This window comes from Oryctolagus cuniculus, chromosome 4, assembly GCF_964237555.1.
Source record: "Oryctolagus cuniculus chromosome 4, mOryCun1.1, whole genome shotgun sequence".
Lineage (NCBI taxonomy): Eukaryota > Metazoa > Chordata > Mammalia > Lagomorpha > Leporidae > Oryctolagus > Oryctolagus cuniculus.
The window spans coordinates 38,300,895-38,372,983 of record NC_091435.1 but is presented as its reverse complement, the minus strand read 5'-3'; positions in this window follow the sequence as shown (position 1 = coordinate 38,372,983).

Sequence of the window (72,089 nt, the reverse complement as noted above, 5' to 3'; positions counted from 1 at the left end):
TGTTCATTGAAATCTGTAAGGTAGTGACTCTGTAAGAATCTCAAGTCCACAATAATTGAAATACTTCAGTTAAAAAGGATTTTTGCTATTTTGCCATTGTTATTTTTTAAAGATTTCTTTATTTATTTGAAAGTCGGAGTTACACAGAGAGATGAGAGGCAGAGAAAGAGAGAAGTCTTACAACCAATGGTTCACTCCCAACTGGCTGCAATGGCTGGAGCTGTGCCGATCTGACGCCAGGAGCCAGGAACTTCTTCCAGGTCTTCCACGTGAGTGCAGGGGCCCAAGGACCTGAGCCATCTTCCACTGATTTCCCAGGCCATAGCAGAGAGCTGGATTGGAAGTGGAGCAGCTGGGTCTCAAACCAGAACCCATATGGGATGCCAGTGCTTTTTCCAGGGCCTTAACCCACTTTGCCACAGCACCGGCCCCAACCATTGTTATTTCATGTACAAATTTAAGTAACTACTATATTGTACTTACCCAGTATTTTGAGAAAAAAAAAAAAAAACAAAACTCTTAAAAATACAGAATGGACAAATGGACATGGTAACAGGTGGTAACTGAAAGCTTTTAGGAAACTATTTAATGGAACTTCACCTTTTTCTGAGATGTTTACAGAACCACTCTCATTAAAACTTTCAGATTTTCTGTGGCTATGAAGTAAGCAGGCAGACAGGTTAAAATCAGTTAGGATTGTGAGCTGGAAGACCATGCCTTCGCCATGCCCCTGTGTGACCTCATTCCCCTACCTGGCCACACCTGAGTGCCCACCAGCCAATCAGGTTAATTAAGCACATGCCTTTGGAAAGTGGGTTAAAAGCCTAGGACACAGTGTGTCCCACCCTTCTTCGTCTTTTCCCTGGCCTCTTACCAGGAGGGGGCCTGCTGTAGCCCTGCACTTCCAGAGCACGTGGCCTTCGGGCCACCCGCCCTAGGCTTCCTAGCCTAGATGCTCCTCCACGTGGCTGGTTTCTGTTCCTTGGTATGGACCCAGATTTACCTCTCTCTCTTAGATAAAGCTCTCTCTCTCCTATGTACCTTTCGCACTAAATAAAGCTTAAAATGTAAGATGCTGCCTCATTTATTGATGCCGGTATTTAGAATTCTCTAAATATTAGGCAAGAACCCTCTCAGGCTTATTAATATTGGGGATTTATTAATAAGCATATGGTGATATCATATGGCACCCCAAATTCTGGTAACATATGTGGCATCCCAGATGGCGCTTCTGGGGAACTTTGAGGGGCGACATTTTTGCATAGATTTTATGGGGTCATTTCTAATATCATATGGTGACCATGAAGGGACATAAACATGAAATTTTTACAAAGGGATTTACAATTTTTCGAAGGGGTTTTTAACATGTAAAACAAATTTTTTTTTGACAGGCAGAGTTAGACAGTGACAGAGAGAGAGACAGAGAGAAAAGTCTTCCTTCCATTCGTTCACCACTCAAATGGCCACTACGGCTGGTGCACTGCGCCGATCCAAAGCCAGGAGCCAGTGCTTCCTCCTGGTCTCCCATGCAGGTGCAGGGCCCAAGCACTTGGGCCATCCTCCACTGCACTCCCGGGCCATTGCAGAGAGCTGGACTGGAAGAGGGGCAACAGGGACAGAATCCGGCGCCCCGACCGGGACTAGAACCCGGTGTGCCGGCGCCACAGGCAGAGGTTTAGCATAGTGAGCCGCGGCACCGGCCAACATGTAAAATTTTTAAAGGGATTAATTTTTAAGAAATTTTAAAACTAGACAGCATGGTGGGAGCAGACTTCTTGCGGCTTCTGACCCTATCTCTCTGCCTGTACCCTTTCCCTCCTACGTCTGTGCTGGCGCTTTCCCTGTGCACCCAGCCACTTTTGGGCTCCAAAGTGCCCACCCTGGTGGCGATGTGCTCAGACTCTGCTGGGAAAAGGCACATCACTTTCTTCAGCCCTGGTGCTGGCCATGAATCCGTTTCGGTCCACCAGAGGGTGACCCACAGGGAGCTGCACTTCCTCTCTCCTCAGGTTACAAGGTGATTAAACTATGAGTAGTTCTGCTTCTACTCCTTTGGAGACTCCCTGAAAGATCTACACTTAATAATTGGTAGACCCTTCGACTAGATGGGATTAAGAAAATATAGCTATAATACAATGTATCCATGTAAAATGCTTAAGAATAACCAAGCTTGTGAAGAGCTGTGTCTGTTTTTTATTTTCTCAGGTCCTACAGAGAGACTGTAAAGCGGTGTAGCTCTGCATGCATTCCTATGAACTTACTTCTAAGGGGACAGTTTAAAACTTGCTATGGGATCGCAAATTCCCTTGGGCTGGATGATGATGGTAACATCTTAAGTTTTAAAGTGATCATATAGGTGTGATTAAGTGCTAAAGTGATCATGTCAATAGGATCAAGTGTTAACTGCTATTATTAAATAAAATTAAAGAGGAGTAAATGCTCCAACATGGGAAGGAGTCTGTACAGCAAACTCATAGAGTGGCAATTGCTTTTAGTAGCACTCAGTGACCTCAAAATCAACCCTAAAGGCATTCTGGTCTGGCTAAAAAGGCCGTCAGGAGCATTTCAGGTGTGGAAAGCCAGGACACTTTTGCGAAAAGTGTCCCTACGTGCAGAACCTCCTTGGGTGAGAACCCAGTGGAGAAAAGTGGCCATCAAAGAAGGATGTTCTTTTCTCCAGAGGGAGGAGAGAACTTCCACTTTGCATATGGCCTTGTCTAAATACTGATGGAGTTTGTGAAACTCAAGTCTTCCATAGCCTAGCCAGCTAAAGCTAAGTGCCTCAGGTGATAACTGAAGTCACACATAAGAGTGTTAATTGTTAAATTAACAACAGGAGTCACTGTTTACTAACTTCTCATGTAGGAATTCTGTTCTCAAAAGAGCTACAGTATTAACTTTAATGGTAAAACTTAATCCCAAAGATTTACTTTGTTCTATTGTGTGATATTATGCATCATAAGTTCTAGTTATTTCTAAGTGTTTGACTCCATTACCTGTATTCCTAGGTATTTCATTAAAGTTTATTAAACACCTCAAATGTAAAATCTGTGATACATGTCTCTCTGTGAAATTCTTATCTCATATGTTTTAACATAGGTCAAATATTTACAGGCAGCCAAGGAGATATCTGAGAATGGCAAAATTCTGTGGACTTTGGATTCCAAGATTTGGATTCCAAGCTTTTGTACACAGGTTTAAAGAGCCCTGATGCAGACTCTGTACTGAAAAGGGTAGCTACACAAGTTGTTACAGATTCCAGGATTTGGATTCCAAGCCTTGTGTTTGCTTAAAAGCCTCTGAAACAGACACTGTGCTGGACAGGGGAGCTGCAAAGTTGTTCCAAGGAATCAAGGAGTTTTTGTCAAAAACTCCAACATTAGACATTCCGGAGCAAGCCATTCATAAGAAGATCCTCTTCAGATCAGTTTCAACTTAAGGGACCTTACCAGGTGCTATAGAGCATGGCTGCCTCCATGAAATTAGGATTAAACTTCTACCTCTTAAGTCTTCACAGGTGAATATGAAAGACATGTCTAATTATTCCTGTAAGCCAATCAGAAACTCTAAGTACCTCTCAAAGCAAAAAAGATAAGTAAAGTTTTACGTTTGTCACATCAAGACTGCTACACCTTAAGACAAACATACTGTACCTGCTTCCTTGATTATCTCTGGGAACTGTTATTGATAATAAAACTACTTAATGGATTCTTCTATTATAATATGCTCAAGTTAAATGTGCTTTATAATCTATATAAGGGTAGCCTATCACTACCCACTACCTGGGAATCTGTTAAGGTACATTCTTTCCATCTAAAGGGGCACTCCACTTATAATTGGTTTTGCTCCAGTTGTACTAATTAACAAATTTATATGTTTCATAACTTCTAAGACTAACTGACCATGCAGGGGACACAGACATTGGCAATGACTGAGACTGCTCTAGCTCACAAAACATTCCTTAGATAGGATTAGACAGAGACTTCCAGACCCTGGATAGGCAGGGCCCACACTACGCCCCTCATAAGCAGGAAGCAGTTACAGAAGAGATGATTCAAGGTCCATCAACTTCCCTTCGGATTAAAGGATGGAATCTCTCAGGGGGGAATGAAGTAGTCAAGCAAACAGGCTAAAAATGGATTAGGTTTGTGAACTGAAAGAACACTCTCAGGCTTATTGATATTGGGGATTTATTAATAAGCATATGGTGATATCATATGGCACCCCAAATTCTGGTAACATCCCAGAAGGCACTTCTGGGGAACTTTAAGGGGCCAAATTTTTGTATATATATTTAGGGGGCCATTTCTGATATCATATCCTCTTTAACTTTATTATTAGTAGTAGTAAATGCTTAATGCTATTGACATCTTGATTAAAAACATCAGATTTAGGGCAGTGATTATTCAATATTTGGACTATTTGTGTGAAGGGGGAAACTCTTGAAAATATATTAAAAGTGCCAATAGCTTAGATCCTACCTGGAAGTGCATAAAATTAGAAATTCCACAAGATAGAACTTGAAATACTTACATATACATTTTTAGCTAGTAACATAAATGATTTTAATCTATTTACTAGCATAAAAATTTAACATTGGGTTCCAAGATGGTGGAATAGTGACAGGACAGTCTGATTTACAAGCAATAAAATTAATATTTAAAACAGGAGAAAGAGTACACTCTGAGAACAAAACTGTGGAAGAGCCATGGTGGGAGACCCAACCAGAGTAGTGGAGGTCAGGACTGTGCTGAGAAAAAAAGAAGGAAAAAAAAAGGCACATTAATTTGGACTCATGGATGAAGACATCCACCCTGGCGAGCCAGGTGAGAGGGGATTCAACTGGCTCAGGGCACTGCTGATATAACAGAAGAGAAAACTTAGTAAATTGCTATTGGAGTTCCACACAGATCCCCCACATGTGGGAGGGGGCAGGAAAAAAGGCAATGTGTCTCTCTCCCTTCCCCCATCACCATTACAGCAGAGATTTGTGGCCAGCAGGGGTAGAGCTGACACCATTGTTGGACACAAGCAGCAGGCAACTCCCCCAGCTCTTGCACCAAATGCAACATTCCAGTTGCCTGGCAATGGGAAGAGATGAGGAGCTGCCTCTCCACAGGTGAAGAGCTGGCTGAGGGTCCCTACATTCCACACAGCACAATTCAGAAGCGAGTGGGGCTGCAGTGGGCAGCTACATTGAGCACTTGGGAACCACAGATCAAATCACAGAGAAAAATCCTACAAATTCAGAAAAATAAAGGCAAAAATGCAAAAATCAAAAATAAAGGAGGCATCATGAGCTTCCCAAGGGAACTACAACATTTTAATATTAGTATGTGAAATTGAAAAAATTAAGAAAATGCAGGAAATGGGATTCAAAAAACTAATCATTGGATTGCTCAGAAGCAAATTCATAAAGTAAAGAAAACTACATATAGTATGAGTGAAAAATTTTCACATGAAATTGAGATTTTAAAAAGAAGTCAAAACGAAATACTAGAAATGAAAAAAATTAATTTAAATAAATAAAAATTCAGTTGATCAAATTAAAAATGCAGTGAAAAATCTTAACAACAGAGCAGGTGAGGCCAAAGAAAGAATATCTGAGATAGAAAACAAATCTCTGGAAGTTTTACATTCAGATAAAAAAACAAGAAGAATAAATCAGAAACCTGGAAAACACTGTTGGAGATCTACAGGACATCATCAAACTATCCAACATATGGGTCTTAAGAGTTTCTGAAGGTGTGGGAAGAGAATGGATTAGAAGGCCTTTTTAATGAAATAATAACAGAAAACATCTCAAATTTGGATAAAGAAAGGAACATCCAAATACAGGAAGCACATAGAAATCTCAAGAGACATGCCTAGAAAAGATCTTTACCATGACATATTGTTGTCAAACTCCACAAAAATATAAAGAAAAGAATTTAAAATGTGCACGAGAGAAACATCAGATTACCTTCATAGCAGACTTCTCATCAGAAACTCTACAGGCTAGGAGAGAATGGCAAGATATAGTCCAAGTCTTAAGAGAAAAAAATTGTCAATCCAGAATACTGGACCCTGAAAAGCTCCCATTTAAGAATGAATATGAAATAAAGACTACAAAGGAAGGTGAAGGCAGAAAATCTCTCAGCAAAAGTAAAAGGAAATCCAAAGTAAAAAATAGGAATATTTATGGAAAATGGCAGGACAAAATTGTTACTTATCAATAATCACCTTGAATGTAAATGTTCTCAAGTCTCCAGTTAAAAGACACAGACTGTCTGAATGGATTAAAAAACAAAATCCATCTATTTGCTGCCTACAAGAAACACATGTCACCAAGAAGGATACTCACAGACTGAAAGTGAAAGGATGGAAAAAGGTATTCCATGCTAACAGAGACCAAAAAAGAGCTGGTGTAACCACCTTAATATCAGATAAAATAGACTTTAACAAAAAGTTGTTAAAACAAAGATGGGCACTATATAATGATTAAGGGATCAATTCAACAGGAAGAAATTACTATAATAAACACCTAATTACAGGGCACCTGGCTATTTAAAATAAATGTTAAGTGATATAAAGGGTGACATAGACTCAAATACAACAGTAATGGGGGACTCCAATATCCCACCTTCAGCAATGACCAGATCAACAGATAGAAAATCAGCAAGGAAAAAATAGTGTTAATTAACACTATAGACCAAATAGACAAAACAGATATCTACAGAACATTCCATCATACAGCTGCAGAATACACATTCTCATCAGTGCATAGAACTTTCTCTAGGATTCGCCATATGTTAAGCCATAAAGCAAGTCTCAGCAAATTCAAAAAATCAAAATCATGCTGTGCACCTTCTCGGATCATAATGGAATGAAGTTAGAAATCAACAACTCATGAGTCTCAAGAACATATAAAAACTATAACACATAAAACATATAAAAACATGAAAACTGAACAACTCCTGAATAAACAAGCTCCTGAATAAACAGTGGGTCATAGAAGAATTCAAGAGACAAATGAAAAAAATTCTGGAAACAAAAGATGACAACACAACATACCAAAATTTATGAGACACAGCAAAAGCAGTGTTAAGAGGAAAGTTTATAGCAATTGGTGTCTACATCAATAAATTGGAAAGCCATCAAATAAATGAGTTATAAATGCATCTAAAGGATCTAAGAAAACAACAGCAAACCAAATCTAAAACTAGTAGGAGAAAAAAACATATTTAAAATTAGAAAATAAACAAAATTGAAATCAAAGACACAATACAAAAGATCAGCAAAGCAAGGAGATGGCTCTTCGAAAACATAAAATTGACACACCATTGACCCAACTAACTAATAAAGGAGGGAAAAAACCCAAATTCATAAAATTAGAAGTGAAAAAGAAAATGTAACAACAGAAATAAAAAGAATCATCAGAAATTACTACAAGAAGCTGTATGCCAACAAAATGGGAAACATGGGAAACTTAGAAGAAATGGATAGATTCCTGGACAGATATGGCCCACCTAAAATAAACCGTGAAGCCATAGAAAACCTAAATAGACCTATAACCACGATAGAAATTGAATTAGTAATAATGACCCTCCCCAAAAAGAAAAGCCCAGGACCAGATGGTTTCATTCCTGAATTCCACCAGACATTTAAAGAGGAACTTTAAAGAAAAACTTTAAATTCTCAAGTTATTCATAAACAATGGAAAGGGAGGGAATCTTCCCAAATTCTTTCTATGAAGCTGGCATCACCTTAATTCCTAAACCTGAAAAAGATACCATAGAGAAAGAGAACCACAGGCCAGTTTTCCTGATGAACAGACACAAAAATCATCAATAAAATTCCAGCCAATTGAATCCAACAACACATCAGAAAGATCATAGACTTGAACCAAATGGGATTTATCCCTGGCATGATAGGATGGTTCAACATTCACACATCAATCAATGTGATGCATAACATTATCAAACTGAAGATTAAAAATCATATAATTTCTTAATAGATGCAGAGAAGGCATTTTATAAAACCCAACAACTTTTCATTATGAAAATTTTAAGCAAGTTGGGTATAGAAGGAAATTTCCTCAACACAATCAAGGCAATTTATGACAAACCCGTGGCCAGCGTCCTATTGAATGGGGAAAAGTTGAAAGCATTCCCATTCATATCCAGAAGCAGAAAAGGATGTCCACTCTCAACATTGCTATTCAACATAGTCCTGGAAGTTTTAGCCAACATTAGGCAAGAAAAGGAAACCAGCAAATACAAGTAGGGAAGGATGGAGTCAAACTATCCCTATTCACAGGTGACATGATTCTATAGAAGATCCAAAATACTCCACTGAGAGACTACTGGAACTCATAGAAGAGTTTGGAAAAGTAGAAGGATATAAAGTCAACACACAAAAATCAACAGCCTAACAGAAAAATCAACAGCATACACAGAAAATGCCAGGGCTGAAAAAGGACTTCTAATATTAATCCCATTCATGATAGCTACAAAAAAATCAAATACCTTGAAATAAATTTAACCAAGGATTTCAAAGATCTCTAGGATGAGACAACAAAACATTACAGAAAGAAAAAGAAAAAAAATGGGAAAATTTGCCATGTGTATGGATTGGAAGAATCAATATCATCAAAATGTCCTTATTACCAAAAGCAACTTACAGATTCAATGTAATAGCCATCAAAATACCAAGAACATTCCTTTCATATATAGAAAAAATGATGCTGAATTTCGTATGGAAACACAGGAAATCATGGATAGCTAAAGCAATCTTATACAACAAAAATAACGCAGGAGGCATCAAAATACCATATTTTAAGTCATACTAAAAGAGCAGTCATAAACAAAACAGCATGTATCTGGCAGAAAAACAGATGGATAGGCCAATGGAACAGTACAGAAATGCCAGAAATCATTGCAAGCAGCTATAAAGACCCCAGAGGCACAGGAAAAGAACCCAGAGGCACGGGCAATAAAAGAAAAAATTGGCAAATGAGATGCTTCTGTTCAAATTGGGATGCTTCTGTACTGCAAAAGAAACACTCAAAAAGTGAAGAGGCAACTGATAGAATGGGAGAAAATACTTGCAAACTATACAAATGATAAATGATTAATAACCAGAATATATAAAGAGATTAAGATACTCAACAACAACAAAACAAACAACCAAGTTAAGAAATGGGCAAAAACTTAAACAGGTATTTTTCAAAAGAGGAAGTCCTAATGGCCAATAGACAAATGAAAAAATGCTCAGGCTCACTAGGCACCAGAGAAATGCAAATCAAAAGCACAATGAGGTTTTACCTCACCCCCGCTTAGAATGGCTTTCATATAGAAATCAACAAACAACAAATTCTGGAGAGGATGTGGGGGATAAGGTAACCTAGCACACTGTTGGTGGAATGTCGAATGGTAAAGCTACTATAGAAGACAGTATGGAGATACCTCATAAATCTGAATATAGATCTACCATATGACCCAGCCATCTCACTCCTAGAAATTTAACCAAGGGAAATGAAATCAGCATATGAAAGAGTTTTCTGTACACCCATGTAACAGCTGAATTCATAGTAGCTAAGATAGGGAATCAACCCAAATGCCTGTCAACTGAAGACTGGATAAATAACTTATGGGATAAGTACAGCATGCAATACTACGCAGTAGTAAAAAAAAAATGAATTTGGTCAATTGCAACAAAATGGATGAAACTGGAAAATATCACACCTAGTGAGATAAGCCCATTCCAAAGGGAAAAATAAAATATGTTCTCCCTGACCTCCAAAAACTAAGAGATCACATAAAAGACAATGAGTAGAAGTGAAATTGACACTTTGAGAAGCAATGGCTTCTTTTATTTTTTTTAAGATTTTAGTTATTTATTTGAGAGGCAGAGTTACAGAGAGTGAGAGTGAGAGACAGAGAGAAAGGTCTTCCTTCCGTTGGTTCACTCCCCAAATGGCCGCAAAGGCCACAGCTGCATTGATCCAAAGCCAGGAACCAGGAGCTTCTTCCCAGTCTTCCCACACAGGTGCAGGGGTCCAAGGACTTGGACCATCTTCTACTGCTTTCCCAGGCCACAGTAGAGAGCTGCGTTGTAAGAGAAGCAGCCGAGACTAGAACTGGTGCCCACATGGGATGCTGGCGCTGCAGGCAGAGGATTAACCTATTGCACCATGCATCAGCGCCAAGAAGCGAAAACTTTGAATAGCTCTTGTCTTGACTGTTGAGGAGATTTTCCATTTTTTTTTTCTTTTCTCTCTCATTCTAAATGTTGAACTCTTTACTCAACATACAGATAATCATATGTGAGTAAAGTTAACTGAAAATAGATTTTAGTTAAAAAAAAAAAAAAAGACTGGGAATAAGAGAGGGAGGAGGAAGGAGGATGGATCATGTGTGGGAGGGTGAGCACAGTGAGAAGAATTACCATGTTCCAAACTGTAATAGTGAAATGTATGAAGTTTGCCACTACAAAACTGTATAGCTCTTCATAGATTCCTACAGGCTTACTTCTAAGGATACAGCTTAAAAATTTACCATGATGCCCCTTATCCCCTTATACTGGGTCATAAAAATAGCATTTTAAGTGTTAAAGTGAGCATAGGGATAGGATTAATTGATTCAGTGATCATATAGATAGGATTAAGTGCTAAAGTGATCATATATAATTAGTATTAAGCACCCAAATGAGATGCTGGCGCTTCAGGCCAGGGCGTTGTTAACCCACTGCACCACAGTACCAGCCCCTAAAGTAAACTATTTCTGCATGCTATCAGAACTCCAAAAAAGTATACATCCAAAATTGAAACTAGACACTATTTTGTGTAATAAAACAACATTAATTCTTTTTGTAAAATTCTTTCACATTTCTTTTATGCTGGTATCTCTTTATTATTTCATTGTCAAAAAGTAGCAAATTTCATTACATAGAATTTTTAAGTCACCTGAAAAAGGTCAAATGCATTTTATTTAAAGATACTTATATTCTTGACTAAAGTTCATGTGGTAATGTATGGTGAGGATGAATTGAACCAGATTATGATTGCCTGATATAGCAAAAAACTTCCCAGAAAGATTGATGGGATGATGAAATTTCTAAAAATGCAAGGAGAAGAGATATTTGTCTAAGTTACATAGAAAGCAATTGCATAGTCAAATTGCTAACTCTTCTCTTTGTTTCTTTGTTCCTAGTAAATAATATATTTTTAAATGCAACCAAGAGAGATTATGTTGAGAATTTACATACCAAGTTAATTTTTGGTAAGATTTTTTAGGTACAAAGTGTAAAAAAAAATTAAAAATATATTATAAAATTCATGGAACTCTTATTTGATAGTGAATTCCATTTCAGTTCAGGCAGTGGGATAAGTGCCAGAGATAGGGAAAAAAATGACAGTCTCTTCTAAGAGCACCCATCCTTGCTTGAAGGAAACAGATACAGATAGTTAGATAGATGACTGATCAATAGATACATAAACATATTTTTCCAATATGTTTTGGTAGATTCTGCAATAGAGCTTCTATCATGATAAGATGGCAACATGGCTGATCCTTTGTGATTTGGATACTGAAAATTATATTCAAAAGGGAGGTTTGTGCAATCATCTAAGATAGTTTTTAAAAAATTAGGATTTATGTAAGGAGAGAGATATTGAGATCATAACTGAGACTAATGCTGAGAATTCAGTTTGTACTCAACAGAAATAAAAGCAGAATCAAATATTAGTGGATGGGGGGCGGCACTGTGGCTTAGCAGGTTAATGCCTTGTCCTGAAGTGCTGTCATCCCATATGTGCGCTGGTTCAAGTCCCGGCTGCTTCTCTTTCAATACAGATCTCTGCTACGGCCTGGGAAAGCAGTAGAAGATGGTCCAAGTACTTGGGCCCCTGAAACTATGTGGGAGACTTGGAAGAAGCTCCGGCTTCCTGGCTTCAGATCGGCGCAGCTCTGGCCATTGTGGCAAATTGGTGAGTGAATCCATCAGATGGAAGACCTCTCTCTCTCTCTGCCTCTCCTCTCTCTGTGTAACTCTGCCTTTCAAATAAATAAATAAATCTTTTAAAAAATTAGTGAAGGTTTGAAACAGGTGTTTGTTTGTACTTTCATTCGGTACAAACTATCCTTCATAGTGCAAATGTGAATAGAAGGTCAATTGAATCCTTTAGTAATGCAAGATGTGCCCTAAATATTTGTTATTCAAACAACACACACTTTTGTGGTCATAGAGTGTCGCTCCCCCTCTTCGCGGAGGAACGACACTAAACCCTGCCTAGGCTTCATATCTGAGTCACGGCACCATTATGTCGCTCCCCCTCTTCGTGGAGGAACGACACAGGACCCTGCGCTGTTCTTTCGCCTGCTCGGCCCTCCCCGGGTTTGATGTTGGTTCTTCCCGGGTTGGCTACCGACCCTTCCACCTCCGTGGAAGGGCGGTTCCCCCTGCCACTTTCCCCACTTCCGCGGGGGAGCGGCACACCGCCGGCCGGCTCTCTCGGGGGCTGCTCAGGTGTTCCTTCAGATAGATGTTCCCTGGTGCATGTTGTCTCTCTCCTCCTTTATAGTCCTCTTCCACCAATCCCAACTCTGCTACCCACACGCCGAGTACGCTGCTCTCCTCCAATCAGGAGCAGGATCAGCTCCTGAAGGTCATCACTCAAGTTGGCGAGAGGCAGCTGCGTAGAAGTTGTTACTCCCTTCTCAGCGCCATATTGTGGGAAAGCAGATGCATAGAATAAGTCTTAATTCCAGTAACAGTCTAGTCCGAGTTGCTCCCCACAATAGAGGTTAGCTCTTTTTTTTTTTTTTAAATAGATTTATTTATTTATTTGAAAGACAAAGTTATAAAGAGAGGGAGAAACAGAAAGGGATAGCTTCCATCCACTGGCTCACTGCCCAAATGGCCACAATCACCAATGCTGGGCCAGGCTGAAGCCAGGAGCCTGGAACTATATCTTGGCCTCCCACATGGGTTGGCCCAAGTACTTGAGCCATCTTCTGCTGCTTTACCAGTTACATTTTCAGGAAGCTGATTTGGATGTGGAGCAACCACGTTTGAACCATTACTTATATAGGTTGCCAGTATCTCATGCAGCAACTTAACCAATTGCACCACAATTACAGGTCCTGACTCTAACTCTTTTAAGAGTTTAGAAATTCCATAGTCATGAGTTATCTTGATTGAAAGTTGCAATCCCTCAGAGGAGCAAACATAGGAAAGCATTGCTAAGCCTTTTCATAGCTAAGAAATTATTTTGCTAGCATGTACTTTAGCAGAGATCATTTATCAAATCCAACTGAAGCTTTGTATACAAAATCTGGGGACTTTTTTTTTTTCTATGCATTGAAATAGTAAGCAAATTGTTTAAGGAGCTGAATCATATAAAGTGTTACCTATTAATAAACTTTCTTTTTTGTAAGATTCATTTATTTATTGAAAGTCAGAGTTACACATAGAGAAGGAGAGGCACAGAGAGAGAGAGAGAGAGAGAGAGAGATCGATCTTCCATCCACTTGTTCACTCCCCAATTGGTCGCAACAGCTGGAGCTGCACCAATTCAAAGTCAGGAACCAGAAGCTTCCTGTGGGTTTCCCACATGGGTGCAGGGCCCAAGGACTTGGACCATCTTCTACTGCTTTCCCAGGCCATAGCAGAGAGCTGGATCAGAAGTAGAGTAGCTGGGACTCCAACCAGTGCCCATATGGGATACTGACAATGCAGGCGGCAGCCTTACCTGCTATGCCACAGCTCTGGCCCTTCCTATGAATAAACTTTCCAGTTATCTGTCTTTAGAAATGAGATGTAGACATGTGATTGTGTGTGTGTGTGTGTGTGTGTACATTCACACATATATGTCTAGTATCTTAATATTCTTATTGGATGCTTATCATTCTAACCTGTGTGTCACAAAACAAAGCAAATCACTATAACAATATGAAATTCATTTACGATAGAATATAATTTTAAAGTTGAATTTCCATCCAGTACCTACTAAAGGTTCAGACACACACATACACACACACACAAAGTGCCCAGTTTAGGCATTTAAGAACTCATTTTTCATGTGGATCTTAGATAAACATAAATCAAGAAAAAGACATTTTCTACTCAGAGGTTTAGGAGACTTTTATCCACAATTTTTTTTAATTTATTTGACAGATAGAGTTACACAATGAGAGAAAGAGACAGAGAGAAAGGTCTTCCTTCCATTGGTTTACTCCCCAAATGGCTGCTACGGCTGGAGCTGCACCCATCCGAAGCCAGGAGCCAGGCGCTTCCTCCTGGTCTCCCATGCGGGTGCAGGGCCCAAGCACTTGGGCCATCCTCCATTGCCTTCCCAGGCCATGGCAGAGAGCTGGATTGGAAGGGAGCAACTGGAACTAGAATGGGATGCTGGCGTCGCAGGTGGAAGATTAACCTAGTGAGCCACAGCACCAGCCCCATTCACAAATGTTTTGGAAGACAAACATCAGGTTGCCTTAGGCTTGCCTGAAAAATAAATATTTTAACTACGATATATCCTGTCTAAGACCACAATAATTTCATCATCCAAATAACTGCATAATCATCCTCATGTTAAATCTTTCTCAAAACTCCTGAATACTGTCCACGTGAGTATGAGTAGAAAAAGATAGCAGAAGATAGGAGACATGTGTGGAGCCTGGACGTTCATATGTGTTGGTGGAAAAAATCCTATCAGAAAAAAAAAAAAAACAAAAAACATTTCTCTGATTTCCAATGGTCAGGAATTCTCTTATGGTTGTGAGATAAAGTTGATAATTTACTTTTGCTGACCTTGTTTTACCTACTAAAAATTTTTAGAATCAGAGAATAATTACATCAGTAATCAGCAGATATAATACACTATATAATTAAATTGAAGGAAAACCAAACAGAAGCCTATACAAAAATCTTTAGGCAACCATATTATTGTTCTGTATTAATGCAAATATCAGCTAATGAAGAAAACGAGTTAAGTCTGCTTAGTGTTCTTATAATAATTAACATTAGGCCTCTGGAGATTGGCATTATACACCAATACCTAGTTTATAGAAAATCTCGCATATTTGTAACTTTTGTTTCTCAGAGCATCGATTCTTTTTGTGTGCAAATGTAAATTTTCTTCATACTAATTATCAATATATTTGTATCTAGAAAGAAGTATTTTGCCACAATATTTTAAAGGTTTTTTTTTCCTTTCTATTATCATTTTATTAAGGAAAACTCATAAATTCAATTAACACGTTAAGTTTTATTTTTAAGATAATAATTGGATTTATTGATCTGGCACTATGTGACATTTTGATCTGCAAGTACATTACTAAAAGAGTAATTCAATCTAATTAACATTTGTATCACCTGACCCATTTGTAATTTTCATTTGGTGAGAATAAAAATGTATTTTAGCAATACTGAAATATGCAATACATTATTATTAATTATGGTCCTATATAGTGAGATCACAAAAATATGATCTTCCTATCTGCCTCTCCCCTTTAATTAACATCTTCACTTCCCCAACCAACTCTTTCCTCTCAGCCTCTGGTAACCACCTGTGTATTCTCTGTTCCCCTGAGATGGACTTTGTGATTTTGTGCAGATCCCTGTGACTGTGCAAGGGTCATGACAATACTGAGCCTAAAAGTATGGCAGGTTCCTGTTTCTATCAACCCATCAAAGGCGGAGCAGGCTCAAGAATGGAAGTATGTTGAGGAAATTCCCACTGAGTAATTGTGGGGGGCTCTGGGGCTTGAAAAACCTACTGCCATAGTCCCAGTATTTCACAACAGGGAAAGAAATTTGCTGAGATTCCATGGGGTGAGTGTGAGTTATGGTTGGGATTGTGCACTTGCAGTGATGAGCATGGAGCTGACAAGTGCACATAAAACTTTCCCAAGGTAACCTGGGGTAAGTACAGTTGACACTATGGGGGCTGCAAGTCTCAGAGGGGAACTTCCTGGATTCCACATGGAAGGAAAGGGTGTCCATTGGCCATGTGCACGGGCTCTCGAGGGCCCTGAGCCACAAAAAGATGTGAAACGAGATTTCCACTGTACCTGCCAGGTGCGCAAGACTGCCAAGACTCAGATTTTTACATAGGCACATGCTAGATTTATTGACTTGAGTAAGTTACAGGGTTTTTTGAATTTTACAAAACATAAATAATACTACTAGCTATCTACTTCTTAGAGTTAAAGGTAATGATTTTGGATGGATTTTGGATGAATAAATAAATGATAAATAGGTGTACCTATATACATATAGTACTTCATATGCATATGGCAAAAACTAAAATTTAATGATAGTTTGTGATTGCTCATACTGTTGTAACTCTATTGTTTAATATTTGCTTATCCAAATCATATGAATCATCTTATTAGCATATCAATACTGCTGAAATCCAAACATTTCTTCATTAACATTAAAATTTGATGAAAATAGTCTACTTCTAATAATTAATAAATAGCAATGAAAATGTCATTCTAAGAATTATAGCAAAAACATATCAAGTAAACAAAAGCTTATATTTTCTTTTCAGTCTTTCTTTGGCCTTTATCCCTCCAAACTTGTGAGGCACCAACATTTTTTTTAAATCTTGATTTATGCCTTAGAGAACAAAGTAGAAGCCAAGGATAATTCATTGACCTGACAAAAACTACAGCAAGAAGAGAAAAAAGTCAATGGGATTTGGTGATAGTTTATCACTCATGGTGACTGGGTTTATCTCTGGGCCAAAATCAATAATGCTGGAGAAAAACACAACTTGGATGGAAGAATGCACTGAGTGTCTTACTATTTAATATGTCTATTTGCTTTCATTTTACTTCTCTTTTTAATCCATTGTATTATCCTTCAGGAAGCACTGATACTGAAACATAGGAAGAATGCAGTTTATCTTTGAATGATGACAGAAATAAAATTAATTTTCCAGCATTGTCATACACACATCTAGTCACATTTGTTTTAATAAATTAAAGTTGACAAGATATTTAATTATTTTATCTATTACAGTTCTCTCATACATTGCTCACACAATCATATGTCACTTTGAATTTAATGAAAATTCTCATTAATCTTTTTTGGATGATAATTATTCAAAACAAAAAGGAGAAAAATTATTAATGTACACTTGGCTATGGGAACTTTGACTAAAAATATCATCTATTTTTATGTGAAGATAAACCCTTAGATTCTTTTTAGATTTTTTAATGTGTGCATTTAATATATAATATACAGCATTAGCGGTTATTAACTAACCTAAATGTATTAATTTATACTTGATATTACAAATAATTATGATTAGAATACTACATTAATCCTTTCACAAGTGCACATGCTTGACTCATTATTTTGTATATAGCATATTATTTAGTGAATGAAATCTTTTTGAGAAGGAAACTAATATTCTCTCCCATTGTAAGTGACGAAATTGGTAAAACAGTCACACCTCCTCACCTTACTTCTTACTTTCAACTCACTCTAGGTGTGAATATCATGGCAACAACAGCACTACTTGATTTCTAAAATTAAAATAAAAAAAAGAATTGTAGAGCAAAGATAGTAAAGTTGTTTCCATAACAATAAGGTTATAATATTTAAGAAGTATAAAGAATGTGACATTTTACCCCAATTGCACAATAACAAATCAGTCTACTACAGATCCGTACAAGCTGCTACAAGATATAATATTTCTGGATCACTAGTAAGTAATAATGTTACTCATATCAATAGTAATAATAAGAATATAAGCATTTTGGAGATTTTTCCCCAAGTCCTAATTGTGTGCTGTGATAACAAGAAACCTAGATGACACCTGCATATACAAGAAAGCTTGTGTTTTGGTGACCTAATTTTTAAACAATGAATAGTAAACAAATTTACCCTAGGGTTTGAAGAGGGAAACATCTCTATTTTGAAAGGCCATTTTCTGTGGAAACACCCTTAAGAAGATATTACAATACAGAAAACATTTTTACATGTTGCATATAAAAATGTTAGAGCCCTGGGCAAACTGTTTTTCAGCAATGACTTTTAACATCTCAAATTTTCACATTCAGAAACCACATCCTGGGGGCCAGCACTGTAGCACAGCAGGGAACGCTGCCATGTGCAGTGCCGGCATCCTATATGGGTACCAGTTCAAGTCCTGTCTCAGCTGCTCCACTTTCCATTCAGCTCCCTGCTGATGAGTCTGAGAAAGCAGCAAAGGATTGCCAGTCCTGGAGCTCCTGAACTCCTGAATGATACACCTGGCTCCTGAATTTAGCCTGGCCCAGCACTGGCCATTGCAACCATTTGGGGAGTGAACCAGCAGATGGAAGATCTCTCTCTCTCTCTTTCTCTCTCGCTCTCGCTCTCACTCTTGCTCTTTTGCTCTCTCACTCTTGGTCTTTCTGCCTTCTCCCTCTCTCTGTAATTGCCTTTCAGATATATAAACAAATATTAGAAAAAAAAAAACTACCAACTTACTAAAGTACTAAGCAAGAATAAAAAGACCAGTGCAAGGCTGCACTAAATATAAACCAAGATTGTTCCCCAGAATCCTTCTGCAAAAGGACCTCCAACTGCTTTTTGAGATTAATGGCCCCTGGAGACAAGGAACAATTTTACAACCTAGATACTTCCTTGATCATTTAGTTTCTTTGATACTTAAATAATTTTGACCTGATTATTAAGTTAGAGGTCCATAATGCATAGGTAAAAATTGGAGTCTTGGCTAAGATCCAACTTATAGTGTGTCCTCAAATCCTGTAAACTTGTCCAGTGGTCATTTCTCCTGGAGTGAGTACATAGTTTGGAATGATGTACTTGGCATTTGGAGTAACCTATATGTCGGTCTGTATTTTAAGAATTCTCATGGTGAAAAAAGAACAAATGGAAAACTCTCATGTAACACATCATTGTCAGTTAATAAATCAGTTAATAAATTAAACACTCACTGGAGATTAGGAAGATCAATGCTACTTGACAGAATCATAGCCTTGATCATAATAGTTATTCCAGATCTCACCTTTTTTCTAAGAAATATTAAAGAAGTCATTGATTAATTATGGTTTGACACTGATTTGGCAGTTCTTTTGTACCTAGAGTATACATGAGAGCATTTGAAGAAATGCCTGGAACACAAAAATGTGTAGAAAAAAGTACCTTGGTAGTTGAATATGGTTATGCAAAAAATGAATATAATAATGACTAAATGGCCTGGTATTTCTTTTTGATGATATGCCTATTAACACATCTTGTTCATTTAAAAATTTATTTTTGTCTTCTTACTTTTAAGTTATCAGGTTTTATATCTTGTGTAAATGTCTCTATGTGATACATTATTTGTAAATATATTTACATTCTTTGTCTTGTCTTTTCATTTTCCCAATATTATGTGTTGATACACAATAGATTTTTATTTTTAAGATTTATTCATTTACTTGAGAGTCAAGTTTGCAGAGAGAAAGAGGGAAAGAGAGAGAGGTCTTCCATCTGCTGGTTCACTCCTCAAATGGCTACAACAGCCAGAGCTAAGCTGATTCAAAGCCAGGAGCCAGGAGCCTCCTCTGGGTCTCCCATGCATAAGCAGGGGCCCAAGCATTTGGGCCATCTTCCGCTGCTTTCCTAGAGCATTAGCAGGGAGCTGCATTGGTAGTGGAGTAGCCCAGAATTGATCTGGCACTTATGTGGGATGTAGGCACCACAGGAAGAGGCTTAACCTACTGTGTCACAGTCCTGGCCCCAGTAGTTTTAAATCTGATGAAGTCTTTTCAGTTTTCTTTTTTTAAATTTTTTTTTTATTTGACAGGTAGAGTTATAGACAGTGAGAGAGAGACAGAGAGAAAGGTCTTCCTTCCGTCGGTTCACTCATCTAATGGCCGCTATGACTGGCGCTGAGCCAATCCAAAGCCAGGTGCCAGGCTTCTCCTGGTCTCCCATGGGGTGCAGGGCCCAAGCACTTGGACCATCCTCCACTGCACTCCCTGGCCACAGCAGAGAGCTGGACTGGAAGAGGAGCAACCGGGACTAGTACCTGGCACCCCAACCAGGACTAGAACCTGGGGTGCCGGCGCCACAGGCGGAGGATTAGCCAAGTATTAGCCAAGTGAGCCACGGCACCGGCCAGTCTTTTCAATTTTCAACCACTTATACTTTTGTTGTTATATTTAGTATCTGCCTAAACCAAAGTCATGATAATATTTCCCTTTATTTTGAGCCTCATAGTTTTAAAACTTATATTTAAGTCTGAGTCATAGTTAAATACATTTGCTGTATCATGTGAGTGTAAATTTATCTGTTTTTTGTGGACATTAAGTTGTCCTAGAGTCAAATTTAAAATATATTTCTGCCATTTAAATTGCTAATCACTTTTGCCAGAAAATAATTGATCACAAATATAAAGGTTTATTTCTTTACTAAAATTTCATGAAATTAAAATATATCTGCCATTATGCCAATAGAAAGATTTGAAATCAGGAAGTATATAATCTAAAGCTTTGTCAATCTCTTTTTACTAAGCTTGTTGCTTCTAATTTCTACAAAAATCATAAGATTACCTGGTGCATTGCTGCAAGGAAAGCAAGCTGAGAGTTCTAAAGGTATTATCTTCAGTCAATTTGGGGATAATTTCCATTATAGTTATAATGAGTCTTTGGATAAATGAAAACCCAATATAATTCCAAATATTTCTATTCTTTTAAAAATTTTCAGTAATATTTTGTAGTTTTTGATATACTATCTCCATTATTTTTAAGTATATTTCTCATTACTTTTTTTTTTTTTTTTGACAGGCAGAGTGGACAGTGATAGAGAGAGAGACAGAGAGAAAAGTCTTCCTTTGCCGTTGGTTCACCCTCCAATGGCCCGTGCGGCCGGCGCACCACGCTGATCTGATGACAGGAGCCAGGTGCTTCTCCTGGTCTCCCATGGGGTGCAGGGCCCAAGGACTTGGGCCATCTTCCACTGCACTCCCGGGCCACAGCAGAGGGCTGGCTTGGAAGAGGGGCAACCGGGACAGAATCCGGCGCCCCAACCGGGACTAGAACCCGGTGTGCCGGTGCCGCAAGGCGGAGGATTAGCCTAGTGAGCCACGGCACAGGCCTCTCATTACTTTTTGATATACTATGGCTAATATAATTGTTTTCTATATTTTATTTTCATTTTCTTTATCACCCCATGTATTTACAATGTATCTTTAGATCATGCTTAACTTCCTAGCTCTGGTAAATTGGTCATTATGTATAATACTATTTACACATTGTAAGATTTGGCTTGGGAATATTTTATGGAAGACTATTGCATCTGTATTCAAGAGAGATATAGTGTATACTTTACTTTTATTCAGTTTTGTCAGCTTTGATGTCAGTATAATATTATCCTCAGTGTATGAGTTTCTGCTGATATTTTCAGACATTTTCTTCCACATATAATTTACTTTGAATTGTTTATCTCACCGTGTCTCTAAATTTACTGATCTTTGTTTGGCAGTGTCTAATCTACCAAATCTTTCCTGGTGTATTTTTATTTTTGTAGTTTCTTACATTGTGATTTTTATCATTAGAAGTCTGATTTTAAACATTTTTATATCTTCAATGTTTCTACTTAAAATGCTTATTTTCCTATGCCTTCTTGAACAAATGATCCATAAAAAGCTTTTGTAACTTACTTGGCTATTAAATCCATTATCTATTGCTTTTCTGTGTCTATCCATGAATGGATTTGTCTACCCCTTAAAGTACCACTTCCCTACTAGTTTTGTAATTTTTTGCCAGATGGAAAGATACAATGAATTTTTGCCAGATGGAAAGATACAATGAATTCTACTTTGTTGGGTTCTGAATATTTCTGTACTACAAATAATTTTTAACTTTACTTTGGGGACTAAATTACTTGACATGGGTTGATCTTTTCAAACTTGCATATTAACTTACTTAGGCAGGATTGAGACAGCCCCTAGTCATGTATGAATATTCCCCAGATAAAAAGGTGATGCCTGTATAAATATTTGATACCCTATAGAATATGAGGATATTTTCCACTTGCTAGTGAAATCACCAACTATTTCTAGCCCTTGTAAAAAACTATGGATTTCTCTCTCTCTTTCCTTCATGTGATTCTTACCCCAAATTCATGTAATTTCCTCACATATAGGAATAGGTGACTATTTGAGGACTAGATAGGACCCTCTCTAATTAACATGGCTTCTTTCTCCTCTTTGGTACTTCTCAAATGCTAGCCATTCATTCAGACCTCTCACACACAGTTTGCTAACATCATTACCCTGTTTTCTCAACTCAGTGGATAGTCAGTCCCTCTCAAAATAATCCTTCATTGTGGCAACTGAAGACTCACTAGACATTAAAAAGTAACAATGACCGTGCTTTTTTATTTTGATAATTTCCCCTCTGTTGAGTAACTTCCTTTTTTGACTAATGTTCAAATCTTTTCAGAATTGCTTCTTATATTTTCTTTAGATTTTAGTTTTTTCAAATGAGTGGGAAAATTTGTTCCTTCCCACACATTTTGAAATTTAGCAATCTCTTTTGCTAATTCTGTTTTAATCAGCATTTTGAAAAAATGCTGCAGAAGGAAAAACAATATTTACCTTAGAAATTTTGGTTATCTAAAAATGGAAATACATAATAGATGGTAGGTAACTTGCTCAAGGTCCCCAGAGTGACTAGTGACAGAGACAAGTCAGTAATCCAGGGTGTGTTCTATTAATTTAACATGTAGGGGGCCTGCGCCATGGCTCACTTGGCTAATCTGCCGCCTGCGGTGCCAGCATCCCATACAGGCGCCGGGTTCTAGTCCCGGTTGGGGCGCCAGATTCTGTCCCAGTTGCTCCTTTTCCAGTCCAGCTCTCCGCTGTGGCCCAGGAGGGCAGTGGAGGATGGCCCAAGTGCTTGGGCCCGTGCACTCACATGAGAGACCAGGAAGAAACACCTGGCTCCTGGCTTCAGATCGGCACAGAGCACCGGCTATAGCGGCCATTTGAGGAGTGAACCAATGGATTGAAGACTTTTCTCTCTGTCTCTCTCTCTCTCTCTACCTGTCAAATAAAAAATTAACATGTAAAAAAACTATTTACTTATTTGAAAGGCAGAGCAACAGAGAGAGAAGAAGAGATAGAGGGAAAGAGAAATATAGAGAGAGCTTCCATTCATTGCTTAACTCTCCAAGTGGCCACAACAGCCAGGGTCGGGCTAGGTTGAATCCAGGAATCTCCATCCTGGTATCCCACACAGGTAACAGGGGCTCAAGTGCTTGGGTCATCATCTGATGCCATCTCTCACACATTGGCAGGAGCTGAAATTGAAAGCAGCGTAGCTGGGACTCAAACCATCATTTTAATATCTGTTGCTGGCAATGCAAGCAGCCACATAAACTGCTGTGACACAAGACCAACTCTTAGAATTATTTGAGTTAGTAGTGGAGCTTCCATTACAAAGTGGAAGTGAATAAAATGCTTTTCTGAAAATATACTTTAGAGACCATTTGTATGTATATTAAATGCATTTATGAATAATATTCTTGAGTTTGTCTTCTAATTTTCAAAATAAAATCAATCTACCTCCAGGATGTTAAGAAGTTGACAAATGACACTGGCATTTTTTAATAGGAAGTAATATTTTTATAATAAAACAATTTAGAAAATCAACTAGTTTCCTTTTAATGTTAATATTATTCATTTCAAGAGGGCTAGTGAAAGGTAATAGGAATATAAATAAAGTATTTGTTTTGAAACATCTCAAATCAAATTTCCAAAACACCCAAATGCATAAGGACATCAGAAATAATCATCCTGAACATTGCTTTTAATCAGCTGCATGCACATAAATTGTAATGATATATCATACTTATTCCCCAACCAAATATGTATATTATAAATCTCATTCATTGTGCTTTTTGGCATCACAAAATTTACTTCATAATGTATTTCAGTTATTATAATAACTAGCTATTAACTTACAGTAAAGTAATTTATTAGAAGTAACAGATACATTATTTGCAGCTGTTAATAATTCTACGTGTCCGCATAATGATCAATCTCAGTAGACCAAAAAAAAAATAAAATGACTATTATGAAGAGAAGTAGGTGTCTTTCAAAATATCTAGAAGTCATGTTTCTATAATGACTGTTTTTATAATGAAGACATGAAGTACTCTGTGTCTGAAATTAAAATAAGCACTACAAGCAAGCCCAGAAAAACTTAATTTGTAAATATGCAGCTGTATAGGACAAATCAGATTACTAGAAGAAATCATGGTCAAATAAGAAATAAACAAAGGTGGAATCCTCCTAAATTGTGGACATATTTGAAAACCTGGAAAAATGTTAAGCTGAAAATCAGGATCAGAGGTTGGCATTATGGTACAGCAGGTAAAGCCTGCATCAAATATGGGTGCAGGTTTGGATCCTGGCTGCTTCACTTCCCATGTAGGTGCTACTAGTGAGCCTAGGAAAACAGTACAAATGGCCCAAGTGCTTGAGTTCCTGCCACCCACGTGGGACACCAGCAAGAAGTTCCTGGTTGCTGGCTTCAGACTGGCCCAGCCATGGCTGTTATGTCCAACTGGGGAGTGAATCAGTGGATGAGATTTCTCTCTCTGCTCTCTCCCCGACCCCCTGTTCCCGCCCTGTTTTCCTCTCTTCATAACTCTATCAAGTAAATAAATAAATCAATTTAAAAATACTTAAAAAAGGGGGCAGGCGCTGTGGCACAGCAGGTAAAGCTGCCGCCTGCAATGGCTGCATCCCAATATGGGTGCTGGTTCGAGTCCCAGCTGCTCCACTCCGACCCAGCTCTCTGCTATGGCCTGAGAAAGCAGCAGAAGATAGCCCAAGTCCTTGGGCCCCTGCACCTGTGTGGGAGACCTGGAGGAAGTTCCTTGCTCCTGGCTTTGGATCTGCACAGCTGTGGCCATTGCAGCCAACTGGGGAGTGAATCAGCGATGGGAGACCTCTTTCTCTCTCTGCCTCTCTTTCTCTCTATGTAACTCTGACTTTCAAATGAATAGATCTTTAAAAAAATACTTTAAAAAAAAGAGATCAGGATCTAATTCATATAATGTGCAGTTGCAAGAATGATGACTACAGGATTATAATCCTGTGAAATGAAGAGAAACTTTCAATCATTTGGAAATGACTGAAAAACTATTAAAGGTGTTTCTTGACAATTACTAAATGTATTTTTTCCAGGAAGTCTTATGTTCAGCATTGTAAGGAAGAAAAATTAGTCATAGTCATTTTCAACAAAGCCAACTGACTTCCTACTCAAGAACATAGCGATTCATAGTTTAGATTACTGAGAAAAAAATTTATTCAAAACTTTCAAGCTTCTAAGCACTAGGAAGACTCCTCTTATACTGTCTTAGCAGGGACAAAAATGAAATGATTCTCTGTTGAAAAATTGTAGGTACAAGATATACTGGCTGTTTTCCTGAGTGAAGTCACTTGCCACTATTTTTTATACCCAAAGTGATTGATAGTTTATTACATCCTTTGCTTTATCTTTTTGGTTTCCATGGATTGATGGCAGACAAAAACAACTTCCTTAATGTCCTATAAAAGTATTACAAAGTAGCAAGCTTCCAGGATCTATCACAACATAAAATGGGATATAAACACTTTATGAATATATCAGGCTTTCTAATATGTTATATTTTCTACCTCTTGCAGATTGACTTGGCCAAGCCTATGTTTTCCAGGTAGCAGTTTATGTTTTTCTCTTGGGTAAGCGTAAGATCATCTCAGGGAAATTAGACAAGAACCTCTTATACCTTAAGAAACGCTGACTGGGTTTCCCAAGCATGTAAACATATATATCTTCTCAGTAAATATTTATTTGTGCACTTTAAAAAATAGCCAGAGTTCTTTATCATTATCTTCATCATTACAGTTGTTCTGGAAGAACATATTGATAATATTGCTCTTCTAAAATTAGAAAATCTGAGAGACTTAGTGAATTCCCCACATTTATGCAACCAACTAGGACATGAGTCAACTCAAGTCTCATGCTCCATATGACATTTATGATGGACTAATAACTGTGCACCATTTTGATGAAATTTAAGTGTATGGGAATATGTACTGTGAGCTAACATCATAAATGAATATATACATATTGAAATTAATATTGCATTTACTCACAATTTTAAAATATGAAGTCCTTATTTTATATACCAAGCATCACCTTAAATCCTATGGAAGTACAATCAAAATAAGGTTTTAAAATTAAGATGTTGGTATATTTCAAGCATGGAATACTACTCAGCCATAAAAAACTAAGAAATACTGTCTTGCAACAAAATGGATGCAACTGGAAACCATTAGGCTTAGTGAAATAAGCCAGTCTCAAAAGACAAATATCGCATGTTTTCTCTGATATGTGGTAGTTAATACAGAATACAAAAAATACAGAGGAATGAAATGGACATCTTGTGATTTGATTGTTGCTTTTGGCCCTTGTTTATACACCTGTGGAACTGTGGTCTTTTTATTTTTGACTTGTTGAAGATTACAGTTAGTACCGTATTAAGCCTGTGATTATAGAGTGGATTGAAATCACAATTTTGCAAAAATTGAAGAAGAAATAACTAGTGGTGGGAACAAAGGAGGGAGGGAAGTATGGTTATCTTCTCAGAACTGTTTCTATAATATACATGAATCTGTTACCTTTTATTAATTTTTTAAAAATCTCTAAAAACAATACAAAAATAAAATTAAGATGTTTGAGTTTGTTTCCCACTTTTTATATATTTTCCAAAGAAAACTTGAATAGTATATTTACAGCAAAGATTTAAATGTTTTCTTCTACAAAGAGCAATCATCTAAATTTAAAACATGGACACACAGGATTTTAAAATGAATTATGAAATATAGTAATATAGTTGAATGACTCTAATATTTGCATTACCATATTCCTTTAATGCATAAAACATTTTAAGTGCTATCTTTTCAGATTTTCTCCACCAATTGTTTACAGAGACTGTAGAGAGGGAAAGAAAAACAACAAACAAATACAGAAATGATAGAAAGTTCGATAAGACTAGAAAAAGAAATATCAGATTGCATCAGTTCAATGAAGGTCTTGAAACAATTGGGACATATTCTTGTTTTTTAGAAAAAGGATTTTTAGGGGTCGGTGCTGTGGTGCAGTGAGTTATAGCCATGGCCTGCAGCACTGGCATCCTATATGGGCACCAGTTTGAGTCCTAGTTGCTCCACATCCCATACAACTCCCTTCTGATGTGTCTGGGAAAGCAATGGAATATGGTCCAAATACTTGGGACCCTATAGCTGTGTAGGAGACTTTGAAGAAGCTCCTGGCTCCTGGCATCGGCCTGGCCTAACTGAGTCGTTGCAGCCATATGGGTAGTGAACTAGCGATGGAACAGTCGTCTGTCTCCCTGTCTCTGTAAATAAATATTTTTAAAAGCATTTTTAATGATAGGAAACAATTGATTCATTCACTCATTCAAGTTTTGAAGTCTACTAATTGAGTCTTTCATGGAGATCTGGCTTTTCATTTTCTGTGGAGCTAAAATAGTGGGAAGAAGAGATAGGGAAATTTTTACTTGAGTTTTTCATCAATTATTGAGGATGATCATTGAGGATATAACACCTATTAGCTTTTTACTGTAGTCTTCACTGAATTCCAGAGTGAGGTGGCATGTACCAATGCCATCTCACTAGTCCAAGTGATCAATTTCTGTTCACAATTGATCATAATGATAGGACTAAGAACCAAAGGGATCACATAAACAAGAATAGTGTCTGCAAATACTAGCTGATAGAATCAAAAAGGGAGAGAATGATCCAACATGGGAAGTGAGATACACAGCAGACCCATAGAATGGCAAATGTCCTAAACAGCACTCTGGCCTCAGAATCAGTCTTTAAGGCATGCGGATCTGGCTGAAATGCCCATGATGATTTCATCATCATTTAAAAAAATCATCTATTATTTTTCACTTTATGTTTCTGTGTGGGAGCAAACTGTTGAAATCTTTACTTAACGTATACTAAACTGATCTTCTGTATATTAAGAGAATCGAAAATGAATCTTGATGTGAATGGAAGGGGAGAGGGAGTGGGAAAGGGGAGGGTTGCGGGTGGGAGGGATAGTATGGGGGGGAAGCCATTGTAATCCATAAATGTACTTTGGAAATTTATATTCATTAAATAAAAGTTAAAAAAAATAAAAATGTAAACTTTAAAACTGTTAAAAAAAAGAAAAGTTGCATCAGACCTTCTATAGTATTTGTTATTAAGTCATTATTGAAAAATGAATTACACACCTCAATAGCAGGCTCTTGCTTTGATTTTTTTTTCTTGCTTATTTGCCATTATGACTGGCTAATTCTGTGATAAAGGGGTTTCTTTTTCAAAGATTGTATTAGGTTAGAATATATTACTATTGTTTCAGAGTTGCACTTACCCTAAATGTTAAACATCTGACAAACTATAGAATTATTGGCACCAACGGCACATTAACAACCAGCCCTAATAAAATTGCCAGCACATATCCAGCAAGATATGATTACTTGATTATGAATTATATTCTTTCATCTTACAAGTAACATTATCTAACTTCCTGATCATTTGCTAATTGAAATAATACTAACAAGTTATTATCCTCTAGGGCTTCTCAAGTACGCAGCAAATGCTTAAGACTTACATATGCATCAGTTTGTGTCAGCCTGTTATGAGCTACCTGTTTTGCCAGATATTTAAGGGAAGATATTTCCAGGAAAATATCTTGGCATATGGTATAACTGCTGAATCCATCACAGTACCACTTTTCATATTGTTTTATGAGCAGTGAAACAAGGCACATTATGTCTCCAGGGAGCAGTAATTCACCAGAGGTTCTGTTTTTAACTTAGCCTGCGCACTAAATTATGAAGGCAGATTGTTTCTTGGTGAATTCTGAAATTTATGGCATGTACATATTTTTCCATAAATGTCCTTTCAACTGAAAGATGTTACACAGAACTCAGAGAAATTCTTGTTGACGAATGGGAGGAGGAAAAGTGATAGATGATTTGTAAGTTATTCTGACTGATGTTGTTTTATGCAGCCATAGAAAATATTTTCATAAAAATTCAACAAATGTTCCAGTTAAATAAGCACAATTGTTAAAAGTAGAACACATTTGGGATACATAGTCTAAATTTAGGGCATCTAAGATGTTCTAGCATCTACCTAAATCCTTCTCACACTCTGTACTCATGTCCCACATATCAATCTTCTTATTCATCCAAAAGTTATTAGATTAAGCACAAACACTCCCAGCAAAGATAAATTCAGTATTAATTTCACACTACTACATAAATGTATGTGATAGCATATCATACTATAAATGATTACTAGTGAGGTTTTACCTACTCTGTAAAATATAAACTCTGATAATTCTAAACCAAGCAGTGCTCAGTGTTGGTAAAAGCTTCACTGAGCATACCACTTTGCATTTAGATTATCAAGAGAAATGAATTAAGTATCACATATTCACATTAAAGCAGGCAGAAAAATAATTTAGAGGCCTCAATGTTATTTCATCACGATTTATCCAGTGCCTTCTCCAAACTAGTCCTCTTTATTCAAATGTATTCTCCAATAATGAGTTAAACTCAGATCTGTAATGAAATATGCATGTAAGATATATAGAAGCACTTTGGAAAAATGCCTGGTTTCTCCACCTTTCATCAAATAAACACAACGGCTTTTCTATCCAGTTATACTTCCGTGATTCACTGCTCCAAATGAAAATAATTTAAGATGTCAAAAAATTCTGTGTCAGTTATAAATAGATGTCTGTTGAATTTCTTAGAAAAATCCTTAGAAAAATGAGAGGAAATAAAATCTAGAACAATGTTTTTCAAAAAAAAAGGTGCTCATTAAAATTTCTACATTGGAAATCCTCAATATCTTGGAATAATTGGTACAGATTATTGGAAGAAAGAACCTAATTACAATCACTTTTTTAAGGAAAAGAAGTTATAGTAAAACTATACGTAATTAGAAAACACGGCACAAAAATGATTAAAGAAGATAACAGCTTCTTGAAAATTCTAAGCATGGTTTAGAAGATCATATATTATTTGTTTTCTGAAAAATCAAGAGAAAACTATATTTCTTGAATCTTGGTAATAGTTTGAAATTTAAAAAAAATTAACTGGTTTGAAGATAATTTTGTATTTAAGTTCAATATATAGAAAAAGAACCTTAGTCAAACTTTGCAAGAAATGAGTCACAATTTTTTGATAAAAATAATTAATCAGGGGCTGGCGCCATGGCTCACTTGGCTAATCCTCCGCCTGCGGTGCCAGCATCCCATATGGGCACCTGGTTCTATTCCTGGCTGCTCCTCTTCCAGTCCAGCTCTCTGCTGTGGCCCAGGAAGGCAATGGAGAATGGCCCAAGTGCTTCAGTGCCTGCACCCACGTGGGAGACCAGGAGGAAGCACCTGGCTCCTGGCTTCAGATCGGCACAGCGCCGGCCGTGGCGGCCCCTTGGAGGGTGAACTGACGGAAAAAGGAAGACTTTTCTCTCTGTCTCTGTCTCTCACTGGCTAACTCTATCTGTCAAATAAAAAAAAAGTTTAAAAAAAATAATTAATCAAAAATTATTCACTTACCAATGAAGATATAATGACACAAGGAATGATATCATTATAGCAGGTGTTGCATGTATTATAAGTTGAAGCAAATCAAAACTCATATCTCTTAACTGCTTGAATAGTACTTATATTCATAGACAAAATTATTTTTAAGATAATTCTAAAGAGAATTTGTATATTTGATGATACATTAGTACCTCATATGTTGAATTACAATATAATTTTCTTTATAAAAAGAGAGCCAAAGAAACAATAGAGCAAGCTATTACCTACTGAGATATTCATTTCATTCTTATGTCTTTTATTTTACAGTATTATGGGGAAATGATAAAGTAAAAAATAATAAAATATGCCAATGAAACATGTGCTTAGACTGGATATACAATCTTGATTTGTTTTATCATTTTTCATTGAAAGTGTTTTAAATTCATATTATGATTCAAAGCATGATTTATAGGATATTAATAATATATTATTGAAACACTATTATTACTATGGAAATATTGCTAATATCTTTGCACAAAAATATACAATGTACTGAGAATTCACACCAGACTTCTTAACAGATGGTAAATATAGGATGGATTATAAATGAAGTTGATGTAAAAAGGGTTGAATTTCTGAAGAAAAGTGATACATTATAAACACCTAATCTCAAAAAACAAATTTTTAAATCTTAGTTTGCAATGGTGTGGAAAATTATGATGCATATATAACTGATTAGATAATTAATGATGCTACAAGAAGAAATATGCTATTCAAATATTTGGAGGATTACCGAATTACTCTTCTAAATTTATTACCTTTATTCAACTTGCAAAACTGACACAGAGATGATACTTGAACCTATATATTTTGAAAGGAAAAAAAAATTCAAAACATGGTGATAGAATCTTTAAAGTTAAGGTGAATTGTAAAACAATACCTTTCAAGAAACTATTGAGTTTTTGTCAATATTTCTTTATGTTTCAATAAAAACTGAACTATTATGTTTAGTTAGAAAATAGCTATATTTACTCAGGCTTTAAAAATTATGGTCATGGGGCTGGCACTGCAGTGCTACCTGCAGTGCTGGCATCCCATATGGGTACCGGATCCAGTCCAGCTGCTCCTCTTCCTGTCCAGCTCTCTGCTATGGCCTGGGAAAGCAGTAGAAGATGGCCCAAGGCCTTGGGCCCTTGTATCCATGTGGAAGACCCAGAAGAAGCTCCTGCCCTTGGCTTCAGATCTGTGCAGCTCTAGATATTTTGGCCATCTGCGGAGTGAACCAGCAAATGGAAGACCTCTCTCTCTCTCTCTCTCTCTCTCTCTCTCTCTGTCTCTGCCTCTCTGTAACTCTGCCTTCAAATAAGTAAATAAATCTTATAAAAATATGGCCAGCAATTCTTAATATTGTTAATCTTTATTATTTCATTTTTATCTTTGGTTAAATCTTGATATTTAAAAGAAAATCCAATTTTTATTTGGTTCTATAATTTTCCAAATTGGTTAAGGATTTTGATAAAATTTACCTTGTATGTGTGTGGCACATGTAAATGTAATTCTTTTTTGAAATCATATATTTCTCTTAAGGACAGTCTCTTGAGTTATTTCTATTTTTAATATGTTTATCAGTTTAAGATTAAAATATATGCAATCAATTTTTCTGAAGACCATAATGAATTAATTCTTATCATGTGAAATATAAGGAAACAAATGAATGGAGTAAAATGATCATTAAGTTGTCTATTTTATCATCTCCAACTTTGTTCAAATACTGGGTCCCTCAACAGAAATCTAATGTTAAATGAAGATGCTAACACTCATTATCCGTATAGCTTTTTGTAACTTATTTAACTTCTTGGAATTATCTTTATTTCACTTAGGGAATAGAGATTGTAATAATTCTCCATGCCAGATTATGTGTGTGTGTGTGTATGTGTGTGTAAGAGAGACACTACCTAATGAATAATGGAAATACTAAGTGCAAAGTTAAGGATCTACTGATCACACTAGGGATTGGCAGCTAACAATTCTATTGAGCTGTTTCACAATCTTTTATGAGTCATCATTTGAAACTGTGAAGACAGGTGATAAAGGAATAGGTTCCTGAGGATTCCACAATTACATTCTATAAAGATCTCATCATGTGTACCTGTCAGCAAAACTCAAGCACTACAGAATGTCTGTAACATATGGATTGCACAAATAATAGTAATTATAAAAATCATTTGAAAAATCCTCATGTGCTACTAATGTACTTAGTGCTTTAGGTCAAGGGACTTCTCTGAGCCCGGATTTCAGTGCAAATAAAATAAGGTATATCAATACTTAGCTCTAGCAGATATAATGAAAATGAGATAACAGAAAGATACACCATATAATTCCTACACATTGTATACGTTCAAATATTTCTTTCTATATCATCCTCATATTTTGCATATTTTACATATTTTCCAGAATTATTGAAGTTTTCATTTTAACTTAATAATTTGCATACTATCAAAATATTGTCTCAGTGAATATACAGAGAAAATAAATCTATGTTTTCCTGCTACAGAAAATAAATGAAAGTCCTATTAAAAGAGAAGCAGTTGAATGAAAGACTACAAAAAAAACTGTAAAGCTCACAGATTGGAGTAATTTAAGGAGACAAAACCTAAATATAAGCCGGCGCCGTGGCTCAATAGGCTAATCCTCCACCTTGCGGCGCCGGCACACCGGGTTCTAGTCCCGGTTGGGGCGCCGGATTCTGTCCCGGTTGCCCCTCTTCCAGGCCAGCTCTCTGCTATGGCCAGGGAGTGCAGTGGAGGATGGCCCAGGTGCTTGGGCCCTGCACCCCATGGGAGACCAGGAAAAAGCACCTGGCTCCTGGCTCCTGCCAGGATCAGCGCGGTGCGCCGGCTGCAGCGGCGGCCATTGGAGGGTGAACCAACGGCAAAAGGAAGACCTTTCTCTCTCTGTCTCTCTCTCTCACTGTCCACTCTGCCTGTCAAAAAAAAAAAAAAAAAAAAAAAAAAAACCTAAATATAATCTTGTATTCTAAATTGGATCTTTGGACAAAAACTAAATATATGAGCTCTTTAATTGGTTCTTTGATGATACATAAAAGAGAAATTGAGTGATATTCAATTTGCAAGAAATTTCTGTACTTTTTCCAGGTTTTTCTCTAAGCCTAAAAGTAGTTAAAATAATATGTGTTTTCCAATTTTTTAATTTGTATAAGGTGAACAAATTTCATCTGTTTCATATACACAGATTTAGGAGATAGTGATACTTCCCACCTTACCTTCCCTCCTGCCTATGCTCACACCCTCCTTTCTACCTTTTTTATTCTTCCTTGCAATTTTTACATAGAATAATTTCAGTGTATTTAGTAATCATAACCTTAACCCTCCACTAGATAAAGATTTAACAAATTGTAAGAAAGAAATGTTACTCAAAAATAGAGACAAATGCTATAATAATAATCAGGTTTTAAAATGTGAATTTCACTCATATATTCTATATTTTTATACTCTATTAGTTATCACAGATCAGGGAAAACATGACGTTTGCTTTTTTGCGGACTGGTTAATTTCAAGTACAGTGGTTTCCAGTGGCAGCTATATTGTTGTGAAAGAGGATTTCACTCTTTTATGACTGAGTAGTATTCCATAGTGTATATATACACCATATTTTCTTTATCCTATCATTGGTTGATGGATGTCTAGATTTATTCCATATCTTAGCTATTGTGAATTGAGCTGTGAAACACATGGGGGTACAGATAACTCTTTCCTATACTGATCCCATTTCATTTGGGTAAAATTCCCAAGAGTGGAATGGCTGAGTCATAAGGTAGATCTATTTTCAGATTTATGATATATATCCATACTGTCTTCCACAATGGCTGCGCGAGTTTATCTTCCTTCCAAAAGTGTATTAGGGTATCTTTAAAATATATGTATGAATCAAAAGAGTACCTTCCAAAGAAAGTTTTTTAGAATTTAAATTATGTTTCTTCAATTGAAATGCTCAAGATACTCCTAAACATTGGTTTGAATCTGAGCTATTTTATATATATATATATATATATATAAATTGTAAAATATTTTAGAAATAGATTTATACAATGTGGTGAAAAGATGACTAGCCTGTTCCTGGTGATACATAATTAACATTTTAAAAGATTTTATCTATTTATTTGAGAGGTAGAGTTACAGACAGTGAGAAGGACAGACAAAGAGAAAGGGCTTCCAGATGCAGCGCCACGGCTCACTAGGCTAATCCTCCACCTGTGGCACTGGCACCCCGGGCTCTAGTCCCAGTTGGGGCACCAGATTCTGTCCCGATTGCCCCTCTTCCAGGCCAGCTCTCTGCTGTGGCCCGGGAGTGCAGTGGAGGATGGCCCAAGTGCTTGGGCCCTGCACCCGCATGGGAAACCAGGAGGAAGCATCTGGCTCTTGGCTTCGGATCGGCACAGTGCGACGGCCGTGGGGCCATTTGGGGGGTGAACCAACGGAAGGAAGACCTTTCTCACTGTCTCTCTCACTAACTCTGCCTATCAAAAAAAAAAAAAAAAAAAAAAACAAACAAACAAACAAACAAAAAAACAGAGTGAGAGACAGAGAGAAATGTCTTCCCTCCAACTTCTACTGCTTTCCCAGGCCATTGCAGAGAGCCAGATTGGAAGAGGCACAGTCAGGACCAGAACCGTTGTCCATATGGGATGCTGGCACCACAGGCAGAGGATTCACCTGATGCACCACAGCGGCAGCCACACATAATTAACGTTTCTTTTAAAAAAAAAAAAAGATTTAAATATTTGAAAGAGTTACAGAGAGAGGTAGAGACAGAGAGAAAGAGAGAGAGGTCTTCTATCTGCTGGTTCACTCCCCAGGTGGCCGCTGCAGCCAGAGCTGCGCCGATCCGAAGGCATGAGCCAGGAACGTCTTCCCTGCCTCCCATGTGGGTGCAGAGGCCCAAGCACTTGGGCCATCTTTTACTGCTTTCCCAGTACACAACAGAGAGCTGGATTGGAAGAGGAGCATCCGGAACTAGAACCACGCCCTATGGGAAGCCGGTACTTCAGGCCACAGCTTTCACCTGCTGCACCACAGCGCCGGCCCCCACAATTAACTTTGAATAATAGAGTACACATACACAATTTATAGGAAAGTTAATGATTATGATTAATTCTTATAATTTGAAATAACTTATGAATTAAATAATACAGAATACTGTAATTATTTTGAATTATGAGAATTATTTCACCCTATGAAATATTTTGGATACATTAGAATTTTTTAAAAGTTCAAAGACATGTGATTTCTGTGTAAGTATATGCAGTGTTATATATCTTACTAAATGCAAGTAGACATCTAGTTGAACAAGATTTAGATAGTTTAAATTTCTTCCTCAGTAGAACTGTTGAGTAATTTTAGGATCTTAGTATCTGTTTTTTCACTAACTTTATGTTTGAATTGGTGTTTGCCTTTGTGTGTGTGCGTGTCTCTCTCTGTGTAGTTACCATAGGAACAAGAATGAGAAAATACTGCAGTGACTTTTTGGGCTGTGTCTCCCCCCAGAGGCCCACAGAGGGGAATCTGTTTGAGCAAGGCTTTTGGTGATTTCAAGAAGTATGGTTACACATATTGTGTGTATGCTTTAATAGATTCATAATATTATTACTCACTTAATTGGGGTACATTAAATTCTTTGTGCCTGAAGAGGAATAATAAAATGAATAAAAAAAAACTACTATAGCTTTGACTATCACCTATGATTTTGGGGGTGCCTAGAGCTTAACTGCAGAGTATATTAATTTATTAGCTTTTATATTGCATTTTTGATGATTTTTATGTTAATTTTAAACCAATGCTACACTAAAACCTCAAACAAGCCATATGGAGTCCATTCCCTTAACATTTTGGAACAAAATATTTCTGGAAACAAACATTTCTGGAATTATAGTATACTATCCTAAATATTTTAAGTCAACAACATATTATACAATTCCTGCTAGCAATAGTTGTAACCAAAAATTGATTATTTTCAACTAATTAATCTCATTAATCATTAATCTCATTTAATGGTCGTTTTGTAAAAGACTTTTGTAAGAGCTTACCTGTGGTTACAATCTATTTTGCACTTAACAAGGGTTGTATTTGGATTTCATCCCATGAGATTTTATTATGTATTGAAGTTTGATTCACTCCTTGAAACAACATAACTTGATTTTTCACTTTATAAGCTCTCTTATCACTGCTTCCTCAAACCTCCTGAATACCAAACAAAGAGCCTGGCCCATAAGGTCTGCCACGTTAGAAACTTTCAGGCATTTTTGAAAGCAGCACTGGGAAAACAGCAAATCAGGTAATACTTTCAATTTTGCACCAAGCAAATTACTTTCTAGAAGGGGACCAGATAGCTCCTGGGATAGGTAATTGGATGCAGAGCCTCTAACCTCCTGGTCGACCTTTGCACCTGGGCAGGGTTGGTGGTGACAGAAAGCCATTAGCCTTTGATTGCTGCTTGCTGACCTGTGTGAAACGAGCTGATGACTCCCATTCAGTTTCTAGTGGACAAGTGCATGGATCACATTTGGCATCCTTGTTGGCAGCTCCAGAAAAATAGAGATGGATTGAAGGGGCTGTAAGGTTAAAGCACTAACCCTCCAGATTAGAACTGACTTTCCCTAGAGGGGAACTTTGCTCTTTCCTGGCCCACACTCTGTACTTCATAGATAGACTAGTGAAGCATTTAAGGTACTAGCGATTTCAAACTATTACTCTTAATATGATCTAAGTTTTCTTAAGATCATGAATCGAAAAGTTGATATTATTGAGAACCACTTTCTTTTTGTTAGATTCTTTGAAATCAACAAAAATTTGTATACCATTAGTATAGTCATTAAATAGTCAATGAACATTTGATAATAAAAGCAGAAAAATGATAAGCTTTATTTGTTAATTATGATTCAGTCAATAATTACTACATTTTTTTCAGACAGTATAATCTGGACTGTCCTGTTCAATCATAAAGAAGTTGCAGAATTCCAATTCATTGCCTTGTGATGTGGGTGGATATTGCATGTCCCCCAAAATTTCATGTGCTGGAAGTTTTGTCCCTAATATAACAGTATTGAGTTGGACCATTGTGGAATACATTGGGGTCCTCACCACCCTCTTGAGTGAGTGGTTAGATCTCGTGTGACTGGAACTGGTCTTTCAAAAGTGAGCAGTTACTATCAAAAAAGGAGGTACCTTTCTCTGAAGGGAGCAGAGAACTTCCACTTTGAATATGGCCTTGTCTAAAAAAGATCAGAGCTGGTGAACTCAAGAGGCTGCCATAGCCTTGGTAGCTCATGACAAGAGCCTTGGGTGATTATTGACATCATAAATAAGTGTCAATTGTTAAATCAACAACAGGAATCACTGTGCACTTACTCCCCATTTAGGATATCTGTACTTAATGTATGTCCTATGTGAATTAATGGCATAACTAGAACTCAAACAGTACTCTATACTTTGTGTGTCTTTGTGGGTGCAGTCTGTTGAAATCTTTACTTAGTAAATACTAAGTAGATCTTTTGTATATGAAGATAATTGAAAATGAATCTTGATGGAAAATGGGATGGGAGAGGGAGTGGGAGATGGGATGGTTGTGGGTAGGAGGGAGGTTATGGGGGGAAAAGCTATAATCCAAAAGTTGTACTTTGGAAATTTACATTTATTAAATAAAAGTTTTAAAAAAGTGAGCTGTTAAAAGAGTAAGGTAGTCTATGTGATTTGTCAATTCTGCAAGCAACAGCTTCCCTTTCTTCTAAACCAGACAGTGACACAACCTCACCAGGATGCCAGTGCCATACTATTTGAACCATTCAGCCACAGAATCATGAGTCACATAAACATCTGTACTTTATTTATTTATTTATTTTTTGAAAAGGTAGAGTTATAGACAGTGAGAGAGAGAGAGAGAGAGAGAGACAGAGAGAAAGGTCTTCCTTCCATTGGTTCACTCCCCAAATAGCCGCTACGGCCGGAGCTGAGCCAATCCAAAGCCAGGAGCCAGGTGCTTTCTCCTGGTATCCCATGTGGGTGCAGAGATCCAAGCACTTGGGCCATCCTCCATTGCACTCCCGGGCCACAGCAGAGAGCTGGACTGGAAGAGGCGCAACCAGGACTAGAACTCGGCTCCCATATGGGATGCCGGTGCCGCAAGCGGAGAATTAACTAAGTGAGCCACGGTGCTGGCCCCAAACATCTGTACTTTATAAACTAGCCTCAGGTATTTTGTTATAGCAAGACAAAACAGATTATGAAACTTTGGTAAAAATGTTTGCTTTTTTATCTCATATGCTCATTACATCAAATATAAGTACCGCTTACCATACCAGGTAGTTATAAGAAATTAAATAAGACTGGGGCTGGTGCTATGGTGCAACAGGTTAATGCTCTGGACTGAAGCGCTGGCATCCAATATGGGGGCTGGTTCAAGATCCGGCTGCTCCACTTCCAATCCAGCTCTCTGCTATCACCTGGGAAAGCAGCAGAAGATGGCCCAAGTCCTGGGACCCCAGCACCCACGTGGGAGACCCAGAAGAAGCTCCTGGCTCCTGGCTTCAGATCAGGGTAGCTCCCGTCATTGCAACCAATAGGAGAATGAACCAGTGGATGGAAGACCTCTCTCTCTCTCTCTCTTTCTCTCTCTCTCTCTCTGCCTCTCCTCTCTCTGTGTAATTCTGACTTTCAAATAAATAAATAGATCTTTAAAAAAAAGAAATTAAATAAGACAATGCTTGGAAAACACCTTGAAAATATTGAGAGTTATATAAATGTTAAGATCTGATTAAGTTTCATCTAAAAATTAAACATTTGTTTTGACAATGCATGTTTCGGTTGAATTTTTCATCCACAAACATTACTATATTGAAATTCAAAGTCCAGGTACCTCAAAATGTGTTCTTAGTTGGAATCAGGGTCATTGCATGTATTAGTATTTAAGTACAGAGGAGTTCATATTGCTGTAGAGCAAACTCATCTCACTTCAAAATGACTGATGTCCTTAAAAAATGAGAAAATGTGGATAAGGACACCCAGAAGAATAATGCATCTGAAAGCAGGGATTAAAGTGATGCTTCTAAAAGACAAAGGACACCAATTATTTCCAGCAAACTTCCTGATTCTAGCTGAAAGATATGGGAAATTGTTCCTTATACTCAAAAGTAATCAACACCTTGATTTTGGACTTCTAGTATCTAGAACTGCAAAACAATAAATTTCTATTGTGTAGGCTCATAGTTTATGGCACTTTGAATTGGCAACCCTACCTATCTATTGAGCATCTATGTGCTACAATAACTTACAAACATAAAACAGAATAACTGCAAAGAGGGAACATTGCTTTAAAAACCTCTCTGCTTCAAAGGACACTATCAAGGAAAGGAACCAAAAATATAATTGAATGTAAGAATATAGTTTCAGGGCTGGTGTTTTGATATAGCAGGTAAAGTCACTGCCTGTGAAGCAGCCCTCCCCTATGGGCACTGATTTGCATCAAGCTGTTCCACTTCTGATCCAGGTCTGTGCTAATGACCAATGACCTGAGAAAAGCAGCAAAGATGGCCCAAGTGTTTGGACTCCGGCTACCCATGTGGGAGACCCAGAAAAAGCTCCTGTCTCTGGTCTTCTGCCTGGCCCAGGGCTGGTCACTGCAGTCACTTAGGAGAGTGAACCAGCAAATGGAAGGTCTCCCTCTCTCTCCCTACTATTTCTATTTTAAAAGAACACAGTTTCAAATCACATATCTTATAAGGGCTTATATTATGGATTGTATAAAGGACTCTTAGAACTCAATAAATGAAAAGATAATCCATTTACAATTATTTTAATAGAGATTTCTCCAATGGGGTTATATAAATGACCAATAAGTATGCAAAAAGATGTTTACTATTAATAGCCACCAGTAAAATTCAAGTAAAAACTCCAGAAATATATTATTTTACATCAACTGTGATGACTAGAACTAATTAAAACAGGGAAAAGATGTGGGGAATGAGAACATGCTCGCATTGCTACTAGGAATGGACAATGACACAGCCAGTTTGGCCAATATTCTGGTAGTTCTTCCAGTAATTAAATATGGAGTTACTATGAGGGCCTTCAAGATATTTCAAGAAAAATTGCATTAGCCTTTGATTCGTTTTTCCTTGAACCTTTAGAAACCTTGTCATATATGTCCCAGCAAGTCCACTTTTAGGTATATTTAAAAAACAAACAAAAATATACTATCAAATAAAAACTCATGAATGAATTTGTACAGCAACATTATTCATGATAACCAGCAAGTATAAATAACAAGTATCCATCAACTGATGAATGGATAAACAAAATGTCGTTGTACGATGGCATATTATTCAGCCATAAAATGGAAGAAAGTGCTTATACATGCTGTGACTTGGATGGAATCTGAAGGCAATCACAGTATGCTATTATAAGCAATGTCCAGAGCAGAAAAATACACAGGCGGTGGGTAGATTAGGGTTGCTTAGGTGCTGGTGATGATTTTACATGATGGAAAATACAATGGAAAGCAATTTATATTCATTAATAGCAAATTAAACTTCATAGATATAACAAATACATCTAAAATGAAGAAAAGCTAGATGAAAATGAAACCAAATGAAATCAATTATTTAATGGAAAAAGATATTATAATTCTGATTGGAAAAATCAATACTGCATAGCTGTATAATCTTTCAACTGACATTATATGTTAGTTTGCTCACAATTGATTGACTTTTGTGTGAGTCTAAAAGGAGGAGATTAGCAATTTAATATTGTTCAGTTTAAATATATGTTTTTTCAAAATTCCAAAAGTATTTTTAAATTGAATAATGATGGCTTAGTCTTTGTATCTGCCACAAAAGAAAGCATATAGAAAGGTGTAAAAAATGGGCAAAAACATTTTTTTAAAATGATTAACTAATACTTGACTAAACACTATATGAAACATCTTATAAAGCTACAGAATTGAGAACTCATTTTGTGTTTTGGGTGCAATGATACAAAAGCAGTTTAATAGAAAAAATAAAAAAGCAAAAAGAAACCAACTTATATATGCAATTCAGCAAACTGATTAGATATCATTTTAAATTTATGTGGAAATATGCTAGTAAATGTTATGCTTTGATAATTGCAAAGAAAAATTAGATTATATAATAATTTTTCTTAAAAATACAATAAATTTCAATTGGGACATGAATGCAAATGTAAAATGCAATGCTGAAATAGAATTAAGATAAGATGTAGAACAATGTTAATCATCAGAATGATGGCTTAAGTAAGTCACAAAACTCACTTTATAAAGAAACAGATTATTGGAGTGCATCAGCTAAATAACAGCATAAACATTTGATTGGAAGAAAACATTCACAGTCTTGTGATAGAATGATGTGTTTATAAGTGTTTTCCTTTTTCTGCTTTTTTGGACTATTTGTATTACTTTGGGCATGGGCGAACAACTTGCTTTAATTAATGTTATTTGAAGGGTCATAAAGCATATGCTTTCTGAAAAGAGATTTTAAATATCTTTGGGAGGTCGCAGCTATTCTATTGAGCTTTTGTCATAGATAGGAGCAAGACATGCTCACATAGGTGACGTGTTCTTGATTGAGGTTTGAGAAGGATTTTAAAAATCTATTTACAAAAAACCAGCTCCTCGTTTGGCTGATTTTTTGGAATGTTTTTCTTGATTCAATCCTGTTGATTTCTTCTCTGATTTTAATTATTTCTCTTCTCCTACTAGATTTGGGTCTGGTTTGCTGTAGGTTTTCTAGATCCTTGAGGTGAATTGAAAGCTCATCTATTTGGTGTCTTTCCAATTTCTTGATGTAGGCACCTATTGATATAAACTTTCCTCTTAACACTGCTTTTGCTGTGTCCCATAAGTTTTGGTATGTTGTGCTGTTATCCTCATTTACTTCCAGAAAGTTTTTGATTTCTCTTTTGATTTCTTCTATGACCCATTGTTCATTCAGGAGCATGTTGTTCAATCTCCATGTGTTTGTGTATGCTCTAGGGATTCCTGAGTTGGTAATTTCCAACTTCATTCCTTTATGGTCTGAGAAGCTGCATGGTATGATTCTAATTCTTTTGAATTTGCTGAGGCTTGCTTTATGGCCTAGTATGTGGTCAATCCTAGAGAAGCTTCCATGTACTGCTGAGAAGAATGTAAAATCTTTAGCTGTAGGATTGAAAGTTCTGTATATATCTGTTAGATCCATTTGGGCTATAGCGTCATTTAAATCTACTGTATCCTTGTTGATCTTCTGACCGGATGATCTGTCTATTTCTGAGAGTGGAGTATTGAAGTCCCCCAGTACTACTGTATTGGGGTCTAAATCTCCCTTTAAGTCCGTTAATAAATCTTTTAGATAAACTGGTGCCCTGTAGTTAGGTGCATATACATTGATAATTGTTATATCTTCCTGTTGAAGTGATCCCTTAATCATGATATAGTGTCCCTCTTTGTCTCTCTTAACAGTTTTTGTGGTAAAGTTTATGTTGTCCGATATTAAGATGGCTACGCCCGCTCTTTTTTCATTTCTGTTGGCATGGTATATCTTTTTCCAGCCTTTCACTTTCAGTCTGTATGGATCTTTGTTGGAAAGATGTGTTTCTTGTAAGCAGCAAATAGATGGGTTTTGTTCCTTAACCCAATCAGCCAATTGGTGTCTTTTAACTGGACAGTTCAGGCCATTCACGTTCAAAGTGACTAATGATAAGTGGTAACTTTGCCCTGCCATTTGCCAAAGATAAGTTCTAATATATGCTTTGAATTCCCTGTGATCTTTTGCTGTGAGGTTTCCTTCCTTGGTTTCCTTCCTTTACCTTCTTTCATATTGATGACCGTGTTTCTGTGTTTCTGTGTGTAACACATCTTTAAGCATCTTTTGCAGGGCTGGACGAGTGGCAACAAATTCTTTCAATTTCTGTTTGCAATGAAAAGTCTATGGGAAATGGTGGCTTGATCAGCATAGCCCTGACTGTTAATGAACAACTAAATACATTATCCCTCTTAGTAGTTTTTTTATCTGTTCTACTTAATATGACTGGTTTAGATCTGTAATTGATGCACAGTTATTCTTAAGTGTTGAAAATTAACTGAAATGTGATCCCTGTTGAACATGGTGGTGGGAATGGGAGAGGGAAGAGATGTATGATTTGGGACATGCTCAGGCTGACTTGCCCCAAGTGGTGGAGTTGGAAGCATACCAGGGGATTCCAATTCAATCCCATCGAGGTGGCATGTACCAATGCCATCTCACTGTTCCAGGTGATCAGTTTCAGTTCACAGTTGGTCATGGTGAAGGGACTGGGAGTCAAAGGGAGCACATAGACAAGTCTAGTACCTGCTAACGCTAACTGATGGAGTAAATAAAGGGGAGAGTGATCCAACATGGGAAGTGAGATACCCAGCAGACTCATAGAATGACAGATGTCCTAAATAGCACTCTGGCCTCAGAATCAGCCCTAAAGGCATTCGGAGCTGGCTGAAAAGCTCATGAGAGTATTTCAGGCATGGAAAGCCAAGACACTCTGGCAACAGATCTCTGCGAGTGAGATCCCAGTGGAAAGAACAGGCCATCAAAGAAGGAGGTACCTTTCTCTGAAGGGAGGAGAGAACCTCCACTTTGACTATGACCTTGTCTAAACAAGATAAGAGTTGGAGAACTCAGAGGGCTTCCATAGCCTTGGAAACTCATGACTGGAGCATAGGGAGATTACTGATGCCATAGACAGGAGTGTCAATTGGTAAAGTCAACAACAGGAGTCACTGTGCACTTACTCCTCATGTAGGATCTCTGTCCTTAATGTGCTGTGCATTGAGATTTAATGCTATAACGAGTACTCAAACAATATATTTCACTTTGTGTTTCTATGGGGGTGCAAACTGTTGAAATCCTTACTTAATGCATACTAAACTGATCCTCTGTAAAAAAAAAAAAAAAAAAAAAAAAAGAAAGAAATTATCAATTCCCAACTTGACTCTCACTGGGATTAAACATGACAATAGGTCTGCTCTGATTTCATCATCATTTAAAAAAATCATCTATTATTTTTCACTTTATGTTTCTGTGTGGGAGCAAACTGTTGAAATCCATACTTAATGTATACTAAGCTGATCTTCTGTATATTAAGATAATCGAAAATGAATCTTGATGTGAATGGAAGGGGAGAGGGAGTGGGAAAGGGGAGGGTTGTGGGTGGGAGGGACGGTATGGGGGGAAAGCCATTGTAACCCATGAGTCGTACTTTGGAAATTTATATGCATTAAATAAAAGTTTAAAAAAAAAATCTATTTACAGACTAAAGTTGAGTCTCATCTTGACCAGGCAAAATTTGTCAAAATCCAGGCAATCCCAAGACCTATAATCAATGAAAAGTAACTGAGGCTTATTGTTTAACAATAAAATTCAGGGCTTATTTATTTATGAAGCATCATCAGCTAAAACACAACAATTAATATATATGTATAGTACTTGTAAATTGTGCATACAAAAAATGCTGGAAATCAGAAAGAAAAAAATAACTGTGTAAAACAATCGCAGAAAAATGAAAAGAAAATATTAACTTCTTCATAATTGTCTAAATATAAGCTTGAATATGTTAACTATTTTGCATAATGCACTGTCAAATTTTATAAAAATTAAGACGCACAAATTGTAGGAAATGAATATTTTAAACAACACTTTGAGAATGTTCACATATATGAAATTTTGAGAATGCGATTTACCACTTTTCAACTTCACTCCCTACTGTAACCCAAAACCAATTATAGATTTCTTACAAAGTCAGGTTCCTGTTTTTGCCTAAATCAGCCATGTGTTTGTGCTTGACTTGCTGCACAAAGTACTTTATTCTGAGTGTGAACTCAGTGTTCTGTATGCCATTTCCTTACAAAGCCTCCAGTATCCAACTTTAGATATATCTATCTCTGCAGAGCCTTAAATGATCCCTGGTAAAATTAATCAATTACTCTTGTCCTTCATTCTAAATAACAATAGGACTTCTTTACCTGTTTGAAAGTTTGTGTTTATAAATAACATCTGTCTCTCTTACTGACATGAACCAATCTTTTTTATTATTGCTTGTCCCAGATTTTATTGTGTATCTTAATTATATATTTGTATTTAATTAATGTTGAGGGTTACATAATTTCGATATACACTGTAAAGTATTTCATTTCTGCTCCTTCTTTCCAGAATCTACAAATATAAAAAATATACTTTTCATTACTGTACTATCCTGAACCATACTTTTTCTTCATAAAAGTTGCTTCTTCTCCATCCCCTCCCATGAGACAGTTGAGGCTTCGTATGCATTCTTCATTCCTTAATACAGACAACTGCTCCTTTGAAGTGAGATAAACATAGGAAGGGACTGGCTAAGGAGAATGATAAAGTCTGGTTTCCTCTAACACAAATTTGCTTCTTAAAAATAGGTAACAGGGGCCCGCGCCGCGGCTCACTAGGCTAATCCTCCGCCTTGCGACACCGGCACACCGGGTTCTAGTCCCGGTCGGGGCGCCGGATTCTGTCCCGGTTGCCCCTCTTCCAGGCCAGCTCTCTGCTGTGGCCAGGGAGTGCAATGGAGGATGGCCAAGTGCTTGGGCCCTGCACCCCATGGGAGACCAGAAGTGCCTGGCTCCTGCCTTCGGATCAGCGTGGTGCGCCGGCCGCAGCGTGCCGGCCGCGGCGGCCTTGGGAGGGTGAACCAACGGCAAAGGAAGACCTTTCTCTCTGTCTCTCTCTCTCACTGTCCACTCTGCCTGTCAAAAAAAAAAAAAAATAGGTAACAGGAGAAAGCAATGCAGTTGAAATACGGGATATGAATGAGTTGAGTTGTTAGTTGTTTTGGTTAAGAAGGAAGTGCGAATTCCCTCTGCTCCTGAAATTGCATCCTGTAGAGCAGGATCTGCTCCTTACCTTACCTGTGTCATTTTCAGGCCACAGTTGTTACACAATTCTCTCTATATCACTTTTACCACTTATTTAACATTTAAAAGTCCATTCTATAGTTTTAGAATAAATATGAAAATTGACCTCAAAAACAAAGTATAGTGAGAGGATAACAACCCCAGTTATCTGGGGACAGTTCTTTGAGAAAACCGTTGTAGACTTCCATCAATACACATCACCGTGGGTTGACTGCATGCCTACTATTCTCTTGGGTTGAGTTTACGTCTCTGCAATGACAACTACAGCTTGTAAGGGACATGGACAAAAATAAGGACGTTAGAAAGAAAATCTTTAGAACTAGTAGATAAGCTCTGATCCAGGGAAAGTGAATAACATATTAATGAATAAGTTTGTGGCTTTAACTTTTTTCAAGGATAAGATAGATGCTTGGCTTTCTGTTTTGTTTTGGCTTGTTGTGTTGTGTTTAGCTATTCCTAAAATCATACCTTCAACTCTATGCAGCTGTAAGACACTGTGTTCCAGCAAGGTTTCACTCTTACAAGCAATACAATGAAAGTCTTACAGAACAGCCTGTTGGTGCCCTCTATTGATGTTTTCAATTGTTCAACAATTTCAGGAAAAGAAGCCGGGATGATTTTTAAATGTTTCTGAAAGAATTTTCTTCAAAGAAAATGGCAATAATTTTTTTTCGTATTTTCATTATGTCCATTTCAACCTTTAAAAAGTGGGTATGTGCAAAGGCATTATTATCACACCGGTGTTCCTTTCATCAGCTGCCATTTTTCTTGGCTGGATGCACTTTAAAAAAAAGACACAGGAAGTTAACATGATTGAAAAATGCAAACTCATTATGAAATTTCATAGATTAGTGCACAAACAATAGATTGTCTGAATAAATAGGAAGGAAAATTCTAGTCAGTGTTTGCAGCCTGCAGCACAATTAAACACTAAATCTTTCACAGTGATGCTTTGAAATTACTTTCTGGTACGCGGAATAAAGTTATGCCTTGTACACTTTACCCTGATACCACACTGATCATTATTCATTTTTGGCTTGATTTTTTTTCCCTCCTCAGGTTGCATGCTGTGAAATTTGGGGTTTGAAAATGTTTACTTCATTTATTCAACAATGTTTCACAGATTATTTTAAATATGTGTGCCTCATTAATAAACTAAAAACTAGTTAAAATAAAATTGACTAAATTGCTTAATGAAAAGCTTTCCAGATATAGTGTAGTTAGATTTTCATAATATAAAGTAATACAGACTCTGCAAAATCACTTATTTGATTCTCTCCCCCACCTACTCTTTTACTATTATTATTGCTTCGTTCCTTCTTTATCACAGGTGGAAGCTCTTCATTGCTTTCACAACACTTTGGGGTGAGGACAATTTAGCTTTAATAGGAGGAAGACATTCTTCCTCAAAATGAGGTGAGGGTTGGGGCCGGCACTGTAATGTGGTGGGCAAAGCCAGTACCTGCAGTGCCCATATTCCATATGGGACACTGGTTCAAGTCCTGGATGCTCCACTACCAATCCAGCTCTTTGCTATGACCTGGGAAAGCAGTAGAAGATGGCCCAGTTCCTTGGGTCCCTGCACCTGTATGGAAGACCTGGAAGAAGCTCCTGGCTTTGGATTGGCCCAGTTCCTGCTGTTGCAGCCAGTTGGGGAGTGAAACAGCGGATGGAAGACCTTTCTCTCTCTGCCTTTCCTTCTCTCTGTGTGTAACTCTGACTTTCAAATAAATGAATAAATCTTTTTAAAAAATGAGATGAGGGAAGTTGAGATGCTGAACAGGTGTGTAGACAAGAGAGTCTTGGTTTTAATGCCTTATTGAGTCATATATTCATTTGGGCCTTTCTTTTTTTAAGAAGTAAAAAAAACACTGTTCCTGAACAGTAGAGACAAGGGCTGTAAACATTCATCAAATATCAAAACATCAATTTCATTCCTTCACATTATACTCTATTAGTTACCACAGATCAGGGAAACATAAGGTATTTTTTTGAGGGGGGTCTGGCTTATTTCAATAAGTATAATGGTTCTCAGTTTCATCCATTTTATTGCCAAAGTCAGGATTTCATTCTTGTTTACAGCTGAGTAGTACTCCATGGTGTATATAGACTACCAATTGATGGACATATGAGTTGATTCCATATCTTAGCTGTTGTGAATTGAGCTACTATATATGTGGGGGTACAGATAACTCTTTCATATGCTGATTTATTCTGGTTTGAGTAAATTCCCAGGAGTGGGATGGATGGATCATATGGCAGGTTCGAATTCAGGTTTCTGAGGTGCATATATACTGTCTTCCACAGTGGCTATGCTAGTTTATATTCCTAACATCAGTGCATTAGGTTATCTTTTTCCCTATATCCTTGCCAGCAGTTATTGTTTGTTGGTTTCTGTATATAAGCCATTCTAACAGGGGTGAGGGGAAACCTCATTGTGGTTTTCATTTGCATTTCCCTGATGGCTAGTGATCCTGAGCATTTTTTCATGTGTCTGTTTGGCCATTTGAATTTCCTCTTTTGAAAAAAATCTATTCAATTCCTTTGCCCATTTCTTAACTGGATTATTTGTTTTGTTGTTGCTGAGTTAATTGAGCTCTTTATAGATTCTGGATAATAATCTTTTATCAGTTGAATAGTTTGCAAATTTTTTTTTCTCATTCTGTTGGTTGCCTCTTCACTTTGGTGAGTCATTCCTTTGCAGAGTAGAAGCGTCAGCTTATTGTAATCAAATGGAGACCAACAGAATAGAATAGAAACTCTGGAAATCAATCCACACATCTACAACCAACTAATATTTGACAAAAGAGTTAAAATCAATCCCTGGATAAAGGAAAATCTCTTTAATAAATGGTGCTGGGAAAATTGGATCTTTGTGTGCAAAAGTATTAAGACCACTACCTTTCATGTTATGCAAAAATAAATATTAAATGGCTCAAGGTTCTGAATCTATGACCTGTTACCAACAAATTAATAGAGAAGAACACTGGGGAAATTCAGCAAGACAATGGCATAGGCAAAGTCTCCTTGGGTAATATTACAGAAGCACTGTCAATCAAAGAAAAATAGACAATTGGTCTGTCTTTATCACATGAGAGTAACTATCATAGAATAGGAAATATTAATTTTGGGTATAAAAAACAAAAAAAAAACAGGGGCTATATACAAATTATCTGAATATATTATATTGATTTGTGAGGTTATAAAGCACTACTTCCCTGACAATATTACATTTTGTCTGTAATTCTTCCTTTTGAGGAACTATTCCTGTGACAGTAAGTTATAAAGTGCATGTAATTCTGCATTTCTCTTTACTATACTTTATGAATTCTAAGAACTTTTATTTTAATTAGGTTAAATATTCAGGGGCTGGTGCTGTGGCCTAGCACATAAAGCTGCTTCCTGCAGTGCCGGTATCCCATATGGGTGCTGATTTGAGTCCTGGCTGCTCCACTTTCACCTCAGCTCTCTGCTGTGGTCTGGGAAAGCAGTAGAGGATGGCCCAAGTCCTTGGGCCCCTGCACCTGAGTGGGAGACCTGGAAGAAGCTTCTACCTCCTGGCTTCAGATTAGCCCAACTCTGGCTGTTGTGGCCATTTGGGGAATAAACCAGTGGTTGGAAGACCCCTCTATCATCTCTCTCTCACTCTCTCCCTCTCCCTTTCATTTGTCATTCTACCTTTCAAATAAATAAATAAATATTTATATAAATTAACATATTTAAAAAAAGTGTTGAGGAAAATGGACTTAAAAGATAAGTTTATTCTGGTGTGAGGAATTTCATAATCCATGCATGCATACAAGGGATCTTTGGAAAGTTTTGGAGTTGTGCACTAAGAAAAATCTTAATTACTTTATTTAAAGCACATCATAATTATTCATTCAATTCATAAAATAAAATATTCTCTGAGTAACATTTCTTTCTAAAGAAAATATATTAACATTTTTTGTGAGTCATTGAAATAAGTTAGTGAACTGTGTTGGCCATTTCTGAAAGCTGAGGTTGTTTTCCTTTAGACTTAAGTATGATAAAATATTAAAAATCTTGAGTTTTCTTATTCTGCTTTATAAGCCATGAATCTATGATCTGTTATGAACAAATTAATAGAGGAGAACATTGGGGAAATTCAGCAAGACAATGGCATAGGCAAAGTCTTCTTGGATAATACTACAGAAGCACTGACAATCAAAGAAAAATAGACTTTGCGTATGCCATTTATATAACTCATGCAGAATTGTATCTAAGGATCAATAAGAAAATGTAGATTTACTTTTTAGATACATAAACTTCTTTTGAGACTCCAGAGATGGTGAAATAGGCTTTTTATAATAGAGTCTGAGTTTGAGCTAATTTCCTCTTTCCTGTTTTCTGCCTGAATTTTTTTAATTCATTTTCTTATTATTTCAAATTTTTGTTAGTGAATTTGTTTACCCAATGTTATATGTTCTGAGTCACCAATAAGACTATAAATTAGCCAATTTGTATTTATGTAATCAAAGTTTTTGTGGAGAGTTGAGCAGAATTGAGTACCATGAAGATTGAATTCTAACTTCAAAAGAGTATGATTGTAAAATTTCCCAGAAAAAAATATGGAGAAAAAGACACTTTGAATATTTCTAATGTGATTTTATGTGATATTTATTATAACAGTAGAACTTGTATATTTCCTTCATTTAAATATCATTCCACCATATATAGAAAGGTAAACAAAAAAACATTTCTTCCTACCATGCATTTCATGCGTTCCTAATTAGGGTTAACATATTAGATAATATTTTTTCATGCACAACAAGAGCAAATTCATAAAAGTCAGCCTACTTCTAATATACAATGTATACTTTTTGACACTTTTTTTTTCAACCTGGAAATAACTTAAAAATATAGGGACTATTGGGGGCGGAGCCAAGATGGCGGAATAGTGAGGGCGCGCACCGATAGTCCGGGAAAATTTAGTTTAATAAAAGGGGAGTTACGGTAGCCTCAGAAAAAAGAACCAGGAAAATATTGCAGACAAAACTCTTCTGGATCCAGTGGGCATGAATCGGAGGACCTACTGGGAGAACAAGGTCGCCCACCGCGCGCGAAAGCCGAACCGCAGGACCGAGCCGCAGGACTGAGCCGCGGAAGCCGAGCAGCGGGACTGAGCTGCGCAAGCTGCAGGGTCTGCCCACAAGTGCTCGAAGGGGAGTGCAACAGCGGGGAGACTTGGGAAGTCCAGGGCTCCGAGTCCACACATCGGCGCTGGAAGGGGAGCAGACCTGCGTGGAGAGCGTGGGAGCCCACAGTTCGGGACATCAGCGGCAGACTCAACACACCAGCGCTGGAACGCGAGGTGAGCCGAACCTCAATAACCCGAGACACCGGCAGGCAAGCGGAGAGAGGAGACTAGAGGGAACGACCCCCGGGGCGGGGGGGACTTCACCAAGCTAACTGGAAGAGAGAGAGGGGGAAAAAAAAAGGTGACTGGTATGGACACGGGTTTCTCTCTCTCCGCTCACCTCTCAAGGGCGAGCAAGACAAAGAGCAGGCGCCATCTTGGACATACGTCATAAGCAGAGCGACCTCAGGTCTGCACCGGCCCTGAGCCTAGCAGTAAAACCTGACTCTGGGTGGGGCGAATTAACAGGAGATTAGGACTTAGTAAATTTATGGTGCTACTGAACTGAGACTGTGAAAAAAGAGACGGTGGGGGAGAGAACTCACGGAATTCACGTGAGCACTCTCCAGAGACGCTACAATTCCGTAACTTTGGCAACCCAGTGGGAGACTGAAGGAGAATTTGAGCCCACTCTAAGGGCCGAACAGATTCCCTGTGTGGTCCTTGGGAAAGAGCTTCTGATCTCTGGCTCCTGTGGGTATATCATTCGCCTGCTAACTACCTCCAACTTTGTTCAGCTGTGCAGAATAACTTCCCTGTTGAATCAAAAAAAAAAAAGAGAGAGAGAGAGAGAGGTTTACCACGCCTAACCTGGGAGTGTCACCTTAGGCACACCAAACAGAGCTCTCAGGCCACACCCATCTCAAGCCCTAAGGCTCCCTCAAAAACAGATAGTCCACTTAATCTAGAGTCGTAGTATAACAAGAAAAAGCACCACAGTGAAGAAACCAAATATCTCCAATATGACAAATAACAAACGCAAAAACCAAGGTAATAAAAACAAGGAAGTCACCATGAAGCCCTCAAATGAAAAAGACACCCCAATTCAAGATTATGAGGACGATGACATAGAAGAAATGCAAGAAGCAGATCTCAAAAAATTGATAAGAACATTAAGAAGTTCTCAAAAACAAATTCTTGAACTACAGAAATCCTTAATGGACAAGATAGAAAATCTCTCTCGTGAAAATGAAATATTAAGGAGGAATCAAAATGAAACGAAACAACTAGTACAACAGGAAACTGGGATAGTGACTGAAGTGAAGAATTCAATAGATCAAATGAAAAACACAATAGAGAGCCTTACAAACAGAATGGGAGAAGCAGAAGAGAGAATATCGGACTTAGAAGACAGAGAACAGGAAAGGATACAGTCAGACCAAAGAAAAGAAGAGGAAATTAGGAATCTAAAACATATTGTCGGGAATCTTCAGGATACTATTAAAAAACCCAACATTCGGGTTCTAGGAGTTCCTGAAGGCATGGAGAGGGAGAAAGGATTAGAAGGCCTTTTTAGTGAGATATTAGCAGAAAATTTCCCAGGTTTGGAGAAGGACAGAGAAATCCTAGTACAGGAAGCTCACAGAACCCCTAATAAACACGACCAAAAGAGACCCTCACCACGGCACGTTGTAATTAAACTCTCCACAGTGAAACATAAAGAAAAGATCCTAAAATGTGCAAGAGAGAAACGTCAGATTACTCTCAGAGGATCTCCAATCAGACTCACAGCTGACTTCTCATCAGAAACTCTACAAGCTAGGAGGGAATGGCAAGATATAGCCCAGGTACTAAGAGAGAACAACTGCCAGCCCAGAATATTATATCCTGCCAAGCTCTCATTTGTGAATGAAGGTGAAATAAAGACTTTTCATAACAAACAGAAATTGAAAGAATTTGTTGCCACTCGTCCAGCCCTGCAAAAGATGCTTAAAGATGGGTTACACACAGAAACAAAGAAACACGGTCATCAATATGAAAGAAGGTAAAGGAAGGAAACCAAGGAAGGAAAGCTCACAGCTAAAGATCACAGGGAATTCAAAGCATATATTAGAACTTATCTTTGGCAAATGGCAGGGCAAAGTTACCGCTTATCATTAGTCACATTGAACTTGAATGGCCTGAACTGTCCAGTTAAAAGACACCGTTTGGCTGATTGGGTTAAAAAACAAAACCCATCTATTTGCTGCTTACAAGAAACACATCTTTCCAACAAAGATCCATACAGACTGAAAGTGAAAGGCTGGAAAAAGATATACCATGCCAACAGAAATGAAAAAAGAGCAGGCGTAGCCATCTTAATATCAGACACCATAAACTTTACCACAAAAACCATTAAGAGAGACAAAGAGGGACACTACATAATGATTAAGGGATCAATTCAACAGGAAGATATAACAATTATCAATGTATATGCACCTAACTACAGGGCACCGGTTTATCTAAAAGATTTGTTAACGGACTTAAAGGGAGACTTAGACCCCAATACAATAGTACTGGGGGACTTCAATACTCCACTCTCAGAAATAGACAGATCAATAGGACAGAAGATCAACAAGGATACAGTAGATTTAAACGACACTATAGCCCAAATGGATCTAACAGATATATACAGAACTTTCAATCCTACAGCTAAAGATTATACATTCTTCTCAGCAGTACATGGAACCTTCTCTAGGATTGACCACATACTAGGCCATAAAGCAAGTCTCAGCAAATTCAAAAGAATTAGAATCATACCATGCAGCTTCTCAGACCATAAAGGAATGAAGTTGGAAATGAACAACTCAGGAATCCCTAGAGCATACGCAAACACATGGAGATTGAACAACATGCTCCTGAATGAACAATGGGTCATAGAAGAAATCAAAAGAGAAATCAAAAACTTTCTGGAAGTAAATGAGGATAACAGCACAACATACCAAAACTTATGGGACGCAGCAAAAGCAGTGTTAAGAGGAAAGTTTATATCAATAGGTGCCTACATCAAGAAATTGGAAAGGCACCAAATAGATGAGCTTTCTATTCACCTCAAGGATCTAGAAAACCTACAGCAAACCAGACCCAAATCTAGTAGGAGAAGAGAAATAATTAAAATCAGAGAGGAAATCAACAGGATTGAATCAAGAAAAACATTACAAAAAATCAGCCAAACGAGGAGCTGGTTTTTTGAAAAAATAAACAAAATTGACACCCCATTGGCCCAACTAACTAAAAAAAGAAGAGAAAAGACCCAAATCAATAAAATCAGAGATGAAAAAGGAAATGTAACAACAGACACCACAGAAATAAAAAGAATCATCAGAAATTACTACAAGGACTTGTATGCCAGCAAACAGGGAAACCTATCAGAAATGGATAGATTCCTGGACACATGCAACCTACCTAAATTGAACCAGGAAGACATCGAAAACCTAAACAGACCCATAACTGAGACAGAAATTGAAACAGTAATAAAGGCCCTCCCAACAAAGAAAAGCCCAGGACCAGATGGATTCACTGCTGAATTCTACCAGACATTTAAAGAAGAACTAACTCCAATTCTTCTCAAACTATTCAGAACAATTGAAGAAGAGGGAATCCTCCCAAATTCTTTCTATGAAGCCAGCATCACCTTAATTCCTAAGCCGGAAAAAGATGCAGCACTGAAAGAGAATTACAGACCAATATCCCTGATGAACATAGATGCAAAAATCCTCAATAAAATTCTCGCCAATAGAATGCAACAACACATCAGAAAGATCATCCACCCAGACCAAGTGGGATTTATCCCTGGTATGCAGGGATGGTTTAATGTGCGCAAGACAATCAATGTGATACACCACATTAACAGACTGCAGAAGAAAAACCATATGATTCTCTCAATAGATGCCGAGAAAGCATTTGATAAAATACAACACCAGTTCATGATGAAAACTCTAAGCAAACTGGGTTTGGAAGGAACATTCCTCAATACAATCAAAGCAATCTATGAAAAACCCGCAGCCAACATCCTATTGAATGGGGAAAAGTTGGAAGCATTTCCACTGAGATCTGGGACCAGACAGGGATGTCCACTCTCACCACTGCTATTCAATATAGTTCTGGAGGTTCTAGCCAGAGCTATTAGGCAAGAAAAAGAAATTAAAGGGATACAAATTGGGAAGGAAGAACTCAAACTATCCCTCTTTGCAGATGACATGATTCTTTATTTAGGGGACCCAAAGAACTCTACCAAGAGACTATTGGAACTCATAGAAGAGTTTGGCAAAGTAGCAGGGTATAAAATCAATGCACAAAAATCAACAGCCTTTGTATACACAGACAATGCCATGGCTGAGGAAGAAATTCTAAGATCAATCCCATTCACAATAGCTACAAAAGCAATCAAATACCTTGGAATAAACTTAACCAAGGACGTTAAAGATCTCTACGATGAAAATTACAAAACCTTAAAGAAAGAAATAGAAGAGGATACCAAGAAATGGAAAAATCTTCCATGCTCATGGATTGGAAGAATCAATATCATCAAAATGTCCATTCTCCCAAAAGCAATTTATAGATTCAATGCAATACCAATCAAGATACCGAAGACCTTCTTCTCAGATCTGGAAAAATTGGTGCTGAAATTTATATGGAGGCACAAGAGACCTCGAATAGCTAAAGCAATCTTGTACAACAAAAACAAAGCCGGAGGCATCACAATACCAGATTTCAGGACATCCTACAGGGCAGTTGTAATCAAAACAGCATGGTACTGGTACAGAAACAGAAGGATAGACCAATGGAACAGAATTGAAACACCAGAAATCAACCCAAACATCTACAGCCAACTTATATTTGATCAAGGATCTAAAACTAATTCCTTGAGCAAGGACAGTCTATTCAATAAATGGTGCTGGGAAAATTGGATTTCCACGTGCAGAATCATGAAGCAAGACCCCTACCTTACACCTTACACAAAAATCCACTCAACATGGATTAAAGACCTAAATCTACGACCTGACACCATCAAGTTACTAGAGAACATTGGAGAAACCCTTCAAGATATTGGCACAGGCAAAGAGTTTCTGGAAAAGACCCGGGAGGCACAGACAGTCAAAGCCAAAATCAACTATTGGGATTGCATCAAATTGAGAAGTTTCTGTACTGCAAAAGAAACAGTCAGGAGAGTGAAGAGACAACCGACAGAATGGGAAAAAATATTTGCAAACTATGCAACAGATAAAGGGTTAATAACCAGAATCTACAAAGAGATCAAGAAACTCCACAAAAACAAAACCAACAACCCAATTAAGAGATGGGCCAAGGACCTCAATAGACATTTTTCAAAAGAGGAAATCCAAATGGCCAACAGGCACATGAAAAAATGTTCAAGGTCATTAGCAATCAGGGAAATGCAAATCAAAACCACAATGAGGTTCCATCTCACCCCGGTTAGAATGGCTCACATTCAGAAATCTACCAACAACAGATGCTGGCGAGGATGTGGGGAAAAAGGGACACTAACCCACTGTTGGTGGGAATGCAAACTGGTCAAGCCACTATGGAAATCAGTCTGGAGATTCCTCAGAAACCTGAAGATAACCCTACCGTTCGACCCAGCCATCCCACTCCTTGGAATTTACCCAAAGGAATTTAAATTGGCAAACAAAAAAGCGGTCTGCAGCCTAATGTTTATTGCAGCTCAATTCACAATAGCTAAGACCTGGAACCAACCTAAATGCCCATCAACGGTAGACTGGATAAAGTAATTATGGGATATGTACTCTTTAGAATACTATACTGCAGTAAGAAACAACGAAATCCAGTCATTTGCAACAAAATGGAGGAATCTGGAACACATCATGCTGAGTGAAATAAGCCAGTCCCAAAGGGACAAATACCATATGTTCTCCCTGATCGGTGACAACTGACTGAACACCAAAAAGGAAACCTGTTGAAGTGAAAGGGACACTATGGGAAACGGTGACTTGATCAGCATAGCCCTGACTGTTAATGAACAACTTAATACATTATCCCTCTTAGTAGTTTTTTTGTCTGTTCTACTTAATATGACTGATTTAATTCTGTAATTAATACACAGTTATTCTTAAGTGTTGAAATTTAACTGAAATGTGATCCCTGTTAAACATAAGAGTAGGAATAAGAGAGGGAAGAGATATATAATTTGGGACATGCTCAAGCTGACTTGCCCCAAATGGTAGAGTTAGAAACATACCAGGGGACTCCAATTTAATCCCATCAAGGTGGCATGTACCAATGCCATCTCACTAGTCCAAGTGATCAATTTCAGTTCGCAATTGATCATAATGAAAGGACTAAGAGTCAAAGGGAGCACATAAGCAAGTCTAGTACCTGCTAACACTAACCGATAGAATAAATAAAGGGGAGAGTGATCCAACATGGGAAGTGAGATACTCAGCAGACTCATAGAATGGCAGATGTCCTAAATAGCACTCTGGCCTCAGAATCAGCCCTAAAGGCATTCAGATCTGGCTGAAAAGCCCATGAGAGTATTTCAGGCATGGAAAGCCAAGACACTCTGGCAAAAGATCTCTGTGAGTGAGATCTCAGTGAAAAGAACAGGTCTTCAAAGAAGGAGGTACCTTTCTCTGAAGGGAGGAGAGAACCTCCACTTTGTCTATGACCTTGTCTAAACAAGATAAGAGTCGGAGAACTCAAGGGGCTTCCATAGCCTTGGAAACTCATGACTGGAGCATAGGGAGATTACTGATGCCATAGACAGGAGTGTCAATTGGTAAAGTCAACAACAGGAGTCACTGTGCACTTACTCCTCATGTAGGATCTCTGTCCTTAATGTGCTGTGCATTGAGATTTAATGCTATAACGAGTACTCAAACAATATATTTCACTTTGTGTTTCTATGGGGGTGCAAACTGTTGAAATCTTTACTTAATGCATACTAAACTGATCCTCTGTAAAAAAAAAAAAAAAAAAAGAAAAGAATAGAAACTATCAACTCCCAACTTGACTCTCACTGGGATTAAACATGACAATAGGTCTGATCTGATTTCATCATCATTAAAAAAAATCATCTATTATTTTTCACTTTATGTTTCTGTGTGGGAGCAAACTGTTGAAATCCTTACTTAATGTATACTAAGCTGATCTTCTGTATATTAAGATAATTGAAAATGAATCTTGATGTGAATGGAAGGGGAGAGGGAGTGGGAAAGGGGAGGGTTGTGGGTGGGAGGGACGGTATGGGGGGGAAGCCATAGTAATCCATTATTCGTACTTTGGAAACGTATATTCATTAAATAAAAGTTAAAAAAAAAATATAGGGACTATACATAACTGTGTTACTCACAAGAATGCAGAGACTGGTGGAGGAAATGGTACATGAAAAATTAATACTTTCTTTATTGAATTTCCCTCTGTTGTTTCTCTACTTTTCAGAAGCGTAGCAACTGTATTCAGCTTCCATCTTTAAATTATTCCGGTAACTATCAGCAATTGAAGGTGAAACTGAAGAATCAGTTCTGTTCTTCTTGTCTAGGAACCAAAGGCTTTTAAGGCCTACACATAGCATTTTTTTTCTTATTTATTTAATTTATTTTTTTGACAGGCAGAGTGGACAATGAAAGAGAGAGAGAGACAGAGAGAAAGGTCTTCCTTTGCCTTTGGTTCACCCTCCAATGGCTGCCACGCTGCAGCCAGTGCACCGCGCTGATCCGAAGGCAGGAGCCAGGTGCTTCTCCTGGTCTCCCATGGGGTGCAGGGCCCAACACTTGGGCCATCCTCCACTGCACTCCCTGGCCACAGCAGAGAGCTGGCCTGGAAGAGGGGCAACCAGGACAGAATCCGTTGCCCCGACCGGGACTAGAACCCAGTGTGCCGGCGCTGCGGAGGCGGAGGATTAGCCTATTGAGCCGTGGCGCTGGCCCAACATTTGAAAGTAAGTAAAGCAATTTAAAATGCCAACATTGAAACACTTATAAACAATTGTTTTTGCTGTTACTTTCTTTGTGGTCCCTAATCAAAATGAGGTCATGTGGCCATCAAGTGACGAATGGATAAATAAAATATGGAAAAGCCCTATAAAGGAATCTATTTTATAACCAAAAGACATGAAATATTGATGCATACCACAACACACATGGATTTTGAAATAACTATGCTAAGTAAATGAAGCCAAACACAAAGGACCTACATATTGTAGAATTGCACCCCTGTAAATATATGGAATACGCAATTCTACAGAGCCAAGAGAGATTAGTGTATGCTTATGGCTGGGTAGAATTGAGAATAGGTGATGATAACTGGGGAACAGTATTTCTTCTTTTTTTATTGATTTATTTACCTATTTGAAAGAGTTACTCAAAAAGAGAAGTAGAGGCAGAGAGAGAGAGAGAGAGAGAGAGTTCTTCTATCCACAAGTGCACTCCCCAAATGGCTGCAATAGTTGGAATTGTACCGATGCAAAGCCAGGAGCCAGGCACTTCCTCCAGGTCTCACACATGGGTGCAGGAGCCCAAAGATTTGAGCCATCTTCTACTGCTTTCCCAGGCCATAGAAAAGAGCTGGATTGGAAGAGAGCAGCTGAGACTCAAACCGGCACTCACATGGGATGCAGGCACTGCAGGCGGTGGCTTTACCCACTAAGCCACAGCAGCAGCCCCCAGCATTTCTTCTTAAGATGAGTAACATGGTACAAAATCAACTGATTGATAGCAAAGATCTGTGAATATGCTAAATATATTGAGATTTAATTGGGTTAGTGGGATGTGATGTTCATTATATTCCAATAAAACTCATTAAAAGTGAACCTAGGATCATTTTGTATTATTGTTCAAGATGTTTGTAAGAGATGATCACATTGCTATGATATGTTTGGTATGGGAAAAACTCAGAGTTAATCAATATAAGAGCATCATATAGCATATTTTTTCTGATGAATAAGTTCTTTTGAATCATATGAGATTTTCTTCTTTATATTTGAAAAGAAATAATAAATTACTTATCAGTTAGAACCACCTAATATACATTTAATTGTGCAGAAAATTAGTGGGAGTCAATTTTATAAAATCTGATGCATAATAATAATGCATTTTTAAAAACCATAAGAACAAGAAAATGTAGTGAATAAATTATGCATTGAGAGTTATTTCATCAAAATTTTTTTCAAAAATGTTTTCTTTTAATTGATATTGAAATGAATCTTACTTATTTTGAACTATAAATCTAAAATTTTGTTAATTCTCTCATTCACTGAACAACAATATTTTAGGATATATTTGAACATCTACCAAGAAGGAACATCAAATAGAATATGCCTAATGAGAGATAATACATAATGCATTACCTAATACATTATAGTAGATTACAGAGGAGCGCCACAGAATATATGAGAAAGAATCACAAGAAATGTCATATTTTCTGGGCATTAACACGCAGGGAACAATGAAAAGATAGAGATTAATGGAGAGTTGTTTCAGATACACTTGGCGAAGCAGAAGCAGTAAATTTAGATATAGCGGTGTGAAATCAGACATAGTGTTCATCACCAACAAAAAGAAAAGGTTAAAATTAGAAAATTGTTGGCAAGATGAATTAGGTTCAACTGGAGAATCTTTCAAAGTCATCTCAGAAAGTTTGGATTTTATTTCACAATACACAGAGAAGTGAATATTGGTAGGTTAGAAAGTAATATCTTCACAAATATATTTCAAAAAGACTGTTAAAGAACTAGCATTGTTGCAAGCAGGCTAGGCCACTGCCTGTGACGCTGGTATCACATATGAGGGATGGTTCACGTCCCAGCTGCTCCACTTTCAATCTTGCTCCCTGCTTTTGCACCCGGGAAGGCAGAGGAACGTGATCCTAGTCCTTGGGCTCTGTCAACCATGTGGGAGATTCTGATGGAGTTCCAGTCTACAGGCTTTGGCTTGGATCATTCACAGCTGCTGTGGCTTATTGGGGAGCAAAGATGTGGATGAAAGCGCGCGCTCTCTCTCTCACTTTCTCTCCTAAACTCTCTTTTTCTCTATCTTTCTAGTAACTCTGCCATTCCAATAAGTAAATAAATATTTTTAAAAATATTAATGTGTTAAAATAATAGAGGTTTCAAAAGAATAGATTATTTTAAAATGTATCACAATAAACTAGTGACAAATTACTATTAGATTAACATAGTAATCATAGGGATAAAGAAGACAAAATTGTGTCAATTATCAGAAATAAGTATTGATAGATGTGAAAGAGACACACAGTCAAAGTGAACAGGATTTCAAGCTTGATAATAGAAAGGATATGGGAACTATTAATAAACATAGATCTGGGGGCTGGAGCTGTGGCGTAGTGGGTAAAGACGCTGTCTCCAAGTGCCAGCATCCCATATGGACACCAATTCGAGTCCCAGCTGCTCCTCTTCCAATCCAGCTCTTTTCTATGGCATGAGAAAGCAGTGGAAGATGGCCAAAGTCCTTGGGCCCCTGCACCCATGTGGGAGACTTAGAGGAAGCTCCTGACTCCTGGCTTTGGATCAGTGCAGCTCCAGCCATTGCAGCCATTTGGGAAGTGAACCAATGGATGAAAGACTTCTCTCTCTCTCTGCCTCTGGCTCTGCCTCTCTATGTAACTCTGCCTTTCAAATAAATAGATCTTAAAAAAATAAACATAGATCTGGTAATTGTTGTTTTTGTGTTTGTGTGTGTGCATGTGTGTGTGTATAAGAGAAAAAAATGATACTATAGAGCCAAGCAGTGCAGTTTTTCAGATTATTTATTCTGGATATTTCTTTTTAAAAATTATTTTTATTTATTTGAAAGGTAGATTTACAGACAGTGAGAGAGGGAGAGACAGAAAGGAAGTTTTTCCACCCTCTGGTTCACTACCCAAATGTCACAATGGCCGGAGCTGCACCAATCTGAAGTCAGGTGCCAGGAGCCCTGAGCTTCTTCCAGTTCTCCCATGTTGGTGCAGAGGCCTAAGTGTTCCAGCCATCTTCTGCTTTCCTAGGCCATAGTAGGGAGTTGGATTGGATGTGGAGCAGCCAAGAATAGAACCAGTGACCATATGGGATGCCCGCACCATAGGAGGAGAATTTAACTAATTGTGCCACAGTGTTGGCCCCTATTCTGGATATTTCAATGAAACAAAATGGATGCAACTAGTGATCATTATGCTTAGTGAAATAAGCCAGTCCCAAAAAGACAAATATCATGTATTTTCTCTGATATGTGGTAGTTAATGTAGAATGCAAGTGATCCTTGTTAAATATAAGAGTGGGAGTAAGAGAGCGAGGAGATGTACAGTTCGGCTCATGCTCCATCGGACTTACCCCTAATGGTAGAGTTAGAAACATGCCAGGGGATTCCAATTCAATCCCATCAAGGTGGCATGTACCAATGCCATCTCACTAGGCCAAGTGATCAGTTTCAGTTCATAATTGATCATAATGATAGAATTAAGAGTCAAAGGGATCACATAAACAAGACTAGTGTCTATTAATACTAACTGATAGAATTAAAAAGGAGAGAACAATCCAGCATGGGAAGTGGGATACACAGCAGACTCATAGAATGGCAGATGTCCTAAATAGCACTCTGGCCTCAGAATCAGCCATTAAGGCATTTGGATCTGACTAAAAGCCCATGAGAGTATTTCAGGCATAGAAAGCCAAGACACTCTGGCAAAAAATGACCTAAATGAAAAATCTCTGTGAATGAGATCCCAGCGGAAAAAATGAGCCATCAAAGAAGGAGGTGCCTTTCTCTGAAGGGAGGAGAGAACTTCCACTTTGACTATGACCTTGGCTAAATAAGATCGGAGTCAGTGAACTCAAGAGGCTTCCATAGCCTTGGCAACTTGTGACAAGAGCCTCAGATGATTACTAATGCCATCAATAAGAGTGTCAATTGTTAAATCAACAACAGGAGTCACTGTGCACTTACTCCGCATGTAGGATCTCTGTCTTTAATGTGTTGTACTATGTGACTTAATGGTATAACTAGTACTCAAACAGTACTTTATACTTTGTGTTTCTGTGTGGGTGCAAACTGTTGAAATCTTTACTTAGTATATACTAAATTGATCTTCTGTATATAAAGATAATTGAAAATGAATCTTGATGAAGAATGGGATGGGAGAGGGAGTGGGAGATGGGATGGTTGCAGGTGGGAGGGGAGTTACGGGAGGGAAAAGCCGCTATAATCCAAAAGTGGTACTTTGGAAATTTATATTTATTAAATAAAAGTTTAAAAAAGGTGAAACTGACATCTTTTGGGTTGGTTATTGTTCATAATCTTGTCTGTAATCCTGTGAAACAGTGGTCTTTCTATTTTTTTCCTTAACATTATTGGTAATGGTGCATTAAGCCTGTGAATATGGGGTGGATTGAAATCATGTTTTTGCAAAAATTAAAGGAAAAAAATGAAAGAAAGGAAGGAGTAGGGTTGAGTAAGGAAGAGAAATATGGTTATCTATTCAGAATTGTATCTATGAAATGCATATAACTCATTCTCCTTATATTAGTAAAAATTTTATAAAAACTTACAAAAGGAGTGGCATGAAAGAAATAAAATAACCATAGACAAATGACAGTAATTTATATAACTAGCATAATTATTGTTAAGATATTGGTTACTGTGTCCCAGGCACAAAGAAGAAGGCAATAAAACTGAGAATACTTGGGACATTCAGTGAAATCAATGTGAGGGAACATTATGATGTGTTTGAAACTGATACCAGAGTTGTGGGGAAAAAGAAATAGCAAAGAATCCACAGAGAAATTGAAATAACAGAGGACAATGGATGAGCAATTTCCATTGGTTCCAGCCTGGGATCTAGGCCTGTACTCATAACCAAGCCATTTAGTTTATTTCTTCTACTTTTTCCTCTTTGGTAATATGTCACTGAAATGTGTTCTTTAAGATTAAGCTCATAAGCCGGCGCCACGGCTCACTAGGCTAATCCTCCGCCTTGCGGCGCCGGCACACCAGGTTCTAGTCCCGGTCGGGGTGCCGGATTCTGTCCCAGTTGCCCCCCTTCCAGGCCAGCTCTCTGCTGTGGCCAGGGAGTACAGTGGAGGATGGCCCAAGTCCTTGGGTCCTGCACCCCGTGGGAGACCAGGATAAGTACCTAGCTCCTGCCATCGGATCAGCGCAGTGCGCCGGCCATTGGAGGGTGAACCAACGGCAAAGGAAGACCTTTCTCTCTGTCTCTCTCTCTCTCTCTGTCCACTCTACCTGTCCAAAAAAATAAATTAAAAAAAAACCCCATAATATATATTCTATGTCTCATCTTGAACATTTATATGGAAACCATCTGTAGATTTTATTCTATATACATTCGTTATTGAAGTTTCTTACAGGAGCCAGCCCTGTGGCAGGCGGGTTAAGGAGCTGTCTGCAGTGCCAGCATTCCACGGGTTCAGGTTCAAGACCTGACTGTTGCACCTTAAATCTGGCTCCCTGTTGATGCATCTGAGAAAACAGTGGAAAATGGCTCACATGCTTGGGCCCCTTCACCTACATGGGAGATGTGAAAGAAACTCCTGGCTTTTTCTCTGGCCCTGCTCTGGCTTTGTGGCCATTTGGAGGATGAACCAGCAGATGGGAGAAATCTCTCTCTCTCCTTCACTCTCTCTCAAATTCTACCTTTCAAATAAAATAAATAAACCTAATAAGACAAAAGTTTCTTTCAAAAGTATTCAGAAACAAGTAAGTGGCTTTTAGGATGGCATGTTTATCTGATGCCAGAAATGATTTTAGAGGAATAATGTCTTCATAGATGTTTGAAAGGCTCTTTCTCATATCTGTGCATTTTATATGTGGCCACCAAACAGTGGATGGTGTTGACTTATCAAAGTCTTACAGGATGTATCCATAAAGTACATGGAATTTCACTTTCTATAAACAAGAAGTTATTCTACACATTAAGATACATTTTCAGGTAAGATATTTCAGTATGTTTTTTGTTACTGGGTTATGAACTTAAAACAGAAGTTTCAGGGCTTAGCTATAGCTTGGCATCTAAGGAAAACATGTCCAATTTGCTTAAAAATGCCCCAAAATATTATCTCCTCTGAAAATAAAAAGAGTTGCTGAAAAAATTGCAGTCATCCATGTGTAGGGAAAGATAGATCTAATTTGTGTCAGAAGTCACATAAACACCATAGACGTCTGCTTGTCAAAGGTAGTAAACACCCTTTCATTCCTCATGGCACCAAGCTCAAATGCAGCAACAACAGAATCCCAACATATTTCTGAAAGGAAAGAAGGCAGTGAGTTAACTCCTCAGTGGAGCGTGTCTCAGTGTGATCACTACGCAAGCTGAGCCTCCTTCTGTTCTGCACATAGACACCACCTATTTCCATATGATGAAGAGACTAATTATTACATCACAAGCCGCTATTTTTTGTTGATTTTAGTTTTGTAACTGATATATTTGCTCTACCTGTGTCAGCAATTCACCTGTCTTAGCAGGTGTCTTTGACATGATACATGATACAGAATGTAACAAATGCTGGGTATAAGGAATGAACCATTTGAATGGCTATAATTGACAGCTTAACAGAGAGAACTATATAATAAGACTGAAAGAAAGGAGTTCAGAATGAATACTGTGACTGTGGGGCCCAGAAGACCTTCAGAGTACAGATTTCAGACTAAATTTTTTGCCTATATTCATTTCAAGGTTTATTATAACTTGATCATATTTTCCTAGTGGGGTCTAACAAGGGGTTACCTGCAGTGATCTTAGGTTAGTGTTCAGAACTTAATCACTCCTTCCTCCACCTGGTTGTCCATAGGTGAAGGATACTGTTCACCACTGCTGATGTAGAATTTGCCATGTATCTTGGTTGCCACAGAAGTATGGGTACAAGGGACAACACAATGTTATGAACTCAATCATTAAGAAGATTTGTTTCACTTACCAATCAGATTAACTTCTCTCAACATTTGCAAAGAGAAGCTGCCTAGGGAGTTTTCATCCTCTGAACTTAAACCCAGAAGGGGATACATGGAGCAGGCACACGGCCTGAAACAAGGTCCAGTTGGACCACAGCCCGAAGCAGAGGTGCTCTATCCAACCTGTATTTTATTATTGCATATGTATGTTCCTGATGGCATTTTTACACAGAAAAAATTAATGAATAAACCCAGTTACATTAACTTTATTGCCTATTTTTCATGTTGGGTGAAGTCTAAGAAGGTGATATGAGAAATCCAAGAAAACCTCTGAAATGTACAGATCCTTCTACACTGTTTGGCGATTCCCCGATATTTTCAAGTGCCAGCCTCAGAATTCTTCACTTATTGGAGACACAGTCTGTTACCTGTAAATCATTTTATGTTCTCGATGTTATGATGATTACTTCCGCAGTACTTCCTCAGCCCATAGAAATTTAGAATGTCATAACTGGTTTTTTAAGAGCCTACTTTAAAATAAGAGATTTCTGAGAAGAGCTATCCATTCTTTCAGAACATAAGCAAGATATTTTGACTGAAATTTCTTTACAGAAAGAGCCAGAAATTCCCCCACCAACCATAACATTGAATTTATTGATTTTTATGTATTTACCCATTAGTGCTAACTCTTGGGTACTAACCTGTGATAGTCGAATGCATATGTAGGCATAGTCTTAATAAGGCCTGAATTATCCCAAGTGTTTTAAGAAAGTTCTGATAGTATTGATCAAAATGTTTTAATGGCTTAGTTGTGTTAAGTCCCTTTTGTTGAATAACCCAGCTTTTCAATATGTAATCCCTGTGAAATGTTCATACTGGGTTAAAGGTAGACAAATTTTCTATGGCTATAACAAAATATCTGAGACTGGGTACTTTATAAAGAAAAGATAACCTGCGGTACACCTGAACCTGCGGATTTAATAAAACAAAGGAAGCCAAAAGCTCTTACTCTGTAAGAATCTTTTCTTTTTCTCCCATTCATCAGACAAGGAGAAATTAACTACCATATTTGAGTAGCCCCTTGAAAAGTACCTGGGGATTGGTCCCGAGCTCTGGGAAAATTATAGCCTGAAAGCAACCATGTGAGAGGGTGTAGACGTGGATTGTCCATCCCCAACCCAGTCTTGAGGTGACCAAAGCTCAGGCCTAAAAATTGTCTGCAAATGAGATCATTCCAAATGGTCCAAACTGCACCAAGATTTCTGCCCCATAGACACTACAGCATACTGAATGAATGTTTCTTAGCTCATAGTTCCGTAAGTTCAAGAGCATGCCACATTGGCATTTCTTCCCCTCTGGTGAGGAGTGTCTCAATAAATGACATTACAAAACTGCGAGTGTGTGCACATGTGGTGAGCAGTGCATATGGGAGAGGGATTGAGGAGCAGTGCAAGGATCTCTTGAAGTAGCCTGTCCTATGACAGCTTCATTAATTTCGTCTCAGGATGATTTCCCCAGGGACCTAATTACCTCCACCTAGATCCTACTTCCTGAAGGCCCACCACCTGTACACCACCACACTAGAGGCCAAGACTCCAGCATATCTATGAACCTTTGGGACACAAAATCAAACCATATCCAGATCCTAGAACCTGATTTATCCATAACAATTGTCTCATTTTCCATTATGCTTCTACCTGCATGAATTTTTGTATTCCTCAAGCCTTATCAAGCCTTTTCTCACCTTTGCGATAGTTTATGTTTTGCAACATTTTCTGTACTTAATCTTTCTTCAGCACTTCGTCTGATTTACCCATTCTTATCCTTTAAAACCCAACTCAAACAGCATCTACTCAGAGATGTCTTCATTGATCATATCTCTTCTCTAAAATTACCATGCCTTTACCTTGCCCATTCCTTCCTAAAACATTAAAAAATCAGTAATTATTTTACTTGTTTTCAGACAGGCTTACCTTCTCTCTCTTAAGAAAACACAAACTTTAATATTTCAAAAAAGTACAGTTTATTTGTCAGTGTTTTACCAGTATTTAGGAACCAACGTATGAAAAAATAAGGTAGCATATTGCAAATTAAAATTATGAAACTAAAAACACATTTATTTTAGCTGGGGTCTCCTACATCCATGAGTTCCTATCTGATTGACTGTTAAATTATAGTCTATGACTACACTGAGAGTAAAGCTCATACACTCAGTTTATTGCTGAGGTGGTTAACAAAGCTGCTCATAGTTCATTGTTACCAACATTCATTCAGTATGCTGTAGTGTCTATGGGGCAGAAATCTTGGTGCAGTTTGGACCATTTGGAATGATCTCATTTGCAGACAATTTTTAGGCCTGAGCTTTGGTCACCTCAAGACTGGGTTGGGGGTGGACTATCCACTTCTAAACCCTCTCACATGGTTGCTTTCAGGCTATAATTTTCCCAGAGCTCGGGACCAATCCCCAGGTACTTTTCAAGGGGCTACTCAAATATGGTAGTTAATTTCTCCTTGTCTGATGAATGGGAGAAAAACAAAAGGTTCTCATGGAGTAAGAGCATTTGGCTTCCTTTGTTTTATTAAATCCGCAGGTTCACATGTACCACAGGTTATATTATTTCTAAAACATGTTGATAATGCATAATAGAAGCACACACACGCATAGAGAGAGACTGAGGCATTGCTTTGGTAATCTGATCTCAGAAGTGATATTCCATCACAGTTGTCAATTTGGAAACCAATCAGGGAAGGAAATTTCCTTGAACGTTAATACCAAGATGCTGGGGTCATCACAGAATTTGCCTACTGCAGTTGCAGATAGTGTAAAGACTACTCTGGGTTACACTACATTGGCTCCAATTTTCTTTCCTCTACAGTGTATTTTCTGTTAAATTTGTCATCACAGAAGCAGGTATTTTGCCTAGTAATCCAGATGGCTATATCCCACACTGAAGTACCTGGGTTTGACTCGGCTCTTCATACTGATTCCAGCTTCTTTCTAATGAAGAGCCTGAGAGGCAGCTGTGATGTCTCAGGAAAAAATTGGATTTCTGCCACCAACCTGAGAGACCTGGGTAGAGTTCTGAGCTCCTGGCTTTGGCCCTGGCTGCAGCAGTTTTTTGAGGGAGTGAATCAACAGATGAGGATACTCTTTCTCTCTCTCTTTTTTCTCCATCAATTAAATAACATTTTTAAAAAAAAAAAACATTTCATGACAATATTTGGAACACCAAAGAAATGCAGCAATTATTTGCGAAGTACATTTTCATATAGATGGATCGATAGATAGGTAGATGATTGATAGATAGATAGATAGATATGCATGTGTGTAGATAGATAGATAGATGTGTGTGTGTGTGTGTGTGTGTACTTTGAAATGCAGAGACAGAGACAGGATGATGGAAATTACATACAGACACCTGCTGCTTCCCTCCACAAATGCTCACAACATTCAAGACTGGGCCAGTCCAAAGCCAGGACCCTGAGACTCAGTCTGTTTCTACCAATATCCAAGTGCTTGAGCAATCCCCTGTTGCCTCCCAGGGTGCACATTAGCAAGAGACTAGACTCTAAAGTGGAGCTAGAACTCAAACTCAACTAACCCCTAGGGGATGCATACTTCTTTTTTTAAATTTGTTTTTTATTTATTTGAAAGTTAAGGGAAGGGGGGAAGACAGAGAAAGAGAGGAGAGAGAAGAGCTGAGGGAGGGGGAGAGAGAGAGAGAGAGAGAGAGATCTATCCACTGGTTTACTCCCTAGATGGCTGTGGCAGGCTGAAGCCAGGAACCCGGAACTACCTCCAGGTGTCCCACCTGGGTGCAGGGGCCCAAGCACAGAGACCATCCCCTGCTGCTCTCCCCGGCCATTAGCAGGGAACTGGACTTGGAAGAGGAGAAGCCTGGACTCCAGTTAGCACCCATATGCACAGATGGCAGGGTTACTGGCTATGCCACAATGCCAACCCCAGGGATATGGACTTCTCAAAAGTATCTTAACTATTGTGCCAAGTGTCCACCCAAAGACACATTTTCAAAATAACCTCAGCTCTATCATTGTCATTGAATTCAGGGAGTCCCAAGAATTAAAATATGTCAGTTAATTTTATTTATCCATGCATTCATTTAACAAATGCTTGTAGTATATTGAATAGGCCTAGAATATGTTTAGTAATGTAAATATGTTGATGAAGAAAAACAGAAATTGTCTGCATCCAGAGAATTTTAGTGGGAGATAACTATATTAATCAAATATAAAATTTCATTTTCTGGAGAAATCAAGTACTACCTGTATTATTATTATTATTATTATTTTATTTTAATTCCACAGTTTCAGATACATTACAGGTTAAATTGTGTCTATAACAGATTGGTACTGCACAGTGAATTTGCATCTGTGCTTGATTAACTCATGAGGGAGTGTTTAAGGCTTTTCCTCAACATTCACATCATAAAGATGTTAACACTGCGTCTTGTGTTTATTGCATTGGTAAACCCACAACACAGAAAACTGTCATAGATAACATTTATTCCATGTTGGTTTGTGACTAAATGTTTTCTGATGGGCTGTGAATCTCAGTTCATGGATTAAAAGTATAGCAACCTCAAATAGCTCTGAGGCTTATGTAAAGCATCATCAAAATTCATAGGCAACTCAGCAGGAAGGACTGCAGATAGGCTTAAACTCATTGTCAAAAAAGTATTGCCGATGTCCCTGAATTGATAAAACCCATATAACCAGATTTTTCCATCTCCTTAATATATTTTTAAAGCTTATACTGTGTGTGTGTGCGTTTGTGTGTGTGTAGGCGTGCTCGGAGGGGTAGGGGACTTCAGAGACATAGGAGTTTGAAGCAAGCACAGTTATTCAGTGGTGACTGAATTATATTTTGTTGGCTTATAACATATAACTTTATAAATTCCAGCCTCCATTATTTCCTACCATCTTTGCTTGTACTCTCTTTTCTCTGGGCCAATTTTCTAGGAGTATTCCCTGTAGAACAGATGAAACTAGCCTGCTTGAACTTCTTCTGTGATGTGCTTGACAGAAAACAACTTTTGTCTTTCAAAGGAAAGTAAACAATTGCAGAGGGACTGAACCTATTTCCAGGCTCATTACTATGCATGTGATGGACTGAGAGAATGACCTAGGAGGTCTTTCAATTGCTCCTATTTTTAATACAAGTTTCCTTCATTTTTAAAAAAGTTTAATGACTTGGGATTTCATTTACACCAAATAATGAGAGCCTGTGCAAGACTGCAAATTGTATCTTGGGTGTTGCCATGCACTGCTGCACTTGATAGATAATTTATTCAGAGTCCTGGAAGAGAGCTTTTTAAAAATAACTGACATGGAGGATGCCAATAAACATTGATGCCACGCGTGTGCCAGCTGCGAAATCATTAGTAGGTGAAACGCCCTGCCGTGCACACAGCTTCAGACTGATTTGAGCAGGGATGTAGTTTAGCCAAAAACAAATTAATTCATGAATTTGCCTTACTTATGGTT